Here is a 72,089-nt window from a genome sequence, read left to right on the forward strand (position 1 = left end):
TCAAAACTCTGTTGGTGCTAGGTGACTGGTAGCAATGCTGGTGAACAGAGGTGTAAGCCTGTCTCCAGCACTTTGCTCTCTGAAGTACAGAATGAACAATTGAATACAGAGACACACCTTAACGTGTATGTCTTAGTGTGAAGAAAGGTCACCCCCAACACTCTGTAACCTTGGTTGTCCTGAAACTCACTTTGTAGACCAGGCTGGCCTCGAACTCAGAATTCTGTCTACCTTTGCCTTCTAAGTTCTGGGATTAAAGGTGTACACCACCACCACCCAGCTTCCTTTTTACTTTTAAAATGAGAAGAATGGGTCAAAATTTAGTAAGCTTGAGGCCTTTTGGTGGGGCAGGAAAGCTCTCCCTATCTGACAGTGAAGAAGCTAACTCCTACCTTCTGCTTGTATCCTATAAGTGTCCCACCCACTATATCTGTGACCTAAGGACATGTTTGTCCTTTGACCAATATTTATCTTTTAACTGTATACTGTTTATTTCTGCTCAAAGTTTTAAATATTTTAGTCAGATTCATCTCCTTTATTGTCTGGCTTCTGGGCTTCCTTTCCCCTTAGTCTGCACCAGATTAAATTGTTTCTTCTATTTGTGCTGAGAGAGGGTACTTTATAAACATGTCAGAATAGTATGGATCAAAACTCCACAGGAACTTTATGCTAACAGTAGAATTATGGGCAATCGTATTCACATGACTACAGACAGGACTGCAACCACAAACAACAGATGAATGGAAGTGGAGAATTCCAAAGTTGGTCTCACTTTTGGTCAAATTAATTGCACAGGAAGCTACTGTGTCTTCCCTCCTCAATGTGATGTCAGTGCACATGCTGAGGTTATCTTTAACATGTTAACCAATGAACATGATGGGCACATCTGCTCTCAGGAGCAAACAAAAACGTCTGCCCTTCCCTCCTCACTCAAGCCCGGGCAGGAGATTCATGTTGGTAGGAATCACATTAAGTTCTATTCTTAGTGCAGAATCTGACTTCCATATTCTTTACATGTCCAGAAATAATGGACTTTTAATAAGAATTTCTCAAATTTAATTTTTAAAATATGACATAGAATTGGCCTTGATGGATACTCAATAAGTATAAGGACCTCTGTAAAAAGGACAGGGCATGTGCTAAGCATGCCCATGGAGTCTAATCTGCTTTATACATGTTCATAGTCTGAACTACTTGGGATTCAGCATTTGGTCAGCACCAGGCTCACTTTCCTGGTTCTGCTCTTATTGACCCCCATATGGTATTTTATAATTGATCTACTCTGCAAACCATGGTCTGTGATATGCATCCCGACCTGTTGTATCCTGCATGAGTAAGCTAGACCAAGGTAGTGCCGAGGGTTTGAAATAGGGTAGACGTTCACCAAGTAATGTTCCTATGACCCAAAGCTATGCCTCTGAAAAAGTCTCCATCTTCCATAGGTCCTATCTGCTCACTAGACACTATACTTACCAAGCACAATTTATCATACCTATGCAGAAAATTTTCTTATGCCACGGGACACCCTGGGAACTAGTCACATATATAAAAACACATACTAACTCTGGCTAGTCAAGTTCTCCCTAGGATTCTGAAAATGAGACCCAAAGATTATTGACAGGAATCTAAAGTGAAAGATCAGTCCAATGGATATGGTCCCCATCTGAGAGCATCCCTGGCTTAATGTAAGAGGCTTCAGAGCTGTGAATCTGAATTGGCCATATATAGACTTGGCATCTGGACTACTGGATCATTCAGTGATGGCCAAGTCTAAATCACATATCACTTCCTGCTTCCTGTCGCCAAGATTCTATCCAATTTAGGGGGAGCATCCAGAATGTGCAGCTACATATCTGGACCTCAGGGGATCGAAGGTACTGTGATGTGAAAATGAGCAGCTATAGGAAATGAATCCTACCTAATGTAGGCTGGGTTCTGGGGAAGAACCAGTGAGTTACATTGATATTGATCCTCATAGAGTCTTCTCCCAATGATGGAGTGATCTTATGGCTTTGTAACCCAAAAACATGTCCCAGAATGTTCATAACTGAACAATGGACAAATGGAAGAGCAAGGGTCCCTTAAGAAATAAACTAGGGTCTGGGAAGATGACTCAGTTGGCAAAATGCTTGCTACACAACACAAGAACCTTGACATGGTTTGCTGTCCTGCTGTCAGGAGAGCATGTAGAAACTTGGAAGCAAGGGTCACATATAAAATGGAGATGGATATACATGTAAAGTATTGTTCTAGAGAAGAGTCCTAAAATATGGTGGGCCACTCCAGGGCAGTGTTCAACTGTGCTAAATAACCAGGTCTAGGACTTCATGGTAGGGTGACATCTCTAGGCAGACACCTATTTCATCCAGAGGTGGTGTAAACTGGCCCCAAGTTAGGCATTGACCTCCTGAGCAATCCACATGCTCAGGAACAAACATGGGTCGCTTGTGTCCTTCCAAGACCCCAAAGACTCAGTGGTTTAAAAACATCATATTCTGGGGGCTGGGGATTTAGCTCAGTGGTAGAGCGCTTACCTAGGAAGCGCAAGGCCCTGGGTTCGGTCCCCAGCTCCGAAAAAAAGAACCAAAAAAAAAAAAAAAAAAAACATCATATTCTTTTGCTGTGTATGTATGTCTTCAGTGGCAAGGTCACCTTGCTTCAGGATCTTGTCTGTGTAATAAAAGAAAGTTCTGGAAGACTTTATGCTGTTGCTACTTAATATTCCATCAAGTACATAGTCAAGTCACTTCACTCATGACTCATTGGACAGAATGAGTCATGTGACTATTCCCACCCAGGGAACCAGAATGTGCTGCTACCTCTGCCTCCCTGGAGGATCTAGGGATTGATCAATGCAAACCCATCTGTGAAAAATAGATTCATCTGTCAAACATGTCTGAGGCTTTGAGATGAGAAAGCTCAGTTTCTTCTGAATAGTGGACTCTGAGAAATTCTATATGCTAGATGGATACCTGGAACATGGTGGTATATAATATGTGGCCTTTTGGTTACATATGCATCTTTCACTACAGTTGGGGCTAAGATGTGCAGCTTAGAGGCATAGCCATGGAAAGTACTGTCAGAGATCCACATTTTCACTTGAAAAGCACCTACCCCCCAACTGTCATGAGGTCTGTTATCTAGCATTCTCTCTCTCTCTGTCTCTCTCTGTCTCTGTCTCTCTCTCTCTCTCTCCCCTCCCTCTCCCTCCTTCTCTCCCCTCCTCACCCCTCTCTGTTTCTCTCTTTCTCTCTCTGTTTCTCTGTCTCTCTGTTTCTCTCTCTGTCTCTCTCTGTCTCTGTCTCTCTGTCTCTCTCTCCCCCTTTCCCTCTCCCTCCTTTCCTTCCTCCCCAATCCCTCTCTGTTTCTCTCTGTCTCTCTGTTTCTCTGTCTGTCTCTCATCTCTGTCTCTCTCTGTCTCTCTCTGTCTCTGTTTCTCTATGTCTCTCTGTCTCTCTCTCTCCCTCTCCCGCCTTCCCTCCCTCCCTCACTCCTCTCTGTTTCTCTCTGTCTCTCTCTGTTTCTCTCTGTCTCTCTCTGTTTCTCTGTCTCTCTCTGTTTCTCTGTCTCTCTCTGTCTCTGTCTCTCTGTCTCTCTTTCTCTCTCTCCCTTTCCCTCTCCCTCCTTCCCTCTCTCCCTCTCCCCTCTCTGTTTCTCTCTGTCTCTCTTTCTGTTTCTCTCTGTCTCTCTCTCTGTTTCTCTCTCTGTCTCTATCTGTCTCTGTCTCTCTGTCTTTCTCTCTCTCCCCCTTTCCCTCTCCCTCCTTCCCTTCCTCCTTCATCCCACTGTTTCTCTCTGTCTCTCTCTCCCTCTCCCTCTTCCTTCCTCTCCCTTTCCCTCTCCCTCCTTCCCTCCCTCCCTCACCTTTCTCTGTTTCCTCTGTCTCTCTCTGTTTCTCTCTCTGTCTATCACTGTCTCTCCCTCTCCCTCTCCCTCTCCCTCTCCCTCTCCCCTCTCCCTCTCCCTCTCTCCCTCTCCCTCTCCCTCTCCCTCTCCCTCTCTCTTCTCTCTCTGTGTGCTCTCTCCCAGGACATGGATGATAAGACAATATGCTGTAACTTTGAGGCTCTCAGGAAGCTGACAGAAAGAAACTGAAAGATATCTCCTTTCCCTGTAATGTTATATATGATGGTTATCACTTCTAATTGTCCAGAAACTGAAGGGAGTAAATGGGTCTAGCCCTTCCTTCAAGGCCTCATCATGGCTGCCAATGGCCATGAGGCTAATCACAGTTCCTCTGCAGCTTCCCCTCAGCTTCCTGTCTAGAAACCATTGTACCGTTCATTCAACTCCTCATATTTGAGCTTTTATTTGATATAACTATCTTGTGGTTGTATCTAATTCACCATCTTGCTGTAAACCCCTTCCTTATATTTCTGATTATGGATTTCCCATTTGTACAGAGGGAGAACAGGAGCTAAGATGTCACCATGGCCTTGATGCTGTGAATTCCAGACCCACCCTGTCACCTTAGTCTCTTATATCCCACATTATATAAAACTGTTCTCCCCTCTTCAGATCCACCCCCCTCCCCAATGTGAGTGGTAGATATATCTGGGAATATCATCTGCTGGATGTTGTTCTCTAGTTTACCTCAGACCATCACAACCCTAGTGGTGAAAATATGAACCACAATAGCCTTGAGACGAGTCATTGCCTGCTACCCTAAAAACAATATAGTAGCATATGGGATGCAAGGATTTCTGTTGCTTCTGTCCCAATGGGAGGGGTTAGATTTGGAATGGCAAAGGGAAGCCAGGAGTCATCAAGTTCATCCACAGGAGCCACTGGAGAGGAGTTGCCTTTGATGACGGGAAAGTGGGGAAGATTCATTTGTGTGCAAACGGAGTTTAAAATGCTGATTGGAAACCAGGTAGAAATGTGGCAAAAGCAGTTGATGGTGTCTAGTAGAGTCCTTAGGAAGGTATGGGGGAAAGGAATGAGCTGCCTGGGTTCACAGCCCCCACAACTCCAGTATACACAAGGCCCAAGAACCTGGGTGCTTTGCCGCTCAGGTGACTGCCATTGCATAAAGTAAGAAAAGACTGCTTGGTCTCCAAAACATGAACACAGGAGTCTTTGCAGGCTCTGTGCAATAGGAGAAATGAGAGCATGCATGGCTTGCCACCAAGGTGCCCAGCCCTGGTCAGCTGCTTAATGAAGGAAGGAAGGCTACAACACAATAGGAACATGCCAGAGACTTTAATTAAAAAAAAATAGAAAAGTGCAATAGTTTACAACGCTACAACAGCAGATGATTTTCCTCTAAAGACATGTAAAATATATACAGCTTGTTTACTACATTTGGTACAAAAAGAAAATTAAAAAAAAAGAGAGAGAGAGAGAGATGTAGTCCCTGCATCAGATACATATTTTACATGAGCTAGATGGCTAAGATGTGTAAACATTGGTGATACTGGTATGCTTGTTCATCTTTTCAGGTAAGCTACATAATAAATACATCTGATATTCACTTGATGGTTGTTGTTCTAAGGCCATTTGTGAAGGTGCTCTCTCCCGAAGGCTGAGCAGGCAGCGAGGATGAATACAGGACACACACAGGAGGGCAGATGACTCTGTAGTTGGGCAGGGATGGCCGCTGGTGTTGCCTCTTTTGGTGCAGGGTTCCACCGAAGGCCTGCTATGTGTGTTGGACCTGTCATACCCACCAACCATAGGAAAAAAAGGTAGAGTCCCACCCGCAGGGCTCAGGATACACTATGGCACCTTCCTGGAAAGTAGCACTGGCTAGAGAATACTTCAACCCCATTTCCTGTAGAACTCTCCAGGTCTTCATCGCCATTTCCATGAGGTCATTCTAGCCAGGTTTTGGCAGCTTCACTTTTAGAACCAAACCCAGGTACTACCCTGTACCATACCACACAAAAACACCCAATAATGCGACTTCCCAAAACTACAAAAGAAACAAAGCACATAGATCCGAAGATACCAAGTGACTGTGTATATCTGTGTATATGTATGCTCTCTCTCTCTCTCTCTCTCTCTCTCTCTCTCTCTCTCTCCCCCATCTCTCGCTCTCTCTCTCTCTCTCTCTCTCTCTCTCTCTCTCTCTCTCTCTCTCTGTGTGTGTGTGTGTGTGTGTGTGTGTGTGTGTCTCCTTCTGTCTCTTTCTCTCTTTTTCTGTCTCTCTTTCTCTCTGGGTGTTTCCCTTAAACACAGACACACACACACACACAGAGAGACACACAGACACATACACACACAGACATACACACACATACACACACACACAATTACATGAAGGCCCACATTCCCATGTCCCCACCTCCCCACCCCAGACCTTTCAATGAGCCCTGCGAATACATGCTAATTATTTTTAACATCGATGTATTTGACACTAATTCAAACTTCCCGTCCATGCCAGGGGTCACAAATGATAGACATTTTGATTTTTGCTTTTTGGCTGGTTTTGTTGTCATGAGGTACATAGATACACACTGGACTGAGGTTAAGACTGTACAGCTATAAGGGGAATGTTCTACCACTTCTTGATCTGCTGGGATAGGCTAGAAGGCCACCTTCGCCACTTATCAACTGTGTGGTAAAAATTCAGTTCGTCTTCAACACTCCTTGTTCCTTGTCTTCTGTGTGTAATTGTAAACCCTTCTATCAACACAGGAGAAAATAACAAAATACCCCAGATTTCTCCCTACGCTCCTGGTCTGACATCTTATGCAATTTCTACTCAGCGGGATTCACAGTGTCTGCCACTCAATGCAGTGTTCATGTGGTGGAGGTTTCTGATAAGGCAGAAGATAGGCTGAGATGACCTCAGAAGGGCCTTCCCAACCCCAAACCAGCTGTCAAAATGCTATTTGTGGCCTGAATAAACAAATGTATAATTAGCCCTTTTCTGGAATATGTTCTCTGAAGAGCCATCAAATTATAGAGAAATCTTGTTAATTGTGGGTTCTGCTTCACTGGGTTCCCGCTCACTGCATTTTCCCCATTTCATTTGATTTTTATTTTTCTACCCAACTTCTAAAGTTCCAGCTTGAAGAAATGAAAACAGTTGTACAGGCATGCTCTAGTTCCTATCTCTACTCCTTAAACCTACAGCAACCGCTCACACACTGTAGACCACATTCGGTCCAGTGAACTCGGCCTCGTGGGACCAGAGAGGGCAATCCTTGTTGCTCCACCTGATCTGTGAGAGAAGGTGGAACCAGTGTGTGGGCATCAGGTAGTACTGCACACAAATGTCCCCAGAGCTGCAGCTCACATCTGGAACTCTGTCGTGCTCTCTAGGTAAAGTGTAGTAAGAACCCTTTAGGAGAAGAAGGGCTTTGGTTGACTGTGGTGACTGTTGTACCCACAGCTATGCCATTGTTTGTGGGGGCTGGGGGAGCCCATGGGATGGATGATAACCAGGTACCGTCCAATTTCTCAATAAGAAATTCACAGTACAGCTCAACCTAGGAAAGGGTAAGTTTCTAGGGAAGGGTAATTGGCCTATTCTTAGGCACCTCGTCTTGAAATGACTTGACCTTGTCTCTCCTCTGACCTCTACCACCAAAATGTCAGCAAGGAGTCTAGAGTGGGGTGACATGGGTTGCATCTCTTCTGTACCAGTGTGTATCTAAGAGATACCTGCTTCTGGCCTGGCCGTTCTATCTTCTATAGAGGAAATGAGAAATGATTTGCCAAGGCCCTGTGACCCAACTGTATCTAAGGAAGAAAAGGAAAGAAGGACTGGCTCTTAGGAAGATGCCTAGAGGCCCCTCTCCCTACTGCCTAACAAACTGCAAAAGGCAAATCAACACTGTTTTCAGAGCCAACGCATTTTCAGGCACCCTCACTTACCCCACCCCACACCCCAAATCAAGTATGTTCTTATGACACCAAGTATCTCCAGAACTGGATTGGAGCCTCCAAAGATGTCGGGACTCAGGATCAAATGGGAAGCTATTGAAATGAACCAAGTTTACTCAAGGTCCTTCATCTTCTCCCACATCCCTCCAGACCATAGGCTACCCACCTCTGGCAGAGCTCTTCAACATATTAGTTGTCTGCATGTTGAAGGTAGGGAAGATTAAGCCCACCCCTCCCACTACCCACCTTTGTGTCCCCACACAATTTCAGACAAAACCAAGGTATCCTTTGGAGTCAGATTCTCAACCCCGTGTTCTAGAAGGTCAGTTATAGCAACATATGCAGTATAGAGCTCTACCCCAATCCTTCCAGAACCATCCTTGGCTGAGCGTTTCTATGCTCTAAGTCATTCTCAGGTCTACCTCTCAGGAAGGGTCACCTGTCAGGGTCACACAGTGTTATTGGAGAGGGTCCAGCAGAAGGCCTTTGTCCTGTGCAGGTGGAAGCCACTTTTTTGCCATGTGCATGGGCATGCTGGCCACCTTTCATGCCAGAGAACTCACTACCGTTGGTCCTGGATGTGTCCTCTGGGATCCACTGGCACAAAGATGATGCCTGAAGATAAATGTCTACAAGGTTAGAAATGACAATCACAGGCTTAAACAACAAGCACATGGTTTCCCTCTTAGCATTGACATTAATACAGGAAAAGGAGCTGGCACATCCACTAGGTACATTCCTGGAAGTTTCTCCCCTTCTTTGGGAATCCATGCAAAGCCTCCTCCCCAATGTGAGCCCCACCCATGTGATTTCCTCTGCTTTTCCAAACCACTCTCTCCTCTCTCTAAGGCATGCCCTTGTTTCATTTTCTGTGTTTGAAGCTTCCCACTCCACCCTACCCATACACTTCAGTACCAGCCCTCTGGGATCCGCAGACGCCGGGCTTGGAGATCCAGTCTTGCAGCGTTTCTGAACCTTGCCAGCCACCTGCTGAACAGAAGTGCTCTGGCTGCACCCCTACCCACCACCCACACCCCTACCAGCAGCAGAGTTCGCACATACAAGACGTGCTTGATGTTTCATCTGTACAGCACTGCACCAGAATGGCTCTGGAGTTACAGTTATAGTTCGGTCCTCCACAAAGCAACAACCAGTTGATGTGAAGGGAGGCCCTGTGCTGGGCGAAGTGTACATACTTTCCTGGGAGTAAAGCAGGTGTTCAGTAAACATTCACATGTAGTTTTCACAAGCACCGTGTGAAAACTTAGAACCTCCAATGTCAGAGTGTGAAAACAGACGTGGAAACGGAGGGGTAAATCCACCACCCAACTGTAAAGGACAGAGGTTGGTCCCAGGTGTGTAAAATACCAGCCCCAAGCATCTTTCAGCACACCCAGATGCTCTGGGCATGGGAGAGAAGCAAGAAGTAGATGTTCTTGTCTCTCCCAGCCTCCAAAGGTTCAGGGTCTGTGTCATTGTGTATGATCTTCCCAGCCACACTACCACCCTCAAGAAAATGACACTGCCCCACCTGATCCCCTTGTGATGTTCCCATCACCAGCCCCCGCCTACTACAGGGAGAAATATCCCAGCATGCTTCTATAATCTATAGATGTTCCCACCCTCAGACACTGAAGTGCCTTGCTGTGTGGATAGCTCCTGGGCCAGTTGCTAATGGCTCACTCAACTCCCAAGGCACGTGCAATTGAATAGCAAGCAGTGCAATGCAAACCAGGATTTGGGTTGTTTCCAGGGATTTGCATTGGAATACCCCATGTCTACTTCAGCCAGATAACTCATGCTTGGACCTGCTTTACCCTGAGGCCTCCCTCCCCTCTGTGGGCACTTGCTAACTCTCTGCACACAAGGGTGACCCATCAGGCATTTGCTTCTCAGTATGTTCACTCATGAGAAGCAAACACAGAGGAACCCAGTGAAGGACATTGCTAAATCCACAGGGTGTCAAAAACTTTGAAGGAAGGACTAAGATGTTTCATCTCTACCTTCAAAAGGGCATAGCCATAGCAGATACTTGTCATCAGTTGGAAGGGAAAGGAATGTGCTCTAGAATATGCCAGAGCAAACATCTCTAAGGCAGAGATAACAAATGATAGCCCCTTGGTGGGCAGGGCAGGCCAGTGACATGACAGTGAGACATGTCTTCTACTGTAGTAAGTGAGGAGACTGTGTGGTGGTCATCGCCACTCACGAGGTTGCTGCTTGGTGCCAAAATGGCCCAACAGATTTGCAGGCAAGGGACCCTACAGGAACATGTCTCTGTGCCTTTTGTCTAGGTATAGCTGGGCCATTCCCATAGGTGTTTAGGGGAAAGGGTGCTGACACTCGCCCCTCGTGGAAGAGGTCCCCGGGAGAGGTCAGAAATCCGAAGCCTGCTTGGGCTTCACAGTGAGACCCAGCATCCATGGGCGCCTCTCTTGAAGATGCAGTTAGGTCCCCTAACAGAGGAAAACAACATTTAATATGACTTATTTATTCACAACAAAAGCAGTAACCACAGAGGTCCCCAGAGAGACAAACATCAAATGCATAAATCAGGGCTAAACAACATCAACTACATCATTTTCTTGTCAACAGTTCCTCAAGCCGAGGGAACAAGCAGACGACAGCAGATCATAGGCATTCTACAAGACTACGGGCCTGGGGTCCTCAAAAATATCAATTATCAAGAGACACAAACACAGTGAGGGAGATGCCCTCAATTGGGGGGTTGGGGAACAACAAGACAAGCAGGTGTGGGGTGTGATCTTGGATGCATCTTAGATTCACAAACAAGTTCAGTAGGACATTTTAGGGACACTTGGGGAATTCTTTATACAGATTATATTATTATATTAGATATTCTTATGCTAAGTTTCTTAGGTGTGACAACACCACTACTATATAAGAGAATGCACTTTTCATGAGAGATATACAATGTTATCTTTGGCTGAACCACCTAAAAGCTGTAGACACCATGATACCTTATCTTCCAACCATCTCAGTGTTGAAGAGGATACTGAGGCTGGCTCTGGGTGAAAGGTCTAGGGAATCCCATGGTGCTAGTCTATCAACTTTTCTGTCACCCTCAGACTTTTTTTTTTCAAAGTCGGTGTCAGGGGAATCGTGATCATTTACTTTTGATCATCAACCTCTACCAACATGTGGTCAAGATGGGACCACAGAAAGTCAATCTAAGCCTAGCACTTTAAGGGACCCATGATGCATTACACCGTGGTCTAATGCTCTATGCCAGCACTTGTTTCTATTCACCTTTCCAGCTCTCCATCTCCTGCTGAGTTTTAGCTGAGTTTTTTGGCGGATCAATCTTCAAATGTGACTAGATCATCTAAGCCAAAGGTCCTTGTGGGTCAAGCTCATCTTGTGCAAAGTGTCCCTAAATCCCAACCCTTGCTATACCATCAGATTAAAGGGAAAGCTACAGAGGCTCAAGGAGTGAAATGACTTCCAAGAGCCCAGTGAGGCAAGGCAGAAGAACCAGTCCCTGCCCTACCACTTTTCCTCATCCAGGATGCTTTCTGGTCCTGAGAAGACCTTGACTCTGGAGGCAGTGCATCTACCATTTTCAGAACTAAGTCACAATTCACAGATGCTGACAAGCTAAGAGCTGGTAGAATGGACATATTCCAGCATACATCTCAGATCTCACAGCTCTGTAAACAAATGTCTGACCTGGGCTTCATTATTCTAGAAAGACTATATGGAGGTGAAGTTGGGAGCCGCCATGATGGGTAGTCACTTTCTGATCTTTCTTTCTCTCAAAGCACATAGACAAGGAAGATCTCTAAGGAGCCCTTATCCCTCTAGATTCTAGCTGAGATAGATTGGCACTGGGATTCAAGATCTGTACAGCTTTCATTTCTGGATGAAATTGATAAAAATTACCTGCTTCAGCTTATCTACTCTCCAGATGTCTCCTAAATCAGGTACACAGAAAATATACAGATGTGCCCATCTTACTATGGCCATGCTGAAGCCAGCACCTCTCTCAGTCAATCACCCATCATGGGCTCCGATCCTAAAGGCTACTACCATGGCCTCAAAACTGAGTGGGGCAACCAGAAAGAACAGAGTTGGTTCCAGTTCAGGGACTAACAGAGAATCTCAAAACCCAGAGAGAGAAGTACTCTTGATGTTCAAGGTCTATCAGGCAAATGGGTGAGACAGCACCTTCTTCCTGGGATGGGTACCTTTAAGGGTCCAAATGGGATGAACACTAGAAATCAGCAAGCCCAGAACTCTGGGTTACTCCTTATCATTGCCTATTTCTTACTGTCCTCAATGAAGTAAAGATGGAGATCACTTAGTGAAGAGTTCAAGTCAGATATCTTATTAAGTATATATATATACAAGGCAAATTAACTTCCAGGAACTGAACAGCAAGCCAGCCTCCAGTTCCTGAGACTGAATCCCTTCTGCAAACAACCTTGCATGAGGTCTGTTGAAGGGGTTTGGTTAACTGGAGGGAAGGGGACAACAATCACTTGACTGAAAGAAGCCGCCAAGTGCATGAGAGAGGGAGAGAGGTCCAGGTCAGAGACACAATAAAGTCCAGTAATAGGGAATCTTTGGAATGCTGTGCAAAACATCGACAAAGCAGCTAGGACAACAGCAAAAGGAAGTGTGAAGGCCTATATTCTTTACACATGACCTCAGATATGTTGACCCTCTTGAATCTCAATGTTGTTCTCTGAAAATGAGGGAGCCCGTGGAGTTTTCCTTGCTAGGAGCCCCTTCGACTCTACTGGTGGACTCTTGATAGAAATGGCCCACTCTCACCTTGTAAAAAGGAAAACCCTTAAGAATTTGACTCCTCCCTGCTCTCACACCAAGAGAGCACATCAGTAGATGTGCCCAGAAAACAATCTTACCGGGTCCTATGCTAAGGAATGAATCGGCCATTGGAGAAGATCCACTTTAGGGAGATAAGCCAAGACTCATTCCCTCCTTCTGTGCTCTATGTTGAGCTTGGAAGAGACAATTTGGTGCCCTTCCTTCCAAAGCTGAACTGGCAATAAATAGCCGAAGACATGGGAGGGTTACAAGGATGATAACCAATTACAAGTTGCTTCATTACTTCCATCAGTGGCTATCATGTGAGGAGGAAAGAGAATTCATTCTGCAGCCCTTCACCTTGCAGAAGGAGGGGTGTCAGTTCTGTGAGAATATAGAAGGTGGTATCTATATTTCTCTGGGAAGAAGGGATGTACCTGTCATTCAATCCTTCCCACACAATGGTCACTGTGTGACCACCTTACACAGATACATGAATAGGAAGCCAGCTCTAAAGATAGGCTGAGCCTATGTCCCTCTGACTTGACTCCTGGGCCTAATGATTGGCCCTGTGAAGACACCAAGCAGGATCCTTCCTCCACTGTAGGGCTGAGTCAGGACACCTTGGTGTCGGAAAGTCCACCTTCTGTACCCTTCTGGGTAGGGACTGAGAGTGAATCCTTGGTTCTCTCAGTGCCTCAATGCCATGTACCGATCAGAGGTGATCACACATACCTACCCACCATTTGAGAGCAAATCTTACAACAGTTTCAGGGGAATTCCTACATGTGTCCAGGAAACCTCCTCCGAGGCATAAAGTACTCTGCATATAGGCATCAGGATTGTCACATGTGTGACCCAAAAGAGCCAACAATCTCTTTGCAGAGCAAAAACATTCAAGAAGAGCGATTGCTTCTATTCTCTGGACAGACTTGAGAGCCCTGTGCAGGGCATTCCACACAACACAATCTCAAACAAGTGAACTGATAAGGACCTCGAAGTTGGAATGTGTCAACTTTGGCCAAGAGAGTCTAAGGTTCACAGACTCCTTTTGAAGGTCCCGTGTCCTAGACGAAGGGGATATTTCAACACGGGGTGTAGCATTAAGTGCATGCATTGACTTTCCAGAGGAGTCCTGGATGCTCCTGGTTTCAGCCCAATGGCACACATGCTTGGGACTGGTGGCATTTGGATGCTGTGTCCTTTAAGAAATCTTGAAGACCAGTAAGTGCGCTCCTTGTGCGTGCGTAGTGTAGCCAAAGCCCATTTCCATCCAAAAGCCAGGAACTTCCAGTATACGAAGGAGTGGGAGGATGAGTGAATGAGGTGACTTTTAGAGATGGTAGGGATGGCGATGAGAGAAATTAGAGTCCCTCAGTGAATATGGAGGCCGAGCTGCCCTCGGACTCCTGCGATTGAAAGGGCCTACATACGATGTGCCATATTCTCTAGCCTAAACTGTCCCCTACAGGGTCATCCTTTATTGAGAGTAGGGAGGAATTTCTCAGCTACCTAGACAAAGCATCCCCTGAGCTTGACAAGTTCCCAGTAGGCCAAGATACAGCCTCTAAAACTCTTCCTGAGACCAACATGAACTTCTCCCTATTTACAGATCAAATGCATTTAGAGACACTCTCTCCTGAAATATATACCTCTCTATATATCTTTAAACAAGGAATGCCCTGTCGCTTTCTTATTAGGAAAAGAAACCACATCATCATTCTGATAGCCATTCTCATCCAAGCATTCCAGAACTGGGACTCTAATCCATGCAGGTAGAGACATCACAGAGACCATCGTCATAGTCATCATCGTTAGGAAGAGGGGAATAATAAAATAGATACTCTTGGGTCCCAACTATTTTCCTGTTTACCCTGTCAACTCCAGCTGCAGGGAAAACTGTTGGAACTGGAAATGCCAAAATTGAAAATGTCTTCAGTAAGTTGTGGCTTTGGACCTACTCCTTTGCAACCTCTGCTTTCTCATGTCAATGATGCATACCAGTTCACAAAGTGCACGATTCTTAAGGTTTAATTTTAAACTGGTAAGGTAACCTGATCCCTGTGGTCTTACCCACCTACACCCTGAAGAGAAGTAAATGAGATTTAGAAGCTATGGCCATCTGATACATCTTGGGTTAAAAGTGCTTTGTGGGATGTGCTCAATTTGGCAAGGTGATAAATCAAACCTTGCAGGGTTTAGTTTGTTTGGAAAGCAGCCTCGAGGAGACTGCTAATGAAATTGTATGAGTGAGAAGGGAGTGAATGCCTGATACTTTCCACCTTGTCGCACAACACACCTGCACACAGAAGCACGCACACTCATGTTGCACACGCATACACACAGCCACCCAGTCCTTGGGGGAAGAAGAGAGGAGTTAGGTCGGAGACATCACTACGGGTAGGCAGTCAAAGGCTTCGGTTGGGTATCCTCTCAGCTCTGTCTTGGTGCTCCTGTTCTCACACCTGTCCTAGGAAAGCCACCCCAGAGAGAGGAGGCAGGGTGGGGAGAAATGTAAGGCATAACTCTGGTGGGGAGAAAGGAAGGAATCCATGCTTCATGCTCAGGTGCGAGCTTCAGAGAGGATGGGCCTCTATTTGCCCTTTGGACAGCTCTGCCTGGCTGGAAAGGTCGGAAAGAAATGAACCCAGGAGAGGAGGGAAGAGAGAAAGGAATGATGATGACTGTAAGCACAAAAAAAGAGAATAATAATAAATAAGGAGGGAGAGAGGAGTTGGGACAATGAAACTTACATCTGCATGACAAATGATTCTTCCGTGTACTTCCCTCCCCACACTTAGATGGACTTGCGACGGATGTGCAGCCTGTGGTTTTCCCCGCAGGTGTGCATTCCAGGAGGGATGGCGCCGAATGGGGACCGGAAGTAGGTGTTCCTCAGCACGTCCGGAGGGATCTCTTCAACCCTGCAGGAAACCGAGTGGACTGTAGCCCGGACATTCCTGGTACTGGGACCAGGAGTAGCAGCAGCAGCAGCAGCAGCAACAGCAGGAGGAACAGGAGTAGTAACTACGACATTCTCGACGGCGTCATCATCATCGTCATCATCATCACCCCAGTTGGCACCAGGGAAGCAGAGATAGCACAGGGTTCGGCCGTATTTCCTGAGGAAGTACATGGGGTGGTGCCTCTTGCGACTCTGAGGCACACGGACAACCACCCGTCTTGGGTTTCCAGCAAGTATCTGCGCAACTTCTCCCTCCAGAAGATCTTCATCGGTATTCATGGTCAGGAATCGCAGGACCACAAGATTGAGGAAGGCACCGATGACGGTCAGGCCCACCAGGATATACATGAAGCTGAAGGCCACGTAGAATGGCTTCCTCTGCAGGGCACCCTTGGATTGCAGGGCCACAAAGTCGCCGAACCCTATAGTAGTCAGTGTAATGAAGCAGTAGTAGTAAGCGTGGAAGAAGCTCCAATCTTCGCACTGGGAAAAGGCAGCCGCCCCAAGGCACAGGGTGCCCATGCAAGAAAAGAAGCCGACGGTCACCATGTTCTCCATAGAAACTTCAGTGTTGCGCATGCCACAGCACTTCTTGATCCGTTTCAGCAGGTAGCGCACGAAGGTGTTCATGCGCTCGCCCAGGCTCTGGAACATAACCAGCGTCAGAGGGATACCCAGCACAGCATAGAACATACAGAAGGCCTTGCCAGCATCGGTTCCAGGTGCAGCATGTCCATATCCTATGGAAAGAAGAAGAAGAAGAGTAGGGACAATAGTTAGGGAAGGTTCTGTGGGGTTTCAGGAATAGATGTAGAAACATCAGACATTTCTAACAGACAGGAGTTTAGAGCATATAAAGATAAAGAAGAACCATTTCAAGAGTCACATGCATGCTGGGGAAGGAGGGATTCAGGGAAATGTCGCTACAAAGAGATTCAGCGTACAGATTAAGTACCTCTAATCTCAAAACAAAATCAAAAGTGCTACAAAACCCAAAACTTTTTTTTTGCTTTGTATCAGGGTCTGATATAGTTCAACTTAACCTCAGACTCATGTAGATGAGGCTGGCTTGGGACTCCTTACCCCCTACCTCCACTTCCAAGTAGACATATGCTCGCTCTCAAGACATTAGGAGTGTCAACATGATGCAGCGAAAAGAAATTTCCATACAATGAAACCTCGTTTGATCTAAAAATCTCCTTAAGCTGTTTATTAGGTGTGTGTGATATGCAAATGGAGCTTGCTTTTACTCTGGAGTCTATCTCATTATGGAGATACAAAAATCCCCAAATCTGAAGTGCTCCCAAACCTCGAGCACAAAAAAAAATGGGTTGAAGCATTTTGGATAAGGGATGTTTATCAGCCTTAACTGACACCTAAGAGGCAAAGAAGACTCATTTGAGGAGAATCCCTCATAATAGTTGGATATCTGATAGGTTGAGGCATGTCAGTGTTCTCAGCGTAACACAGCATATGTACTACTAAGTACAAAAACCCAAGAGAGAAAAGGGAATATCCCTACCACAGCTCCACAGAAAGAGTGACTAATGAAAGAATAGATACTGTGGGCCAGCAGGAGACTGACTCCTCATATGCCATCCTTGTCTAAAATTGTATAATGACCCTAAACAAATGGAGTAATGACTCCAAGCCTACGAGCAAGCCGAAGCTTGCAGTAAGTGACTTAGCAGGTAACTAATCTGACATGGTCAGAGCTGGAACTTGAGCCTGGTGTTTTTATCCACCAAGAATGAGGCTAAAAGAAAGAGCTTAAACTGAGAGACGTGGTGGCAGGGCAGGAAGAACTTTCTCTGCTGTTCACTTTGTTCTGTGATGTAGCCTCATGCCTAGGCAGTGTCTCTAAGGGACAGAATTTAACCTTGTATCAAAAGTCACCTTGATAGAGAGAGAACACACAGCCCTCAAAGACCTCAATACCAGTTCATTCTAGTTTGAGTTCTGAAATGAACACTGCCCAGAAAGAAAGGAAAATACATCGTGGAGAATGTTTGGACTGGGAATTTGGAGGCTAGAACTCGTCTTCAAATCCTGCCCCATCAAGGAAGGCAACATGTATGTCTCCCCAAGTAACACGCTCAAGGTCACATACCACCTTTATTATGTTATATCCCAGAGACTCTGTCAACTGACGTGTGGGATGATGATGTCTCTAGGTGGACTGCTAGGCAAACCTTCTGAGACCAGAGATCTAATAGAACCCACCAAACTCAGGTCTCCCTCCCACTCTGACTTCTGTTCTGCCCACATCCCTCTGCTGTAGGTTGTGGTCTCTCCAGAAGACATGGCCTCATTCTCTCTAGCCACCAACCCCTCCACCCCATCCATCACTGAACTCTGTTGCCTCAGATACCCATCATCCACTGCAAAGGAAGATAAATGGCCTGAAGCAAAGTTGGAACCAGGCCAGATAGTGAGCAGAAAAGCAGAGAAGGACCTCAATGCATATTTGATACAAATCACGCAGTGTGAAGAATGAAAAGAGGGAAGGATTGAAAAAAGCAAGACACAAAACTTCGGGGACAAAAGATATTAAGAGATATTCTAGAAAGAAAGATAAAATGAAAATGGGAGAAAGGATGGCTTCAAATCAACCACATTTGGTGACAGACAAAGTGACAGATTCAGTAGTCTCTGCGAACTTTGGTGGGACAAACTTAAAGAAAACTGCACACCAGTGAAGTTAAAAGAAAGCCCAAGAGAGACCTGCTGAAAGGATGACAGGAGAAAAAATGGCACAACTGTTTCTACAAAGCCTACTCTTTGTAGACTACTCTCTTTTTTTTTATTATTAACTTGAGTGTTTCTTATTTACATTTCGAGTGTTATTCCCTTTCCCGGTTTCCGGGCAAACATCCCCCTAATCCCTCCCCCTCCCCTTCTCTATGGGTGTTCCCCTCCCCATCCTCCCCCCATTGCCGCCCTCCCACCAACAATCACGTTCTCTGGGGGTTCAGTCTTAGCAGGACCCATGGCTTCCCCTTCCACTGGTGATCTTACTAGGATATTCATTGCTTCCTATGAGGGCAGAGTCCAGGGTCAGTCCATGTATAGTCTTTAGGTAGTGGCTTAGTCCCTGGAAGCTCTGGTTGCTTGGCATTGTTGTTCATAAGGGGTCTTGAGCTCCTTCAAGCTGTAGACTACTCTCTTAGACTACTGACATCTAATCGTAAGCAACGAAGGCTGAGAAGCAATTGGAGCTATGTTGGTACAGAGTTGGGGAAAACCATTAACCCAGAATCCCATGTCTAAAGGAAACAGCCTGCATGTTCAGCTCTTCAAAGCTAGAGAGTGCTACCCCATCAGATCAGCACGGCACACCTACTGGAAGAGGAGACCCTTCCCCAAAGAGGGAGATTTAGGACTTCAGGAAAGAATGAATCACGTGGTGAGAAATATAAAACATACATGTGTTATTTCCTCTCCTTCTGCATGAAGCTCACCTGCAGCAGACATCAAAGCCAGATGGGGTGGACTCACTGAGCTCTTAACAGTTCTACCTGGGATATATTTAATGCAAGAAGTAAACACAGCATCATCTGGCTCAAAAGCTGAGCGCTGGGTCCCCTTACCTGTCACTTAGGTTCTTCAAGTATGTGCTCCCAAAAACCTCCAACGGAAGCCTTTTTTCTGATTTGTTTTTGTTTTTTGTTTTTTGTTTTTTTTTTATTTAGAGAAGCTCTCACTCTCTAGTACAGTGTGGCCTGGAATTCATTACATAACCTCCTCTTGAATTTACAGAAATCCTCCTGTCTCAGCCTCCCAAGTGCTTGGATAACACCCACATGCTGCCACTCTAGGCTTTCAGAAGCCATCTGAGTTCTCACTGTGATTCAGTCTTGCCTAGTAGTCAAGACTGGTCCCTGCAGCGTGCAGGCCAATTCAGCCTGAAGCAGATTGACCCCTTAGGAAGAACGGCCAGTATCTTCCATTCCACAGCCTCATCTTTATGCTTGCCATGTTCACTGTGACTGTCCATGGCCTGGTGCCAGCTGAGGGCTACAGTGCTGTCTCCTCCAGCTGCCCAGATATAGAGAAGGTGGTGCTGGGAAAAGAGAGGAATAAAATATTTATAAATGACAGAAGGGGAGTTTTGATAGTGGGGATTAAAGCAGGCACAAATACAAATAAAGAAGGACTCAGGGTGGCTTTGAAAAGAGACATGCTGGGGAAGGAAGCTAACCTTGTCCCCTTGTGCTTCCAAGATGGTTCCTACTTCAGCCCATAATGCAGCTAGCCTGCACAGCTATCCCCCCACAGCTTCCTCAATTCTCTAAACCTTCTCTCTTCTGTAAAGAGGACATGAAGTGAAGCAATCTCTTTAAGTCACCTAGCATTTTATAGTGTACTCTGCTGAATTTGTTCTTTCCTCTGGAAGGAGGTGTCAGGGTTTGTGGTATCCCATGCTAAGCCATTGCTTATTCATGGGGCCCTCTGTGTTCTGCAGAGGGAAACCTGATAGATTTTTTTATATCATGAAAAAGCACACACTTCTTCATGTGATTCACTGATTCCTAGGAGGAACTGGCTAGGCTTCCTGGTCAATTTTGTTTAACTTGGTATCTTAAGAGAGGAAAGGAACCACAAATACAGTTCTTTAACATGCAAGTGTGCAAAGCATGAATTTCTCATAGAAAGTGGGCAAAGGGAAGGGCTGAGTTATCTTCCATCTGCAAAGGGGTCACAAAACCCTGTCTCCTAGGGCAATGTTATGCTGCTGAGGTACCTGTCAATGCCCAGACTGCGATGTGACCCCAAGCCAGAAGTTGCCTGGGGCGGGACACATTTCAGCCCCCAAAGTATCTCAGGCTTGGATTCACGGCATCTCCATGCTTTTAAGAAAATCTGGAGCTCCCTATTCTCCTCCACACAGGCTTGGATTCACAGCCGCTCCCCATGCTTTTAAGAAAGCCTGGCCCTCTCCTCCACACAAGCTTTGCTTTTAGAAGTAGCTAAGGAAATGCTGTCCACAAAGAGCCCACAGGGTGGCAGGATAGTGGAGGCCTTGGCCCGTGGTCTTTCTCAGCCTGCTACCAGAGGTGCAAGGGTGCCCTCTGGCGGGTGATCTGTCACTGCAGACCATGAATGCAAGCATAGGTCCCACACCTGCACAGGTTCCCTCCTGGGATGTGTCCAAGAACCACAAGGAAAAGCCACTAAAGTTTTTCACTGGCAAAACTTATGTTACGTGGTGGATTTTTCTCTCAGAAAGTACCACAATCAATGGAACTTTGGCATAGATATAAAATAAAAGTAGTAATGACCAGTGTTTACTGATAGCCCAAGATAACAGGAAGTAAACTAAAATCCTTTTACACTCAATAACTCATCTCCTGGGGAAAAGATGGTGACCTTTCCTAGTATTCTCCTCCACATGAATGTGACAGTGTCCATGATCTTGGACTTAGCATGATAACTTTCTAAGTTCCCATGTCAGGCTGATCCAGGACTTGTTCCTACATCAGCCCCTGTTGTCAGCCACACCCATAGTGTAAATGAGGTGTCCACATTGTCCCCTTGGTCAGGAAATGGAAATCCTACTGGTTTTTCTGTTGTACCCACACAAAACCTTCCTTTTCTGCCATGCTTCCCTGTATTCACCACCATTCAAAAATCTCTACAAGAAAATGTGGGAAAACAAATCAAATACTCACAAGAAAAAAAAAAAGATAGAAATCTGGCTGATGTTTGAAAAGTCTTGGATAGAATAAGAAAATCAGTAATGGTTGAAAGCCGCCAGGCACTGGATTGGGATGCATCAGCAGAAAGATATACACTCTCTCCCTTAGCTAATAGTGTTAGGCTCAGAAGACTTCAGGTCAGTTATAGTGTAACAAGACTTGTGGGTGATCAGAGGTAAACAAAGCTCTCACCTTGACAGAAGGAAAGCCTATATATTTGAGGGAAAACCTCCACACTTCGCAATATCTCTGGTGACCTCTTTACAACGGTCCATTCTACAAGCTAGCCTGTATTATTTGCACTGACCTCTGTTTTGTTGGTGTGTCCCTCTCCACAGAGCCATGAGAGCACTGAATTTCCAAACCCCTGAAGACTTAACTTTACAGTCTTACTGTATGCTGGATTTCTGATGCAGTGTCTCTTTGTGGGCTGTGGTGAGGCAAGGAGTTGGATGGATTTCCGGGGTAAAAAAGGTACCCAAAGTAAGCATCTACCTATTTAAACTCCTTGGTTGAAGCTTCACAGAAAGAAAACCATGCTCAAGTGGAACATTGTCCTTGATATCCTTCCCAAAAAAGCAAGGATGACAGTTGCTGTGGTGGACACTTGTGCATCTGTCACAGCTAATTCCCATCAACCAGCATTGTGAGACACCACCAGCAAAGGGTACAGGGAGGCATTGCCAGGGGATGCATGATACCCATAATTGCTGCACGATAGCAGCAATGGACAACCCTAGTCCTAATGGACTTTCCCCATGTCTCAGCTTTATAACCTGGGCAAGTTTTCTAACCATGCAGGGATGGAGACATTAAAACCCAAGCAAGAAAAGAGGTAAAAATATTCCCACCCACCCAATCCTGATTATCTCCTAGACTTCCAATTATTTTTAGTGTCCCTTCTGCTTCTTAGACTTTCCCATTTTGAAAGTTACTGGCTATAGAAATAAAAATTCACATAATAGAAAGAAACAAGAGAAAACAGAAGAGAGATCAAAACTTAGGAATGTCTACTCACCATCTTTTCCACTCAGACCTGGAAACTTTTCCTTCTGTTTTCCAAACCCTATTCCTAAATACTTTTTTCCCATGGCTGAGAGAAAACTGCACACAAGCAACTATAAGAAAATGCTAACACTAGTCTATTGCCAATAGCATTCTTCATAAGCATCATTTTTAATTCATCAGTTCTAAATAGAGGCTCCACAATTTCTTCACCTAAATAGACTAAATGTGGAATGTGTTGGACTCTAATTTGCTTCTGTTGCTAACAGCCATTTGTGTTTTAGTCAAAAGCACAGTGGCCCTGGCCTTGAAGGTTTTAGTCAAAAAGCAAAGAAAAGAAACCAAGTAAGTACCAGCAAATGTGCTGGACTAGGTCCTAATACCAGTGAGATATGTCCTCCATTGGCATGCCTGAAGTTGTTAGATGACCACTTCTACTTCCTAGATGAAAAAGCACTTAGGAAAGTCAAAATTTTCCATGTTCCAATGAATTATAATCAATAAAACTAAGATGGCCACCATGGGTTCTCTTCTCAGGGTGTTAGGTGCATGGGTGGATAGATGCAAACAAAACTATTCAAATCCATAAGTGTGCAAAATGTTCCCTGGGGAAAGAAACTGAAAGGAATGGTGAAAACACCTGAAGACGCAGTGTTCCACATTCATTGGAGATTTGGGAGAAGAGTGAAAACAACAGAAAGAATATCTAAAGAAATAATAAATAAAACCTTTCAAACTTTAATGATAATGTTAATCTGAACATCTGAGAAGCTTAACAAATGCCAAGAAGGATAAATGCCTAGATGCATCGCATTTAAACTACTGTATATGCAAGAAGACAATGATGCAATGTTAAAATGAACAAGAGAAAAGCAATTCATTATTAGAATTCCTCAGTAGGGCCCATGAATGACTCTTATTCCAAAGCAGAGTCCAGAAGATAATGGACTGACATGATTGACATGCTGAAAGAAAAAATCTTCCAAGAATTTTGCATTCATTTAAACTACTCTGCAAATTCAAGTAAAAATAAGATATTCTCAGACAGTGAAATGGCATGGTGAAGAAGCTGAATGAAAGTGGCAGTCAATCAAAAATTTTATATCCAACTAAACTATCCTCCTTTTAAAAAAGAGACATTAAGACATTTCTACATTAAAAAAAACAAAAGTATTCTTTGCTTGCAGACTTTTGCTGCAATGAATAATTTTAAAAGCCCTTCTGAATGAAATGGAAGAACTGTAGTCAGTAGTACACATTCATAAAAGAACGAAAGGGTGACAGTAAAGGCAACTACATGTGTAAATATACAAAAGCATGAAATAGCTTTATTCACACCCTTTCTCCTTCCATATAAAAGGCAACCGCTTAACTGATAAAGCAGTGTTGGAGGCAGTGACTTAATATAAAGCAATGATAGATAAGTACATAAATATTTTACTTGTACAACAATAATGAGAGAAGAAGTAGATCTATGTTAGGAAAAATTAAACTTCTGTAAACCACTGAAGTTATAAGATACTATCATCTTCAACTAGCTGATTTTTAAGAGGCCCATTGTTATTTCCAGAGCAGTTACTAAGGAGCTAATTCAAAACACAAAAGAAGCAACAGGAGAATGGAAATGACACGCTTTCCGGTCTACTTATCACAAAAGAAACCAGTAATGGAGAAATGAAGGAACAAAGGAACACAGAACACAAGCAGCATAATGGCAGATTTAACACCTTCCAGATCAGTAAGTACATTAAGTGTAAATTAACTACACAGTCCAATCAGCAGTTGGAGGTTGGCAGATAGACAAAAACAAAAGATACAACCCAAATGCCATGACCCAAGGCTGCTGCCTATAAAAGACACACCTAAAATTCAAAGACGAGCAAATTTAAATAAAAGGATAAACACAAGGCATGTCCTGCAAACTGTCCCCCCCAAAGAAAAACCTGGCATGTCTGTACTAACACCAGGTAAGAAATTGGGTCCAAAATGAATACTATTACTAGAGACTAAATAAATTAATTAATGAATCTTTGAAGTGATAAAAGAGTTAGTGTTTCAAAAAGTGCCACAATCATAAATGTGCATATATTCCAAACAGAATGTTTTGATACAATGGCGACTTAAACCTTGTCCCAGTCTCAGCCAGCAGCCACACCATTGAGAATGCCCTTCCCATTGTCCTTTGAGAAGATCTGAAAGTCTATAATTTTTTATTCCCTCTTCAAGGTCCTGCATAGAACATGAATCTAGCAGGTGCTTTCCATGCTAGACAGAAGCTACAGAGAGCTCAACTGTGGGTCTCTGGCCACTGTATCCATGACAGGCACAATGCCTAGTGACCAACAAACTTGATTTCTCTCCCCTTATTCTCCAGGGCCTAGAATGGGATTCTATATCCAGTACAGGGTGAGATGAGGCCATACAGATCAGTTGCCCTGAAATGGAACCTGGATCCTATTCCTTCTCTGGGGTAGCCATAGGATTCCTTTGGTCTAACAGTTACCAGAAAGCCTGGTTCCATTTCTGTCAGGGCCATTTTTGGCCAAGCCAATACATGAATTCTTCCATAGTCTCATTCTACTATTTGTACATCTTTTCTATACCCCAGCCTTGAGTTTTCCATTGCCACTCTTCCCCCCTCTGGAACAGGTTACCAGGGGATATGAAACTTGCCACTGTGGCAGATAAGAAAAATCCAAACCCAAATGGCCATGAAACACAGCCACCCCAGTCCTAGGAGCATAACCAAAAGAGGCAGAGAGTAGGAATCTTGGTAATAAGTATATATGCATAAACATAGACATATTCCTGCCCAGAGCTAGAAACATCCAACCTCTTCAAAACCAGAAACACACAAACAAAATATGGCATATTTCAGTAGAATAGCATCTTGATGAAAAAGAGAGAGAGAGGAGCTAATGCTCACTATATGTGTGAGCCCCCCAAAAATACCCTGTTAGTAAAGGGGTCAGACTCCAAAGGCCAAGTACTGCAGAATACCGTTTAAAAGACTGAGCCCCACAGAGACAAAAGATGAATTCATGGTTGTAGGAATAGAGGAAGAGACAATGGAAAGTGGTAACTGATAATGAGACGTTGCTTCAAGTGTTGAAATGCATAGAACTAGACAGAGGTGATTGTTGCTCAATGTTGAAAGTTAAATACCACTGAACTGAATGCTTTCCAATAGTTCTATATTATATATATTTTGCCTCAATTCAAAGAGTGACAAGATAATCAAATATTGAATAGGGTGGTAACACGGTTGGGAACAATGAAGAGTGTCCCAGAAGTCCCATGCTGTGCTGACCCAGGTATCCCACACAGCTCAGGACTTGGCACATAGACTTACTTGACCTGATGTCTGAAACCCATTGTTCCTGTCTCCAAACCCATGCTCTCACCTCAGCCTCTTGTCATACCACCAAGATTTCGTTCTCTGTTGAATACAGATGCCCTACAAATGATGAGGTTATTAACAAATAAACTTAAGAGCACCAGTCTAGAGATCAGAATTCCTCCTTATATTTGCATGGCAAGTGGGAGCTGCAGCATCTTCCACCATCTAGACTATAGACAGAATACCACCCCAAAGAGCACTAGTCTAGAGATCAGAATTCCTCCTCATGCTCGCATGGCAAATGGGAGCTGTAGAATCTTCCACTATCTAAACTATAGACAGAATACCAACCCAAAGAGCACTAGTCTAGAAAGAAGAATTCCTCCCCATGCTCACATAGCAAGTGGGAGCTGTAGAATCTTCCACCATCTAGACTATAGACAGAATACCAACCCAAAGATCACTAGTCTAGAGATCAGAATTCCTCCTCATGCTCGCATGGCAAACGGGAGCTGTAGAATCTTCCACTATCTAAACTATAGACAGAATACCACCCCAAAGAGCACTAGTCTAGAAAGAAGAATTCCTCCTCATGCTCACATGGCAAATGGGAGCTGTAGAATCTTCCACTATCTAGACTATAGACAGAATACCAACCCAAAGAGCACTAGTCTAGAAAGAAGAATTCCTCCCCATGCTCACATAGCAAGTGGGAGCTGCAGCATCTTCCACTATCTAAACTATAGACAGAATACCACTCACAGAGCACTAGTCTAGAAAGAAGAATTCCTCCTCATGCTCACATGGCAAATGGGAGCTGTAGAATCTTCCACTATCTAAACTATAGACAGAATACCACTCACAGAGCACTAGTCTAGAGATCAGAATTCCTCCTCATGCTCGCATGGCAAACGGGAGCTGTAGAATCTTCCACTATCTAAACTATAGACAGAATACCAACCCAAAGAGCACTAATCTAGAAAGAATTCCTTCTCATGCTCGCATGGCAAATGGGAGCTGTAGAATCTTCCACTATCTAGACTATAGACAGAATACCAACCCAAAGAGCACTAGTCTAGAAAGAAGAATTCCTCCCCATGCTCACATAGCAAGTGGGAGCTGCAGCATCTTCCACTATCTAAACTATAGACAGAATACCAACCCAAAGAGCACTAGTCTAGAGATCAGAATTCCTCCTCATGCTCACATACCACATGGGAGCTGCAGCATCTTCCACTATCTAAACTATAGACAGAATACCACTCACACAGCACTAGTCTAGAAAGAAGAATTCCTCCTCATGCTCGCATGGCAAATGGGAGCTGTAGAATCTTCCACTATCTAAACTATAGACAGAATACCAACCCAAAGAGCACTAGTCTAGAGATCAGAATTCCTCCTCATGCTCACATACCACATGGGAGCTGCAGCATCTTCCACTATCTAAACTATAGACAGAATACCACTCACACAGCACTAGTCTAGAAAGAAGAATTCCTCCTCATGCTCGCATGGCAAATGGGAGCTGTAGAATCTTCTACTATCTAAACTATAGACAGAGTACCACCCCAAAGAGCACTAGTCTAGAGATCAGAATTCCTCCTCATGCTCGCATGGCAAATGGGAGCTGTAGAATCTTCCACTATCTAAACTATAGACAGAATACCAACCCAAAGAGCGCTAGTCTAGAAAGAAGAATTCCTTCTCATGCTCGCATGGCAAACAGGAGCTGCAGCATCTTCCACTACCTAGACTATAGACAGAATACCACACGAAAAGCACTAGTCTAGAGATCAGAATCCCTCCTTGTGCTCGCATGGCAAAAGGGAAATGCAGCATCTTGCATGGCTTAAAGACAGAATACCACCCACCGAGTACTAGCCTGAGAGAAGATAAAAATGTAGAATTTAAGTTGTTTTTTGCCAAACATATATTGCTTTTTAATCTATGACAAAGTTCAACCATCATAAGTTAAGACTGTCTATATTGCTAAGAAAGAATACATATGAATAAAAAGAATCTCCCCTGCTCTGACCTTTGTAACTTCTTGTGCCTAACCTTGAAACTCCATCCCTACATCATAGGAGACTCTAATAATGCTACCTGCCCTAATGTTCCTCCAGGGAACCTCATGCTGAGAGTTGGGGGTGGAGGTAACTAAATACCAACTTGTCTATCTTCCAAATGGAAGAATATGGGACCTGCTAGTCTTTGAGGGTTCCTAAGAATAAAAGCACTAGTCTGGGCTCTTATTCTAGCTTCATGTTAGCCTCTGAACTTGATATGTTAAGATCTGAGGTTGAAGTCAGCTGCCCACACACATGTATGCACTGTGAAGGTGATTTACTGCTGTATTTCATGAAGTTTGTAGGATCCCCATCTGTTATCTCCATAAAAGCACTCCTCCGCTACTCACGGATATTCATGTAATGATATTCAGAAGCAGTGGCCTGTGTGTCTATCACCCAGTCCAACACATACCAGCTACTAATGTACTAGCAAAGTCACAGCTATCAGTCCTGTAGTTTCCAAGGGGGCAGAGGTCATTTTCTTAAAATGTACTGTGTCTCAAGTTTACAATTTGGGGTGGTAAATATCATGAACATAGTTTGTGCCTATTTTTTACCACAACAAAATAAGAAGAAAACAGGAAATATTTTATGTCCTTGTGCTGCATCTGCTTTAAGTTTAAGCAAGATTGACGTTTTCTCCCTCATCCCAAGTCCCGGACTAGCCTTAATTTACCCGCTATATGTAAATTCTCACTTATTCAACATTCAACATTCAAATCAGAAGACTTATGAGGACATACCTTCAAAACCTATAAACCACTCTGCAAATACAAAACAGCATTATTAGCTCAAGTAAAACCCATCTTGTACACAGCACAGAGGCCTATGCTGAGCACACAATCTCCTATGCCAGCCAGCATCACTCTCAGGTAATAGACTCAGGAAATTTTCTGCTCTATGTTGTGTGAGGACTCACCTTATCCCCAGGCTCTAGGACCTCAAAGCACATAAGACAAACTGAAATCTCAAGTGCCCTCCTATTACCCATGGGTAGTGGAGACTAAGAGTTGGTAAGACAATGGTGTAGATGCCATATGACAAGCTAGAAACCTAAGTTTTGCCTAACCCAGTGTCCCCAACCTGTGGAAGGTGAGGATGATGTCACCAAAGAAAATGAAACCACCTAGTTGGAACTAGTTGAGATTGACTCAAATTTCCTGTATGAACAACAGGGGAGCTGGGAGTGTTTCTATTATTTACATGAAAAGCATGAGCCATCAAACTTTTGGTGCCCAAGGTCCATGGCACTGAGCTCCCATCTCTGCGTTGTCAAGGAACAGAGCTTCTAGAAAAGAAGCCAGCCTCAGAGCACATCCAGATCATGCTGGAAGTCTGAACCATCACCTGTGTCCAATAGACAGACACATCCAGTGGACAGATAGACAGACATTCTCCTATCCCTTGACATGACATTATCTAGCTCCTCATTTCTCTTCCATCATTTCTCATTTCATCAATCGTCTTGTTCCATACCCCTTAGAAAACCTCAGATCCATGACTTTCTAGATGGTCCCTATTCTGCAGAGCCATTCCCCACTCAGGCCATGCCCCAAAGCTCTTCCCTCGACTACAGTGACAGCAGAGAACAGAAGGACTTCTAACTGGTCCTCAAACTGAAAATTGATCTTCTCCAAGAGTCTTTTGCTCAGGTGTCTATTTGATCCCTGCCATCTCTTATTATAACACCCTACTCAAAGCTTGCCAAGACTCTAGGGATATTACGAGATTAACACAATTGACTGTAGATGCCAGATTCATTGTCAGTGATGACCTTTAGTAGGGAAAGCAGATTATCAGTGTATATTGTGTACCATCTACTTTGGGACTCATGACAACAGGAAACACAGATTATAGCATTGGGTGCAAAAGGGTAGATAGACGAGGGGTGGAAGGATGTCTGCTTGGAAATTGATGGGTGAGCCAGTAGATGAGGAAATGGGTGAATGGGTGATTCATAGAAGGTGAATTGATAATGGATGGATGATGTTTGGAATGCAGATGGAGGTATAGTGGATAGGGGGATTGATGAATAAATGAAAGTTTGATAGAAGGTGGAGAGTGGATATATGGATAGATCTATGGATACATGGATGCATGGACAATAGATGAACAGGTAGATGTATGGAATAGAAAGGTGAAAGGATAAATGGGTGGACTGATGGATAGTTATGGGATGTATGAAAGAAAGATGGATGAATAGTGAATAGACAGATGAGTGGATAATGGATAAATGAATAGATGGATGGACAGCGAATGAAAAGATGGATGAGTGGGTAAACAAACAATGGAAAGATGGATAGATGTGTGTTATATGGATGAAGACAGATGCATAGATGCATGGAATCAAGCTAGCAAATGGATAGATGAATAAGAGATGGAAAATGGATAGGTGGGTAGTGGATAATGAAAAGATGAGGGGATTTGGACATGGAATGTGGGTAGAAGATAAATTATAGATCACGGATGAGAAAAAGTAGACATTGTCTAGTAGACATGTGGAATGTGGACGAAGAAGGATAGATGGGCAGATGGGTGGATAGAGAAATGGTTAGCTAAATAGTTTAAATGGACAAATGAATGGAATGGATAAAATGAGTAAGCAACTAGTTGGGACAAAGGTTTGCTGGGAATGGCCACATGAAGTCAGGTGGAAGACATGGGAACGAGACTACCATGTCAGAATCAGAGTTTCCTCCCCTCATCTATTCTCACACACTGCTGGTAAGCAAGCTAACAGTGATAAGGGGTGGGGATTTGACTTGTGTGGCCTCTGACTGTCATGAAGTATACCAGTCGATCTCCCTCCCCACTCAGTCCCTGACATGGAGCTGACTAGTTGTCCAGGACAGGAGTGCAGGGCTCTACCACCTCTGGTAGTCACGAGGAGCAAACAAAACAAAGCACTCCTTCCCTGACTTACTCCCAAAATAGCCTCTCACCGCCCAGACACAAGGCTGGCTGGCTTTCCCCCACTCCAACCTGACTCTGCAGATTTCCCAAGCCCTGAGCTGGGCTGCGGGACAAATGAGATATAAAGTTCTGCGACTCCCAGCAGGTCTAGGTGACAGAATACCAGGGATGCCATGGCCATGGGAGAGACAGGAGTCATGAGACTCCAAACCCTGTGTAGGGACTTTGTGATCAAAAATCCTATGACAATTTCCCACATTCTCATGTGTGTAAATTCAAAGAGAAATTTCTGAGGAAAAGATTACATAGGTCAGAATGTGAGCAGATGCAGCCGACCCCAATAGCTCCTTGCAGCTGGAGAACCATCCCCACATCCCAAGGCTCTGCTAGTGAGAGTAGCCACCTTGGGTCACCAAGGAGGTGTCCCCTGAGGAGAGGACAGAATTCAGAGAACAAATTCTGCCTACAGCAAATGAAAGATACATCAATGACACGGAACCTTGGAAAAGTCTCTGGAGTCTTTTGAGCCTCGGTATGCTCATCTACAGGATGGAAACAGGAGGGGGAAAGGCAGGCAAATAAAGTTGGAATCAGAGCTCGACTTTTGCCTCTGTCCCCCAGGTTTCTCTGTAGGATACTTCTCAAGAGGATGGCAAAGGAAGTTGGAGATGCTCCCTGGATATAGGTGAATTAGCCTCACATAGTGTCTGGGAGTGAACTGAGCAGATAATAGACGCAAATAGGAGATGGGAAGGGTCTGCATTTAGAGCCTAGCAACCCTCACCTGTGAGCCTCCACCTCCTTGCTTCCTCTTGAACTAACCCCTACTCTCAGATGTCACCAGCACCTCCATTTCTGGCCTTCACCATGTTATTCTGTCTGCTGAAGCCCCCCCCCTTCTGGGGCATCTACTGTTCCCTTGCCATCTGTAGACAGGACCAGCCAGCAGCAGTCAGCTGAGTGAGTAGCTAGGAGTGCTGAATCTTGGCTGAGGACATCTCCTGCAGGAAGGCATCCCCCGCCTCACCGTCCCCTGGTTATAGAGACACTTGTAGACCACCAGCAGGTGCATACTGGTCAGACTGGATGCCAGTCACCTGTCTGTCACATCAAGGAGTAGTATCTCTGTAGCAAAACATTCCAAACTCTCTAGCTAGTCATTGGACAAGCAGGGAAACCAACAGGCAGCCCAGACAGAACTAAAAAATCACACTCTAACATGATCTCAAAATAGACTCCAGCTCACAATCCCCATGGCAACGCCCTGGGTCTGAGGACTGTCTCTAAGGAAGGAGGACAGAAGGGTGGGACAGGGGTGGCCCAGACTCTGAATACTCCATGTAAGAGTCCCACTGCCCACAGCTGGCACACAGACAGAGAGGGGCCTGTGGGGTCTCAAACTCCACTGAATATCCAGGGAAAGGGGCAAAGGTGGAGACAAAGCTTGTTGAGTTCAATGACTGGAGAACCCCATGCATTGTGAAGGACATGACACTGAGAAAGAATTCAGACTATAGCATCTGGATCTTCCCTGCCATATCTGGATCCTTCTCAGCTTTAGGGTATCCACAATGCTGTGCTTAACCAATCCCAGTCTAACCCACTCACCACTAGCTAAGTCTGTTCAGAGTAGGATGAAGTCAGCAAGTCTTCCTAGGCACTTAGGTTTGAAGACATAATTGTCCAACCAGCATCACCTGGCAGATAGAAGGCAGCCTTGATCTTGCTTATAGTGCCTTTGGGAGGTGAGACACCAACTCTGTCTTTGTCTCTAACTTGGCCTCAGCCCTCTAGCCTCCAGAATTGCAGTAAATAAATCGCTGTTATTTATAAGCTTGCTACAATAGCTTGAACTAAGCTCCTCACACAGACTTCACCTTCCAAAGTTTACCCCTGCTTGAAAGCATATGTCTCTCTCACACCCATTTCTTGCCCTTCCTAATAACTAACTACCCTATAATGCCACAGCTGCATGGAAGATGTGAGTGTCACATTTGCTAACACCAGACCCTCCCAGACACAGACCCTACCCCATCAGCCTCTTCCTTTGAGCCACCTGGTCCCAACCCATGACTACAGGGACCTGGGAGTTGTGCCTGAGACTGGCAGGAACTGGCAGCCTCTCTTCCTGCTGGCAGTGCCTCTACATAGACCAGCCAAGAACTCAGGCACAGCATTGGACGGCAGTGGTGGGAAACAGGGGCCTGAAGTTGCAATGCCTATGCCCTTAGTGTGGCAAAGAGTCAGGTAGCCTAGCTGTGGTCAAGAGCTCTATGGCCAGATCATAGAGAATCCTGTCTGGTCTCTTGCTCAACTTCCCATTGCCCTGATCTAGCAGGTGGCAGTTCTGAAGGCTTGTGAGTCCTACACCACACCTTGGAGGGGACACAAGAGACAGTCCTGTGCTGGAAGAGAGGCAGCAGGACAAAGCCTCCATCTCCCGAAGCATAGTTCTGACATTCACGGCTGTTTCGCTAGCTTTAGAGCTGCAGCATGCACCACTACAGCCAATGATGTGAATACAAAAGAGCCATGTACCGTCTGTGACAGGTAGTCTGCACCTGCAATAAGTTTGTACCTGCCTCTGTAGATTTCCTTATAGCCCTGAAGGTTTATTTGGGACAGAAGCCAAGGCTACTGGTGGAGGAAGTTTGCCCCCAAGCAGAGGGCACATGATACAGAGCAACTGACTGCCCTCTGCCCTCAGATCCAGAACCTTTATTAGGGTTAGCCTCTCTAGGAACCCCACTGAATCAACAGCCCATAGTCGACGAGGTCCCCAGCAACCTAAAGTACTGTCCTACCCCTCTAGGTTCCTCCTACTTGGCAAAGATGTCAACACACTGACCCCAGGATTGAACTGACAGATGGACAGCTAAAAGCAGGACAGTGAGACAGCACTGTGCCAAAAGCTTAGAAATAGGAGCCGTGGGGGTGGGGGAGGCCATTTTTTAGGGCTTCTCCTTTTGAAAGTTCCAACAGAACCTGGAAAATCAGCAGGCACCTTGGACAAGAGACAGAGGGGGCACAGGATGAACTCAAGCCTCTTGTGAAACAGACAGCCTCCTGTTAGACCACCCACCACTTCTTGCAAACACCTGCTGTTCAGATTCGTGGGCTGCTGTTTTTTTTTTTCTTCAAGATTTGCTTTTTTTGAAAAACCCAGAGAATATTCTCGAACAGTTAAATATAGCTCTCGTGAAAGCTGTCCCATTTACATGCCTATGTTCATTCAACAAACATTCTCTGAGGGCCTGCTTAGTGCTAGACACTGGTGGGTGGACAACTCAGCCACTGGCAGGTAACAACATGGTCCCTGGCCAGAGGTGCTGGGGGCAGTGCACAAAGTCTGGCTTGGGAAAAGCTGATATGACACAGGTTGACAGGTGCTTAGCTGGCTGGAACCCTGAGGCTACAGAGAAATGAGAGGCATCTAACAGCCAGAGGAAAATGCATGGAGAAGGGATGTTGAGCATTAAGGGAGTCTATCATAGCCCCTGACTCAGTCTGCATGGGACAGGGGGGTGCAATGAGAGTCAAGGCTACATATCAGCAAGAGTTTGGACTTCAAAGGCCCTGGTAATCATTTATGTGGTTCACAAAGAGGCATTGATGGCTCTCAAAGAGGGTAGTGACTTAATGTATATTAATACCAGCCTTGAGCCACCACAAATGCATGCAACTGGGAGGAGGCCAGGTGTGGAACATCTTCAGAGTACAATGTTGCATAATGCCTGTGTCCCTCCTCCCCCGCCAGCCCTTTAAAACAAATGCTTAGATCATCCCCCAAAGGAAGCCAAAAACCAGACAGGGGACTTACATATGCCCAGAATGAATCTAGGCTGAGCTAGAGAGCAAAACCCAGAGCAGGAGAAAAAAGGAGAGAGAGAGAAAGGGAGAGGGGAAGGAGAGGGAGGAGAAGGGGAAAGGGAAGGGGAGGGAGAGAGTAAGGGAAGGGAGAGAGGGAAGAAGAGGAGGAGAGGGAGGGGAGAAGGAGAGGGAGGGGGAGAGGGAGAGGGAGAGAGGAAAGCAGTCCCAGTGACTGGGTCTCCTGGGTGTTGGAGAAAGGAAGACTTCAGCCAGGACCACCAGGGACCAAAGGGAGCACAGCAGCTCCCTTCTAATGTATGGAGAGGACAAAATCCTGGAGCTGTTTGCAATTGCCACCTGTAGGAAGGAGAAAGCATTTGGAGGGAAATGGGTGCTTAGCACCCTGCTTTATAAAGAAATACTGCTGGGCTCAGGATGGATGCTTAAGAGGATGGAAAGAATAATATCCTGTTAGCTTTTGAGTCCTCTCCTGAGGGATGGGATACAGAACAGATGTCTAGGATAGAGAACAGGAAGAAAAGAAATCAGCCAAAAAGAGGTTCACCCACCCCTCACCTCCCCGCTCTACTCTCATGTAATCTCTGCCACCAGCTTCCTCCTGATCACCCTCCTCCCTTCTGCTCTAAGAAGTCCTCCCCTGATGCCAGCTTCCTCTTGTTCACACCTCCTCCCTTCCACTCTCAGGGGTGCTCCCCTGCCAGCACCTATTTTGGCTCCATAATTTATCCTCACTTTCATGGGGTCCCTGACGATATCCTGAGATAGCAAAACAGCAGCTGGTGGCTTTTGCCTTTAGGAGCAAGCTCTAGGGCTCCATCATCAGCCATCACATTTAATAGCCAAATCTGTGTCCAGATTTGTTTCATAATCAGAGTCTAAAGCTCAAAGTAAAAAGGTAGTTGTGGCCATGTGACCCACATCTAACCTATGGGATACAGGGAAAAAATGTTGGGTAGGACTTCTAGAGAGGTGTTGGGATAATCTTGGCTAAAATAACCCTTCTGGCATTTTCCATCCTTCCTGCCTTGAACAACAATGTGTTTGGCACAGGAACGTGTCAGGGAAGATGAAGTAGAAAAATCAAAGGATCTTAGGCCCCAGATAATTCTGAGCAGTGGGCCCTGAAGATTGATATGACCATCACTTACCTGGGTTCTCCAAAGTCTCTGCTGCTTCTGCATAGCCTGGGCTCAGCATGGTCCTCATCCGTGTTCCACGTATGAATGCTATGGCACTCAGTGAAGTCACAAGACTACATACCTGTGCAGCTCAGTGCCCTTTGTTCCTAATGATGGCATCTACAGCATTTGTTTCCTTTCTGCCCCTTCAATCTAAGAAAACGTGAACTCCTATCACATTCCTACAGGTGTGAGTGTACATGGATCCCCAGATTTTCACACTGACTTTTCACCTATATTTGTATCTTTTGTTACAAGCCATATCAAAATCTTCCTAGAAGAAAAAGTGTAAAAATAAACTAAAAACATTAACATTTACATAACAAGTGCTAATGAAAGAAAGCTGACTCCAGAATCATTAGGACAGAAAGGGAGGTTCAGACAAAAAACATCACATGCAATAAAAAATCTTGTTGTCTCTACCAAGAAAAAACCATGAACATGAACCTATATGCATCTAACTGCATAGCTTCAAAGCACAAAAAGCAATATTTGCCCAACTCAAGGAGACAGTGATAAACCTCAATAATGAAGCATTCCAGTGGAGCATCCTTAGGAGCCAAGCAGACTTAATAATAGCAATGAACAGACTATAAGGCAAGGAATGCACATTGAAGTATCCAAGGAGCCAAGCAACTGGGGTATATGAGTGATGGGGTCTAAAGTGTGGTGGTCCTGGGACAATGGTGAGCCTAGAGAGCACATGAACCAGTTAGGTGTGCAAGTTAGCATAATGATAGCCTGAGACACTGTGCTAAACTCAGTGTGTGTAAACAATAATATTTTCCAACTCTCAAGAAAGAAAACATACATAAGTCCAAAGTAATAGAAATGTCTAGAACTTTATATATAACAGAGAACTAAATGTTCTTTTCAAATAGTTGGAGGACTTAGCAAAAGATCAATTTTTAGCAACAAAGAAAAACCTCCCAAAATTTAAAATACAGAAACTTTGAATTTGAAATGTGCTTATAGACTATGGCAGACAGTGTATGTTAGTTGTTTTAAATGTTTAGAATGCAATAAAAAATAAATCCAATTATCCCAAACATCTTGTCAGCCATTTTTGCAACTATTATTCTCTACATTACATAAATGGCAAAGGCTAAAGCACAGAGAAGTCAAATCTTATGCCCAAGGTTGCTCAACAAGCAACAGCCTATGGAAATCAGCTTGTAAGCTCATGATTCTGATCTCTCTGCTAACAAGATTTCATGTGCATGCATATTGTATGACTTTAAAACCCACACGCTTAGCTCTTGAATTAACAAGACAAACTCATAAAGAACTTGTAAATAATTGATTATAAAAAGCAAAAAGATCTGCAGATCATTGGTTAAAAGAAAAACACTCATTTGCAAATTCTTTACAAATAGTTGATGATTGGATGCATCCAAAGTAGCAAACAGAGGACAACACATAGCCTTTTGTATTTTAAGGGGGAAAAAAGGCTTATACTTGAAGCTGGCGGGGGGAGGGAATAAAACTAAATAAAGTAAAATAAGTGTTTACAAATAGAAAAGCAAATATCAAGGTAACCTACTATAATAAAGTCAATAGATGTTGTTAGCTAATGCTTCAGATTTTTGAACAATGCAAGAGCCAAATAAAACACATATGTCAATCAGAGCTTTTAAACTAGATAGCTGAGCTGGAAAATATGAACCAAATCTCTGCAGGTATCTGCTTACTGAGGCTTCCTAATTTACAAAGAGAACTACTATTTTCTCAATTCAGTTTCTTGGGTTCTATGTTATAAGCAGAAGTAAGTGTACATTTGCTGGATAATTCTCGAAGTACATGTGGACAATACCAACAAGGTGGGTATGGGGATATGAGGGTATTTTTGTATATTCTGTAAGCTTTCACTACCATCACTTCAACAGTGATGGGATGTTCATTTTGTAACTCAATACACACTAGCTTCCATTTCTCTTGTGCTTGGGGTCCCTTGGCCTGAACATTGTCCCCTACAAACACCATATTTACCTTCTCAGCAGCCAGAATTCCTCATTATTCAGGTGTTGTCAGAAAAGAGCTTATCTCCAGGACCTCCCACCATGAATGTTTCTTTAAACCAGCCTCCTGAGGATTTAGCCTGTATCTCTGTATTAGCCAGTCACTAGAACTCCATGCTCAGCTTTCCCTGCCCTGTCCTACATTAACTGCCATCATATACCCCCCAGAATCAACTATAAGGAAGTGACCCAAACACCACCCCAGTTTGTGAAAGAGATTGCCTGGGTACATCATGGACTTACTAAATGTGGAAGCAAATAAAAGGATCAAAGTGGACAGAATAATGAATACATTACAAATGAATACAAAGTGGATAGAGGAATGAATATATGGAAGGCTAAATGATACAGAAGGGTCTGTCAGGTGAGTGACAGGTACCCAAAAGCATAATACCATGGAAAATGGGGGAAGGAATGACAGGAAAGAACTTAGTGATTTAGTGGCAGAAAAGGAAATGAATGATGGGTGTAGGGTAGACCTTGAATACAAGGGAAACTTGGGGAAGACATGGTAGATAGTTGAATGCCAGAATGACGATACAAGGGCAGATAAATGTAAGGTACAATTGTACAATGACTGGTGCAAGTGAGGAGTGAATAATATAATAGTAGAAAGTGAATAAAGATGAGGTGACACAAAGATGCATAGGAAAACAAATGGCAGGGTTGAGGGGGGATAAGACTGGAGAATTAGGGATACATGTATGAAGGAGAGAGAGACTGGAAGATAGGAGGATGAATACATTTACAAACACAACCACAGATGTGGAAATGAAAGAGACGAAGACAGTAACAGATACAATGTCAGATGCTCGAGCTAATGACAGGTGATTAGAGGGCTGAATGCTAGAGCAATGGTGGAGTGAAGAAGGAGTGACAGGTGCACTGACAACCCAGTGATATATTGACAGAGAGGAAATGAGTGGCAAGGGCAGAGAAAACTCAATGATGCCATGTAGAAGATGAATGTATGGTGGGTACAGGAAGACTTAATGGTGCCCTGACAGGTGGGGAGTAGGGCCAAATGTTGAGAGTGTGAAGGACTGTGATATGCAATGCCAGAGAGTAGAATGAGTCACAGACTTAAGGACTGAGTGAAACAAAGCATAAGAGAAAACAAAGGATGGGTGTGTAAAGAATTGAGTGACACTGGGCCCATTGTGGAAATGAAAAGCACAATCATGAAGAAATGAATGAGAGGAGAATAAAAGACTAGTGTATTGTGGGGTGTTACTGTGAATGGAATGATGAATGGGTAGTGCACAGAAGACTGATATAACAGGAAGGACTAACTTATAGGTGTATAGAGGATGAGTAAGGTACTAGCAGATGGAGAAGTAAGGATATGGTGGAAGGTTGGAGAAGGGATGCTGTGCCCAGACAGTGATGATACAGACAGACAAGAAATGACTGGCGAATATAGAGATACAGGCTAAATCTTCAGAAATAGGGATGAATGATAAAATACAATGGTGGGTGGAAGAATGAATAACAGATGCATATAAAATTGAGCAATAAGCAGGCAATGGTGGTGCAGGCTTTTAATCGCACCATTTGGGAGACAGAGCCAGGTGGATCTCCATGAGTTTGAGGTCAACCTTGTCTATAGAATGAGTTCCAGGACAGCCAAGGCTACACAGAGAAGTCCTGTCTCAAAAAAAAAGAGTTGAGTGACATTCCGGGAAATGAGAAATGATGACAAGTGTTTTGAGCATAGTGTGATTCAAGGACTAACAGGGAAACTATGAAAATTGCATGGAATAGTCAGTGACACCTTAACAAGTGGAGAAAAGGTGGTAAGCAAGTGCATGGCTGAATAATGCAATGGCTGATGGGTAATGAATTATGGTTACACAAAGAACCATGTAACAAAACAATCCATGAGAGAATGAATGGCAGATGCACAGAGAACTGAATGATGTAATGGTGTATAGAGGAATGATTGACAGATGATGGAGTGAAATCATTGGTTCTCAGGATGAGTGACAGGTTCATGGAGAACTGGGTGACATAACGATGTGTAGGGGAATGAACAACAGGCACACGGAGGAAGGAGTGGCAAGCACATAGAGAACTAACGAGATGCTGGAGAGGGCAATAAATAGAGGCAAGAGGGAATGAATAGTGTGATGTTTATGGGAAATAAAGAGGCAGTGCATGGAGAACTGACTTATTTCATGATGCATACTTTATGGTAGCTGTGTGGAGGACTGAACAAGGTTGTGATGTTTGGAATGAGTGATGTCACAGCATATAGAGGGATAGAAGATGAGTACAATAAGGACTGAGCGATGCTATGGTTTTAGTAACAGAATATGGGGCACTGGGTGATGCCATGATCCATAGGGAAATGAGTGGTGGGTGTGTGAAAGACTAAGTGATCAATGATTCTCATGGGGGATGAGGGACAGTTCTTAGGAGAACCAAGTAAATAAGGACTGCATGGTGTAATGATGCATAGGAGGATGAATGACAGGTGCAGGGTGGACTGAGGGATCAATGGTATATAGTGGAATGGATGGTCTGTGCACTGAAGAATGAGTGATGTGGAGCATCTGGGAACAGACGAGAGGTACGTGGGGGATTAAATGATGTAACGGGTGCATAGCAGGTACACCTAGGAGTGGATGATACATTAGCTGACAGCAAAAGGACTGGATGTGTGTGGGTGACTAAAGGAAACTGGGAAGGGTAGAGGAGTGAATGGTAGGTAGCTGGACCGTGTGTAACACAATGGGGGATGACAGGAAGAAGGACAGGTTTGGGTGATAAAATGGCAGGAAGGGAATAAATACAGGTGCATGAAAGCTCAGTGGCACTGTGGTGGACAGGAAACAAGTGACAGGTATAGGAAGAACTGGATGGGACAATTGAGAATGGAGGGGGAAAAGGCAGGTAGGAAGAGTAGCTACCTGGGCCCTGGCAGATGGAGAATGAATGGCAAGCACTTGAAGAAGTGAACCAGACAACGGCAGGAGAGAGAATGACTGTCATGTGGCAAGAACTGAACAATTCATGTGAGATGAGAGATTGAATGGTGGGATTAGAGAGATGATGGTACAGGTAAGGCAGTAGGGTGAAGGAGGAGCCCATGGAGGTGGGAGGGGCTTAGGGTCTGATAGAAAATGAATAGCAAGTGAATGGACAAGTGTATGGTGCAGAGGTGAATGTGGAAATGAATACGAAGGAGTTGGAGAGCTGAGAGTGACAGTGGCAGATGGGCACTGAGTGATAGGTAGCTGGAAGTTCAAGTGTCACAATGAAAGATGAGAAGATGGATAACCAGTCTGTGGGTGACTGAGAGGATGGTGGGCAAGGAAATGGGTGATATGTGTGAAGAACTAAGTTACAGTGGGAGGTGGGAGTGTGGATACTTCCCAGATATGTGAATGGTGATATCTCAGAGGGAAGCTATATGAGATTATGGAAAGCTAAGACAATGGTAGATAGGGGTGTGTGGAGAACTTAGTCATACCAAGACAGGATGGGGGATGTGTGACAGGTGGGTAGAGAACTGAATGATGAGATGGCAGCTGGATGTTTGAGTGACAATTGTAGGGAAGACTGCATAAAATAAATAATCAAGAAGGAGGCTCTCATTGTAGGGAGGAAGGGGGAATGGAAAGTTGATAGAGATAAAGAAGTGGATAGCAGGTTCAGGGAACACCAAGTGATGTGGTAGTAAAGAGGGAGCACTAAGTGAATGTGGATGTACATGTCATTTGGGTGAAGGGACCAAATGCTCCAACAATGAGACAAGAGTGAATGGCAGTTCTATGGAGGGCCACAAAACATGATCATTATGTAGAGGAATGGATGAGAGGTGCCCAGTAACTGAGCATCACAGCATCAGGTGCAGTAATGAATGATAGAGGAATGGAGGCACATGTGACACAGTGACAGATGTATGAAGGAATTGTATCTGTGTAGAAAACTGGATGGTGCCATAGTTAATGAAGGGCGAGGTTGGCAGAGTGCAGCAGACTGAGCACTGCAATAGTGGCAGCTGATGTCAGGTTATGCAGGACAAAGTAACGCCTCGTGTCAGATAGAGGAGTTTCATGGAAGAATGGTGATATGAGAGTGGGTGGGACAGTGAGAGGGACTTGTGGAGCAGTGAGTCTTCACTAGTAGCTAATGGGAAATGAAGGGTGGGTGCATGTAGGATTGAACAATACTGTGGCCACTGTGGAAGTGAATGACAGGCTCACAGAAGAGGAGTGACATGGTGTCCGATGCTAAATAATATGTGCAAGGATGACAGTGTGCATCCATTGAAGAAGCTGAATGGTGGGTGAGTGGTGCAATGTTGGCTGATGGAATGACTGACTGTCCAAGTGCATGGAAGACTGGGTGATGACTGGCTAATGGGGAGTGAATGATGGTAGGGGTGACATTGTTGGGTGGGTGAGGCCATGAGTGACAAGGTCCAGAGAAGATTAAAAGATACAATGGTAGGTGGTAGAATGGGTGAGTGGCTGTGAGGTCACAAAGTGAATAAGTGCATATGTGCATAAGCATGGGTGGATAGAGGTGTCCATAGTAAGTACATGGACAACTGTTGCTAGGATACCTAACATAGGACATTCACCTCCTGCTCCTATTCTTCCCTCTCTGATCTTCCTAGGTTAGATGAGCCAGAACAGAGCATGTGACAGATGCCTGGGGGTCCTTGCCTCTCATCTCATTCTTGTTTCAGAGCACCAGAGTGTCTCTACACATCTAGGGAGAAGTGTCTGTATCGCTACCCCAAAACGACAGCCCTATTCCCTGTTTCCTTCATGACACCTTTAAGCAGGATGCTCGCTAGAGAGCTTGAGCTGAATAAGGATGGCCAGGGCTAGGACTAGAGAGGATCCAAGGAAGCAAAGCTGTCTAGGCACCTCCTGCATCCTCAGCATGACAGCTGCTGGCCACCTAGATATGGAGAATTCAGAACCCCCTTGCTCCCAATGCTATCCATCACCTAGGTTTGGCTGAGCAGGCTCCCTAAATAGTGAGGTGGTGCACACAGGCCTACCATGACCCTTGGGATGGCCCAGCTAGAGCCTGCAGTAAAGAGACCCTATTTGCATTATGGTCTTTTATGCCCTCTCCTTTAGTGTCCATTGCCTTGTCTGCCTCAGTTTCCTCATCTGTCAAGCAGAGCAGTGCTTTCACTAGTTCATGGGTGGATGGAGAGAGAGAGACAGAGACAGAGAGACACAGAGAGACACAGAGAGAGACAGAGAAAGACACAAAGAGACAGAGAGACACAGAGGGAGTCAGAGAGAGATAGGGAGAGACAGAGAGAGACAGATAGAGAGACACAGAGAGAGATAGGGAGCGACAGAGAGAGACAGACAGGGACAGACAGAGAGACACAGAGAGAGATAGGGAGAGACAGAGAGAGACAGACACGGACAGACAGAGACAGAGAGACACAGAGAGACACACTGAGAGAGAGAGAGAGAGAGAGAGAGAGAGAGAGAGAGATATCAAGCTCCATGATTCCTCAGGCATCAACCTGTCCCATTGGTCCTCCTTCAGCTTTGCAGTACTTTGTGGGATGCCTACTCTGTGCCAAGTTCAGTGCTGGACAGTATAGGTTCAGGGAACAAAGGTAGTTTAAACCTGAGGTAGAATAAACAGAATCCACAAGGCTGAGATGGACTGGAAAAGAGGAGGGCAAGGGTGGGACTTGAAAGACTGGGGTGGGTAAGATGTTCTGTGCGTGTGTGTGTGTGTGTGTGTGTGTGTATGATGTGTGTGAGTGTGCATGTGTGTAGGGTGCTGTGCATGAATGCATGTGTGTGTATAAGGATGCTGTATGTGAGTGAGTGTGCATGTGTGCATGAATGTACATGTATATGTGGGCACAAATGTATACACACATATGTGTAAGATGTGCTTATATTTGAGTATGTGAGAAAAGATACTATGCATGTGTGTAAGCAGTTGTGTATGAGTATGTGTGAGCATGTGTGTATAAGGATGCCATGTGTGAGTGTGTATGTGTGTATGTGTGCACTAGTACATACACACATGTGTATAAGGATGTCATGCTTATATGTGACTGTGCATGTGTGTAAGGATTCTGTAAATGTATCCATGAATGTTTGTGTGTGTGAGTGCACAAGAACATGCACACATGTGTGTAAGATGTTGTGCTTGTGTATGTATGCATGTGTGAAAGGATGCTATTCATGTGTGTGCATGTAAACATGCTGTGTGTGAGTGTGCATGTGTGCACAATTACACACACACATGTGTCTGAGGATGCTGTGCTTGTGTGTATGAGTGTGTATGTGTGTTTGAAAAAATGCTGTGCATGTGTGTGCATGTTGTGTGTAAGAATGCTGTATGTGAGTATGTATGTGTATAAAGATTCTGTGAATGAATCCTTGAGTGTTCATGTGTATGTGAGTGCACAAGAGCATGAACACATGTGTAAGATGTGCTTCTCTGTGTGAATATGTATTGTGTAGTGAAAGGATGGTGTGCATGTGTGAGTGAGAATGCTGTGTGAGTGAGTGTGCATGTGTAAGGATTCTGTGCATGTGTGAATGAGTGTGCATCTGAGTATGTGTGCACATGTACATGCACACATGTGTGAAAGAATGGTGTGCATCTGTGTGTATGTGTTTGTAAGAATGGTGTGTGTAAGTGAGTGTGCATATGTGTAAGGATTCTGTGAATGCATCCATGCATATGTATGTATGTATGTATGTATGTATGTATGAGTGCACAAGTGCATACATACATGATAAGGATGCTGTATTTGTATGTGTGTGAAAGGATGTTGTGCATGTGTGTGTATAAGAATGCTGTGTAAATGTACATGTGTGTGCACATGTGCATTAAGGATGCTGTGTGTGAGTATGTATGTATGTGAAAGGATTCGGTGCATACATGCATGAGTGTGCATGTGTGTGTATGGTTGTACAAGTGCATGCACACATGTGTGTCAGGGTGCTGTGCTTGTGTGTGTATGTGTGTGTAAAGAATGCTATGCATGGGTGTGTGTGCATGTGTGTAAAGATGCTGTATGTGAGTGAGTGTTCATGTGTGTGTAAAGAATTCTGTGCATGGGTGTGTGTGCATGTGTGTAAAAATGCTGTGTGTGAGTGAGTGTTCATGTGTGTGTAAGGAATCTGGGTATGTGTGTATTAGTGTCCATGTGCATGTGTGTATGAGTGCACAAGTGTATGCACACATGTGTATGTAAGGATGCTATTGTGCATGAGTGTGTATGCATATGTGAAGGGTGCTGTACATGCATGTGTGTGCATGTGTAAGGATGCTGTGTACATGTATGTGCATGTGCATGTATGTGTGTGTGAGTGTGTGTGTGCGTGTGTGCGTGTGTGTGTGTGTGTGTGTGTGTGTGTGTGTGTGTGTGTAGTTAGCCTGGTAGACAGCACAGGAGAGGTAAAGACTCTCACTGAGCTTAGCTGTACCTGATTTATGCTGGACTAAACCAACTAACTATCTGGGCTTCCAGCACCTTCTGTGGAGGCCAGACTTTATCTTATCATCTATACTATCCCTAGTGTCAAAGCAGGCAGCACAAGCAAGTCAGGCCAAGTGCTTGACATGACTGTGGGTCATAGTCACCTCAAGACCTGTGATGAATGCTGTCCATTTTGTGAAAAGTGTTCAGTGATCTGCTTCTGACTTGGGAAGGGAGGAGTTCGATGTCTGTCTAGAACAGGGCAGGACCCCTAGGAATTCTTTCAGCCCCACCTCTGTCTGCAGACCCCAATACTAAACCAGTCACCTCCACTCCTATGACAGCACCTCAGTTTCATACGGACTCGGAGAGTCAGGAAAGTGTGTGCTTCTTCCCTGTTCCTCAAAACTGTACCTAAAGAGAAAAAGCCACAAGCCCACCCTTCTTCCCCCATGGTAAACCAGCCTTTAAATTGTCCTCCACAGCTTGGCAGATGGCATCTGGTGTCTTCCTTTTTAACGATCCTAAAGGTGACCAACCTAGATGATAGATGTTAGACTGTAAAAAACAGGTGATGGCAATCCCATCTCTGGTACTTTCTGCAAAGAGGCTGACTGTGAGGCAGTTTTAGCTTAAACCTCCCACTGTGGGAGGTGATACGTTTATACCAGTCATATTATGCAAGCTCCAAGACCTCATCCCCAAGCAGCAAAAGGCTAATCAATCCCCTGTGCCCACGCATACTCCATTCAACACCACCTACTTCCCGCACTTGCCTTGGCCCCCACTGCACAGCCAATCAGATCAGTGGGCTACAAGAAAGGGGGTCTCACTCAAGTTCAAAACCAACTAGTAAAACTCCATTCAAGAGAGCTGCAAGTGACAACAACACCAGAGCACAGAACTCCCAGAGCTACGGCTGGAGTCGACATCATGATCCAAAGTCTTTCATGAAGGCATAGTTACAGATTCAGAATAAAGTGGTAATGATATATGTTTGCAACTCCATTCCAAAGAGTGAATTAACAACTACATCTTAGAAGCAATGTTCATTAGCCAGCTCCAGGGGCTCCTACCACAACCAGGGTCTTGGGTGCAAAGTTGACGTGCACACACCCAAGAAATCCCTCCAAATTAGCCGAAAAGGGATAGCTGTGAAGACAAAGCTCACTTGCTGATGTCATTGCCCAATAAAAGACAATTCATATGACAGCATGGCTTTGGGCTGCTTTTTATCCTAGGCCTAAAAAGCACCTTCACTTGTACTTACATTTCTAAAAGAAAAGAAACAAAATTAATTGCAAGAGTGTTTTATTTCCTATAGATCTGGCATCTACTAAGTGCTTCAATGTGCAGGGCTGTGGAGTGATCCTGCATCCCCATGGCTGATAATAAAAGGCAGCCTGTCAAGTGGTTATTATATAATAGGTCTTCTACAGGTGGGGAAACTGAGGCTGGAAATCAGAAAATGGCATCGCTGTAGTCTTCACTGTATGGAAGGCTCCAGATTCCAGTCTTCCCACTCAAGCTCAGCTACCTTAGGACATCTCTCTCTCTCTCTCTCTCTCTCTCTCTCTCTCTCTCTCTCTCTCTCTCTCTGTCTCTGTGTGTGTGTGTGTGTATGTGTGTGTGCATGTATGCATGTGTGTATGTATGCATATGTGTGTATGTGTGTATGTGTGTGCATGTATGAATGTGTGTATGTGTGCTTGCACTAAATTATGCATATGTGTGTCTGTGTGTGCCTATGCATGTATGTGTATGCATATGAGTGTTTATATGAGTATGTATGTATGACTGTGTGTATGCCCACATGTGTGCCTGCATGTGTGTAAATGAGAATGCAAGTGGGTATGTATGTGTACATATGTGTGCATGTGTGTATATGCATGTGTGTATGATATGCATGTGTATGTGCATGCATGAGTGTATATATGAATGTATATTATGCTTGAGTGTCTGCCTACATGTGTGTAAATATGCATGCAAGTGTACCCATGTGTATGTATATAAGTATGTATGTTTGTATACCTATGCATGTGTATCTGCATGCATATGACTGTATATATGAGTGTATATGTATGACTGTGTGTCTGCCTACATGTGCCTGCGTGTATATAAATGTGCATGCAAGTGGATATGTTTTATGTATGTATGTGTGTACATGTGTATGTATATATATATGTGTGCATGTGAGTGTATATACGTAGATGTAAATACATGTGTGTATGTATATGAGAGTATGTATGTCTGTGCATGTGTGTAATAGTATGTAATCATATGAATATGCATGAGAGTGTAAATGTATGTGCATGAGAGTGCACATGTGAGCGTGTGTGTACGTGTGTGTGTGTGTGTGTGTGTGTGTGTGTGTTTTCAACCTTTCTAAAAAATCAAGAGAAACCCAATAAAGGAAATTAGAAAAGTCATCATTTTCCTCTGTACTGATGATGACAGCGCCCTTCTTCAGGGGCTAAGACAACAGTTGCATTTGCTCCTCTTCTGTTGACACCATTTTCTTTGGAGTTTCAAACATTAGATGCTTATGTCCAGAACTGCCAATCATGTCAATGAAGGAAGTACACCTTAGTGAAAGCTACCTCTAGCTTAGTTCCTTTATTTTTTTTCTTTTTTTTTAAGAAATGCTGCAACATGACTCTGCTAGTTTTAACCCGAGCCTTCTCACAGTGTCACCCACCTCTAAGGAGTAGTCAACAGTTTTCTGTGCTGATTTTTACTACAGGGAACTTAGCCTGAAAACAAAGTCCCTGTTTCAGACCTCCATCACAAAAGGCGCTTTTAGGGGACCGTGAGGTTTCCCCCCTCTCTGTGTGTCACAGGCAATATTCTTGCCTTCCAGAAAACATACCTGTCCCCCAAACACATCTGTTTATCACCACCACAGTTCAAAGACAGAAATGATGCAGTGACCACTGGCCTCTCCTCCAACCTGAAAATGCCACAGGGTTGGGGGTGGAGGCCTGGGGCCAGCAGGAACATGTCCTTTATGTTATGTGAATAACATAAAGGTGATATCTCCCCCCCACCCCCAGACATGAAAACTTACCCTGATTTTGAGCATATTTAAATAAAACAACTCTTAAAAAGTCTTCAAACAAGGAGGAAAGACAGGCTGTCCCGGGCTGGTGCTTACTGTTGCATATGGCAGGCACCCTCAAATCCTGTGTACTCCCCACCCCCACCCCCACCCCACCCCCTCCTCAACAGCACAGAGCTTTTCAGATCAAAAAATTTGTTTTTTAATTTTTAATACAAAATGCATGGGAAAATTAGAGGGGAGGACCAGGATAGTGAAGAGGGTTTCTTATCAAGACGCAGAGGCAAAAGAGACCACCTTTGAGTCCACATTCTGATCCTCACAGGTCCAAAGAGATGGACCAAGGCATTGTGCCATGACAGGGCAAGTGGCCAGCCAGAGACACCATTCTGCCTCCTCCCCTGGGATAAAGTCTGGCATTCCCAAATCCCACAGGTTTCCATGTGCCAATCTAGGGGTGTCTCCCAACCACTAGCTTCAGTGGGAATGCAGTCACAGGGATCCACGAAAGACTGATCTGTAGACAGTGACCTGTGTGTGGGAACCTACATACAGGCAACCCCATCTTGTACTAGATAGACTCTTTTCCAGAATGGATTAAACTCCCCCAGTTTCAAACAACATCCAGACTCCTCTGGTCCACAGTCTCAGTCCACAAGGGCAAACAAGCACTGCCCTATCCAACCCACCAGGTCTGCATTGCAGGCCACCTGCTGCCACCCCCACCCCAGCCATAGAAGAGAAAACTCTTCTCCCAGGACCTAACATTCTCCACAACCCAAAAGAGGGATATTGGGTGCTGAAATCTTGGTTCTCAAAAGGTCCCCAGGTGAGGAAGAATCAGTACCACCCCTCCTAGCTCCAAAAGCCGCCTCCTGCCACTTTGATGCCCCGCCAGCTTTGTCCCAAATTCCCCAAGAGTTTAAGCCTTGGAACCCACTCAGGGAAGTGCATCCAGAACAGGGGCGTTAGGTGGGTGGGTGTTTGGCTGTGGGATTATTCTTAGCGCTCCACTCTTTCTCAAAGTGGCGCCTCCACCCTCAAGACAACAGCACTGACTCTGGGAGTTCCCAAGCCTGGCCCAAACACCAGAACAGTCTGAAGCACCAGATCGCGGATCCCCTGAAAAAGTGAGGTCATGCCCCTGGGGGATGAGACACTGAAACAGGGTCTGTCTTGAACCTGGGGAGCCCCCACCCCCACCCCAGCCTTGTTCCGTGTGTGCTACCTCTCCTGGACCCCTCCTCTGTCTCCCAAGAGCCCGGTGGCGGCACACCCCTTACCGATAGTTGTGATGACAGTGATAGCGAAGTAGAAGGACCCGGCGAACTTCCACTGGACACCAGCGCGGTGGGGCTCAGACTGCAGGATTACCAGCTCCAGCTGCTGGTAGTCATCGGAGCTGATGTTGTACTTGCCTCTGAGGCGGACCTCTTCTGCTTTAAGTTTCTCCTCCTCGCGCATCTCATGGTCCGACTCGAGGGCGTCGAACACCGCGGCACCCACCAGCAGGTAGGTGAAGGTACAGGCGATCAAGGACAGGGTACGCACGTTCTGCCGCTTCATGGCCGCCAAGAAGGAGATGCCAAAGGGGAGATGAACCAGACCGCGAGAATCCCAGTGCAGCGCCGCGCGGACTAAGCCTCCGCTACTACGGTGGAGTCGAAGTTGCAGGCGGTGGTAGCAGCAGATGCCACAGCTGATGTTGGAAATTTCGGTCTCATCTTGGGGGTCCTCACTCTCACGAACTTCACCACTTGAAGGCTGAGGGGCCTCCGCGGGTGCCGCGGGCTCCTGGGACTCAGCGACCTCAGCGGGCTCCCGGGACTCTGCGGATTCCGCGGCATCAGTGGACGCCCCGGGCTCGGCAGGCTCGGCTGACTCTGCGGGCGCAGCGGGTTCCGCGGGCGCAGCGGGTTCCGCGGGCGCAGCGGGTTCCGCGGGTTCCGCGGGTGCAGCGGGTTCCGCGGGCGCAGCGGGTTCCGCGGGCACAGCGGGCTCTTCGGGAGCACCCAGTGCAACGGATTCCGCGTACACAGGGGGGTCCGCGGGCGTGGTGATCACCACCGGGGTGCGCGTGATGGTGGGCAAGTTGATGGCATTGCTTTGGCGCGGAGGCCAGCGATCCTGGACCCGGGACACCCTATGCCAGGCCTGGGTCAAACGGTTTGCCCCAGTGCGGATGGTCGTGCGGATGGATGACCCAAGCTCGTTCCGCGAGGGCTGCCTGGTCCTCGGCACCTCGCCCCTCGAGCCTGCAGGCTCGGCTGGGGCAGGATCGGTAGCCGGGACAGAGGGAGACCCGGGGAGGGGTTCCCCATCCCTCTGGATGCGTTCCCCGGCTAGCGGGGCCCAGCTAATCGCCTCCAGTGTGGCGGTTGCCCCGCGGGGACCTGCTTCTCCCTCTAGCTTTCTTCACCCCTTTGGGTTGGGGGAAATGGAAAGTTTACTAAGTAAAGGTGTCTCTAGAATCCCTGCAAGCAGGGAGAAAGTCTATCTAGCAGGGCAACGGGCGAGGAAACCCGATGCCCCAAGATCCGAACGCCCCGTGCCCACCTGGGCGCGCGGGGCACGCGGGGTGCCCGCCGCGCGAGAGCTGATCTGCGAAGTTTGTTCCGCTCAGCCTCTGAAGCTCAGGAACAGGACGAAGCCCAAGACAGGAGCCGCGACGGAGCTACCTCGGGTGCGAAGAGGGAACTGCGCGGCGGCGGCCGGCCAGCCAGCTCCTCGCCGGGCGGCGGGCGAGGTGGCGGCGGCGGCGGGAGGGGTCCCGCAGCCCTAGAGGAACTGAAGGATAGGGATAGGGACAGGCAAAGGCGCATCAGCTGCCCGAGGATCCTAAGACTCTGGCGTCCAGGAGTCCGGAGAGGCAGCCGCTGCTCTGGTCTGCCTCAGGCGCTGTGCGTGCGCGCCGGAGGGAGCCGGAGTGTATGTATTCGCGGGTGTGCGTGCGCGCGTGTTTGCGTTTGACGGCCCCGCTCCGGCGGGAGGGGGGGAGGCTACTCCGAGGACTGGCTTCCCTCCCTCCTCTCTTCACTCCCTCCCTCCCTCCTGCAGCCTCTGGGTCGCGCCACCTCCCGCCTGGTCCCCAGCCAGCTGGAGAGGCGGCAGTGGCAGCTCCTGCAGCAGACCTAGTGCTTCACAGGGTGCACACGAAGGAGCCCAGGAGTGATGGCCAGAGAGAGAGAAGGAGAGGGGTAGAACTAGGTGCCGCCAGAGTGCGGGGATGGGAGCCTAGCCTCTAGAAGGTTTGGGATGGAGATGGGGTGGCTTCCTTCTGAAAAAGTACTGGTCTCCTAAGAGCGCACACAACCTTGGCAAAGTGGAGAGTTTGAGGGTCCGGAAGCTGGGGATGAGAAACGAATTCGGCCAGTGGAGGCAAATTAACCTCTTATCAGAAGAGCAAAACCAAAACCAAACAAAAACAAAAACAAAAACAAAACCGGGAGAGTTGGGAATAAAAGGGGAAGGGGCGATGAGTACTGGAGAGTGCAACAGCAGTGGCCACACGCTCCCCCTTTTGCACACACACACACACACACACACACACACACACACACCACTCCAGCAGCAGCAGCCACCTGGCTCAGCAGCACCCTACTGGCTAGGACACTGCCTTCTAGAGTGTTAAGGTTTTGACAGCCTCCTTGGTTTCGGATAGTGGTTTGTGTCCCGGGTGGTCTTGTACCTGCTGACCCTACTTTCCCCTAGAACTCCGGCGAATTGCGCAGACCAGCACTCTTAAGAGTTGCACCTCAAGAAAAGAAGGACAGGAATTTTCATTTCCCCTCTCCAGCAATACTCCCCCCCCCTCCGCGCGCGCGCGCCCCCGCTTCTTCTCTGTTCATTTCTTGCTTCCTCCGCCGAGGAGCAGGGTGCAGGGACAACAACCCCCCCCACACACACACACACACACACACCGCTCTCTGGGCGAATCACCCTGAGGCACCCTCCAGGTTCAGACTTGGAGATGGAACAGGAGGAGCTGGCCAAGGAGCAGCTAGTCTTTGCGGATAAAGAAGAATCTGTTTAGGCCTTCTGGGTTCCCCACCCACCCATCTCTCTTTAGGTTGCGCAGAGATTTTCTTACTCACAAGGCTCCCCTAGAGCAGTGGCTGGGGACTGGGACACATAGAACCAAGCTTTGAGACCCCAGGGTTTGGTTTCTTTGACCAGGCTATCGTCTCTGTCCCTAGCCAAGGATGCAGATGAAGAGACCTGGTGACCACCAAGCAACAACTCAGAGCTAGAAGCTGTCCATAGACATAGGAGCAGCCTGTGAATCGGCACCGGCTGTTGAAGAGTTCGGAGATTTAGAAACCCTGTGTTCTTCCGCCTCCTAAATCATGCCCCAGCCTCTGTCTACCCAGTGGACTGAGGGCTTTATGTAGGCTCCCAGGTAAAAAGCTTTTCACCCAAATTCAAAGGATCCTGGGTGCACCACAGGGCAGGGGCGTTGGCTCTGTGAGCTATGCCTGAACAGTCAGGTCTCCGTCTGGTCTTCCGGGTATCCGGATGGGGAGCTCCGACGGAGCAGGTGCGCTCCCCAAAATTCATTTTGGAAGCCAAGGCCCCCATGCTTTGCAAGGGAGCCTGGCTGCAGGGTGAGTCACCACAAGCGAGCGACTAAGATTCCCAGCAGCTGGTAATTAATTGAGTCGTGGCTCAGCCCACGGTGGAACCCCAGTCAGGCCTCCCGCTGCTCTGGCAGCGGTGGCACCCTGAGTCACGGCCTGACCGTCGGGCCAGCAAGAGGTCCGATAGGGCTTATGTGTTTCGGCGCCACCAGGCGGCGCTGGACTCCGACCCACAGATCTGCCCACGTTTGAGCCAACCAGACTGCAGTGAAGTCCAAGCTGTCCCCAAAGGCGAGTGCAGGAGCAGGGGGATGGGCTGAGCTCCGATGACTGGATTCCAGGTTTTGCGCAGAGAAGCTCCAGTTCCATACAACGTTTTGGAAAGACGGAAAGGAGCTTCATCTTGTTTTATAGGTGAAGGAAAGGCCTCCTGTCCAACAGAATTACTCCCATCTAGAACCCATTGTCCTCAGGCTTCTTTCCAGAATTTCCTCCGGGATCCCAGTTATTTTGCAGTCCCAAGTTTCCTGTCCACATCCCACAACCCAACTTTTGAACGTCTTTTTACTGAGGGTGTAAGTGAAACTCTTTGGGGAGGAACTTGGGTCCTGACTATTCTGCCTGCATCCCTAGTAGCCATTCTCAGGAAAGATGCACAGCTCCCACTCCGGGTTGATGCTCAGTGAGTGCTAGGATGGTGGCAGCAGAAGGGCGCATGAACACGAACACACACACACCCCAAGGGTGGCTCTGGGAGTCTCACCTTCCAGGGTTGGATACTGAGCCCACGGATTTTTTTTTTTTTAATGCTCAAAAAAAATGGTATAGTGTCCTCGTCTGTTGGAAAATTGCCAATTAGGCTCAGAAATTCTTCCTGCTGGTGTCCGTTGTCTGACGTGGGCTCCTCTGTCCACCTTTGAATCAATGACAGCTCTTCTTCCCCAGCAGGGCTGCAGGTTCCTAGGTGTAACCCTGGGGCATATTGACTAGACTCGGGCATGAGTAAGTGGTTCAGAGAAGAGCTGGGACGTGGAGAGAAAGGGTTTGAGGACTCCAATACAGGGCACAGTCGTGACCAGTGAGTGGGCTCACAGCCTCTCTGTGCCCCTTCAGGAGTCAATCCCTAGACCTCCTTCCACTTTGGCTCTCTCTTTAATAAAAGCAGATGCATCTTATTAGCTAATAAAACACATCCCGGTTTTATAACTCTGCCGACTACTTTTTGTTCTGTTCTGTACACACATGCCTGCAGCCCTTCCTCCAGCCCTTTCACAGGAGAGGGCATACCCTAGACCCACAATGAAGGAGGACCGAACTCCTGGGCCAGTACTTCTTCACACCCCCACTTCGTATCTTCCACAGGGGCTGCTGCTGAAGGGAGGGAAGGCAGAAGGGAGAGAGGGAGGGAAGGAGGAAGCAAGAGAGGGGAGTACAGCACTCTGTGCCAAGCATCCCAGGCTGATGCCACTGCTAGCCCAGGGCAATTTCTTTTGGCTGAGAAGAAGCCAGCACTGTCAACAACTCCCTGGACATCATGAATCCTTGGAAGTGCCAAATGCATTGTCACAACCGGCAACCGTATCCCCATCTCTGGATGCAGGCAGAGTGTACACAACGATCCCCACTGTCTGCGGGTGAAGGTGAGTTCTCTCATTGCCACAGCTGGAGGCAGGAGCCGAGAGGAGTCTTCCCACCAGGGAGCCCTGTGATGGTGTCAACTTGATGGAATCTCGAATGGCGGACTGGGAGGGATGGCCTACAGTAGGTTAATTGATGTAGGAAGACCCACCTTAACCTTGAGCAGCAGCTTTCTTTTGGCTGGAGTCCACGACTGACTAAAAGGGAGGAACTGAGAGGAGCACCAGCATCTCTCTCTCCTTCCTGACTGTGGATGTGACATGGCCGTCTACCTCAAGCTCCAGCTTTTATGCTATCCTGGTAATGATAAACTCTCTACCCTGGACTGGGAAGGCAAAATAAGTCCTTCCTTCCTCAAGTTGCTTTTCCTCACAGTATTTTATAATGCCAACAGGAAAAGTAAGCAATAGAAGTCCCCCACAAACAGGATCTCCCTCCAGCCTTAAATATACTCCAAAGCCATGCAGTCTGTACAGTTGGTAGTCTGCCTTCATTTCAGCCTCCCAGTAATGTCAGATTCCAGAGAAAAGCACCCCTGTGTGGGGCAGAAAGCTTACCCAGTATTTCCCAAACCATTTTTGGTATGTGAGCATGTGTGTTCTATGGGTACTCCATTGCACCAGCACTGAATTAAGCCGAGGAGAAGATGGATCTTCTCAAAGGCTTTGGTCTGCTAAGAAGGATGGTCACTCCACATACAGTAGTACTGTTACGGGAGATTCCCAAACTCACTCAAGAATGGAAGTACATATGGGGGAAGCAGCAGCAGGTCCCAGGAAGCCATTTTGGAAGCCACTGTCCTAGGCTAAAGAGCTGCATGCAAAAAAAATGAGCAGTCTTGGTTCTGGAGACGAATTTAGACTTAGCATCTCTTTTGATTTGAGCCAGCTCTGGAGCATAGTCTAGGGCATCCATCAAGTACTAGGATTGGCCAGATTCCCTCTTCCTGGGTTCCCACCTGCAGCTAAACACCTCCCCCTCTCTGTCAGGAAGCCAGAGCTCTCTGTTGAACAGACTGACCTTGCATGCCTATGCTGAAAGTCTGCCAGCAAGGCTGACCTCATTTCTCATCATTCCTAGCCTCAAATCCAGGTGCCAGTAGACCCTCCTGTCTGAGCTGCTGTTCTTTGCCTCCTAAGAATCCACTCTGGTGCCACATATGGTGCTTCTAAGATTTTCCTTGTTCCCCAGGCTGGAGTGCCATGTCTGAGGGGGAACCATGTATTACTGTAGTTGGAGAAGTCCCAAGGAAGGCCAAGGAAGGCCACTCCTATTGTCCCTGGTTAACACAATGGTTAATATTTGCAGGATATGGCAGGCTGGAAACTGTGTCTTCTTCTTCTTCTTCTTCTTCTTCTTCTTCTTCTTCTTCTTCTTCTTCTTCTTCTTCTTCTTCTTCTTCTTCCTCCTCCTCCTCCTCCTCCTCCTCCTCCTCTTCTTCTTCTCCTCCTCTTCCTCTTTCTCCTCCTCCTCCTCCTTCTCCTCCTCCTCCTCTTTCTATTTTCCTCCTCCTCCTCTTTCTCTTTTCCTCCTCCTCCTCCTTCTCCTTTTTCTTCTTCTCCTCCTCCTCCTTCTTTGTCTTCTTTTCCTCCTCCTCTTCCTCTTCTTCTACTACTACTACTTCTTCATGCAGAAACAGACCACAAGGGTGACGCCATATGATGATGTGAAGACATAAAGATTGAGAAGGAAGATGGAAGCCTACAGACCCTAGTACCCAACAAGTCTCCCAAACTTTTTTGTGGCTACTGCATTAAATTCAAAAGACACTAAGATGAGTCTGCCAAGTATAGAGAGCTTTGTTGCTGATGGTGCAAAGACCTGGAGTAATGAAAAAAAGGAAGGTTGCTTAGAACTTCAGAGACACAAGAGGCAAACCAGTGATTGGAACACAGAGACTGGGTCTTACAGAGGTTCAGGGAACATGACCTTTGACTTACTTATCAAGCTCCTGGCCTCCAAGGTTGTGGGTGGCTTGGGGACATAGGTTGCCAAGTCCTGGTGATCCCACTGGGGATTTCCCATCTTCAAACTTGTCAGTGTGTTGTTCATGAGATACGGGCAAGAGATAGCATTGGTGACCTTTCTTCCCATCACCTACCCACTACCCAGTGTTGGTAGTAGTTAGGCAGTCAGAGTCAAGGGCCACTTGTTTACCTATTCTTCTTTCTTCTTAATAAAACTTAACAGGGCAAGCGAGGTGATTCTACATATAGAGGCACTTGCCTGTAAGCCTTTGATCTAAGTTTGATCACCAGAACCCTCATGGTAGAAGAAGAGAACTGACTCCCACAAGTTATCTTTTAACTTGCACATTATGCACATGTTAGCTAACAAAAAAATGGACTTAATGGGATTAAAAATTAGTCACAATTAATTAGATAATTGTCAATTTAATGTAACAATAAATTTTAATTAATTATGTAATAATTAATTCTATCTAATATGGTGTGATGTTTAATAAATTAATAAAATAAAAATGTTAATTTAATAATAAAGAATTTAAGAATAAATAAAAAGTAAAAGTTGGGTAGATAGGGAGGAGTTGGGGGAAGGGTGAATATGATCAAAATACACTGTATGAAATTCTTGAGGGAAGCAAGGAGGGTAATTTCAGATCTTTCACCTCTCTCACTGCTCTTTCAAATCCAATCCCCAGGTTCATTCCCAGCTCTGTAATGGACTCCCTGTTGTGGCCTCTCCTTACTCTCTGCTCCACCCCAACCTGTTCGCAGGAAACTAAGCAGATCCTTGTGGAGTGTAGCTTTCCTCCCTCCTGTGGACCCCTTAAGCATCCCATATGCTATCCCCATTCCTAAGCGTCAGCTCCCAATACATATAGACACACTTTACCCATAATTCCCAGTGGCCACACTATCAGGATCTCAGGAGAATTCCCCACCAGGCAACACAGCCAGCAACCTCTCCTAAGAACAGAGAGGGCAACAGAAAGCAAGGGACGAAACACCCATCGAACAAAGACAAAGCCAGATATGAGCACCTAGAATTACAGACTCCCCAGCCCCAGGGGCCTAAATGCCAGTGTCAAAACACGACAACAAGACAGCATGTGTCCACCAGAGCCCAGCAACACTGCCACAGCTGGCTGTGAATACTGCAAGATAGTTGAAGCACGGGACAGAGACATACAATAACCCTTATGGATATAATAGAAGGCCTTAAAGAGAAAATGAATTAAATGCCTTAAAGAAATCTATGAAAATAAACAAATATTGGGAGATAATGAGTAAGACCCAAGAGTGGACAGGGAATCAATAAAGAAAACCCAAACTAAGGGAAATCTGGAAATGAAAATCTTAGGAACTTGAACCAGAGGCAAGCTTCACCAACAGAATGCAAGAGATAGAAGAGAGAATCTCAGGCACTGAAAACACGATAGAAAAAATGAATAGCTCAGTCAAAGAAAATGATAACTCTAAAAGAACTCTGGACACAAAGCATTCAAGAAATCTGGGACACTAAAAAAAGACCAAATCTAAAAATAATAGGAATAGAAGAATGACAAAAAATAAAGGTCAAAGTCACGGAAAATATTTTCAACAAAATCGTAGAAGAAAATTACCCTAACCTAAAGAACGAGATGCCTACCTATCAAGGTACATGGAGTACAACACCAAGTAGATTGAACCAGAAAAGAAAGTCTCCTTGGCACATTGTAATCAAAACGCTAAACATACAGAGCAAAGAAAGAATATTATAAGCAGCAAGGAGAAAAGACCATGTAAAGGCATACCTATTAGAATTATACACGACTTTATAATGAAGACTCTAAAAGACAGAAGGGCCTGAACAGATGTGTTGCAGACTCTAAAAGATCACCAGTGGCAGCCCAGACTACTATACCCAACAAAATTTCAGTCACCATAATGGAAAAAATAAGACCTTCCATGAAAAAAATAAATGTAACAATATCTATCTATAAATATAGCCATACAAAAGTTGCTTTGATTGGTGGTTCAGTCTCTGAGAGCCCAGATAGGGGACCAAGTTAGTTGACTCTGTTGGTCTTCCTGTGGAGTTCCTATGCCCTTCAGGTCCACAATCCTCCTATTCCTCCATAGTCATCCCCAAGCTGCATCCACTATTTGACTGTGGGTATCTGTATCTGGTTGGAACTGCAAGCATAACAGTATTATTAATGGTGCTTGCCCACCAAATGGGCCTCAAGTTGTGCCAGTTATTGGTTGGCCATTTCCTCAGTCTCTGCTTCATCCCCTGTCCCTGCATTTTTTATATAAAGAAAAATAAATTTGGTGTAGAATATTTTATGAGTGGGTTGGTGTCTCTATTGCTCCACTGGGATTTCTGCCTGGCTATGGGAAATGGCCTCTTCAGGTTCCAAATCTGCAATACTGTGAGTCAAAGCTAAGGTCACCTCCAATTGTTCTTGGGTGCCTCCCTTATCCTAGATCTCTGTCACATCCTAGAGATGCCCTCCATATCCCCACATCAGTTACATATTTCCATTTATTCTGATGGCCATCTGACCATCTCTCCTATCTCTCCCCACACCTGGTCCTGACCCTCCCATTCCCCTCCCAATCCCCTCTCCTACCCAGGTCCCTCCTTCTATCTGCCTCTTATGAGAGCCTTCTATTCTGCCTCCTAAGTAAGAGTCAAGCATCCTCACTTGCACCATCCTTCTTGTTTACTTTCTTTGGGTATGTGGCATGTAGTATAGGTTTCCTGTATTTTATGACTAATTTCCACTTGTGAGTACATACTATTCATGTACTTTTGGGACTGGGTTATGTGTAACCAGTTTAATATCTGACAAAATAGACTTCAAAACTAACTTTCAAGACAATGTATAACACTACATTTGCCCCCCCCCAAAGATTCATCAAGATGTTGCAATTCTTAACATCTATGCACCAAGCACAAGGATACCCAAAATCATAAAAAAAATCACTACTACACCTTAAATCTCATATTGACCTTCACACACAGATAGTGGGAGATTTAAATACCCTACTGTCACCAATGGACAGGTCATTGAGACAAAAGTTAGACAGAACAATTCTAGAGCTAATTGGTATGGACCCAACAGATATTTACAGAACATTTCACCCCAAACAAAATAATTTACCTTCTTCTCTGCACCTCATGAGACTTTCTCCCAAATCTACTACTTCAATGGACACAAAGCAAGTCTCAAGAAATAAAAAAAAACCAAAATAATATTCTGCATCCTATCTGACCATCACAGATTAAAGCTGGGTACAGACATCAGAAACAACAGAAAGATTACAAACTCATGGAAACTGAATAACTTTCTACTGAATGAAAAATAGGTCAACACCAAATTTAAGAGAGAAACTAAAGGCTTTCTCAAATTGAATGTAAATGTATAAGCAGCATACCAAAACTTAGGGACACAAGTAAAGGCAGTTCTACCTTAGAGGTACGTTCATAGCACTAAGCACGTACTTTAAAAAGTTGGAGAGATCTCATACTAGTAATTTAAAAGCACAGCTGAAAGCTCTAGAACAAAAAGAAGAGATCACACCAGAAGGAGTAGATGGCAGGAAATAATAAAACTCAATAAAATAGAAACAAACAAAAACAATACAAAGAATTTATGAAATAATGTTGATTCCTTGAGAAAAATCAATATGATTGAAAAACCCTTATTCAAATTACCTGAAAGATGGAGATAGAATATCCAAATTAACAAAATCAGAAGTGAAGAGCAAGACATAACAACAGATACTGAGGAAACCCAGAGAATCATAAGGACATACCTGTGAAATCCTGTACTCCACCAAATTGAAAAACCTAAAAGAAATGGATACTTTTCTCAATATTACCACTTTTACCAAAGTTAAATCGATAACAGATAGGCAATGTGAGCATACCCACAACCCTTAGTGACATATACGTAGTAATCAAAGGATCACCACCAAAAAAATGATCAGGGCCAGGTGATTTTTAGTACAGAATTCTAGCAGACTTTCAAAGAAGAACTAATGTTAATAGTTCTCAAATTATTCTAAAAGATAGAAACAGCAGGAACATTACCCAGTTAGTTTTACAAGGACACAGTTATCTTTATATCCAAACCGTGTAAAGACCCACCAAACAAAGGAATTACAAACCAAATTCCCTTATAAGCATAGATGTATCATTTTTCAGTAAAATACTTGCAAACCAAATCCAAGAACATATCAGAGAGTTCACCCACCATGATCAAGCAAGCCTTCAATCCAGAGATGCATGAAATCAGAGAAACAATGCCTTTCACAATAGGCTCAAACAATATAACATAACTTGGAGGATCTCTAACCAGGCAAGTAAAAGACTTGTATGGTAAACAATTTCAAGTCACTGAAAAAAGAAATTGAAGATGCTATCAAAAGGTGGAAAGATCTCCCATGCTCATGGATCAGTAGGAGTATTATAGTAAAACAGCCATCCTACCTAATACAATCTACAGATTCAATGCAATTCCTATCAAAATCCCCAACACAGATCTTGAACAAAAAACAATTTTCAGCTTCATAGTGAAATACAAAAAAAAAAAAAAACCAAGAGAGCTAAAACAATGCTGGACAATGAAAGAACTGATAGAGATGTCATTGTCCCCAATTTAAAGTTGTACTACAAAGCTATTATAGTGAAAACAGCATGGTATTAGCACAAAAATGGATACATCAATCAATGGAATCTAACTGAAGACCTAGACATAAATCCATGCAACTATGGACACATGATTTTTGAAAAAGAAGCCAGAAAGACTCACTGGGAAAAAAAGACAAATGTTAAAGGTGCTGTCATTAAAGATGCTGTCAAACTGGATGGCTATATGTAGAAGAATCCAAATAAAACTCAACTCCAAAATGCTCAAAGACTGCAGCATAAAATCAGATACACAGAACCTGACAGAAGAGAAAGTAGGAAATACCCTTGAACTCATTAGCAAGGAAAAGGCTTTCTCAAAAGAACACTGTTAGTACAGGCACTAAGATCAACACTAAATAACCAGAACCTCATGAGACTGAATCTTATATATGGCAAAGGATATCTTCATCAGACAAAGGAAAAATATTTATTTTTACCCGCTATACATCTGATAGAGAACTAATATCCAAAATATATAAAGAACTAAAAATAACTAGATATAAAAAAACAAATAACCCAATTAAAAATAGGGTACAAATCTAAACAGATCCTCAAAAGAAGGAACTGAAATGACTAAGCAATGCTGAAAGAAATGTTCAACATCCTTAGTCATCACAGAAATGCAAATCAAGAGCACTTTGATATTTCATACTATACCTGTCAGAATGGCTAAGATCAAAAACACAAGTGACAGCTCATGCTAATAAACATTTGGGATAAAGGGAAAACTCATCGATTGCTGATTGGACTGCAAGATTGTATAGTCACTACAAAAATCATTGTGACAATTCCTGAGAGAACTAGGAATCTATCTACCTCAAGATAAAGTTATACCATTCTTGGGCATATACACAAAGGACTCCATCCTATAGCAAGGACACATACTCAATTGTTTGCTGCTGTTCTAATTGTAATAGAAATTGGCAACATCATAGATGTCTCTCAACAGAAGAATGGGTAAAGAAAAAGTGGTTCGTTTACACTGTGGATATTATTCAGCCATTAGAAGCAAAAGTAAGATAATAAAATCTGCAGGCACTAAGAAAACATCCTGAGTGATTGCTTATATGTGGATATTAGCTATTAAGTCAATTATAGTCAAGTACAAGCCACAGAATCACTGAATTTGTATATAGAGTAAGGGACTGTGGTGTGGGAGGGGCAGATAAATCTCTCCATGCAAGGAGAAAGAATTATGGATTGATGAGAGGAACGAGATTGGAACTGGACATCCACATGGAAAATGAAAGGGAAGAGGGTGATGAAGAAGGAAATCTGGGAAAATACAGCTAAAATTAAGAGATATTTGAGGGGTAATATGGAAATGAAATACAGAAGAAGCTTCATAAAATATATATATAGACAAAGGAAATCTAAATTAAAGCACCACATAATGGAGGAGACTGGACAACTCTCGCCACCAAACGAAGCTCCCTATACCAGGATTGGGTTACATCTAATTGAGTTGTGAACAAAAGGGGGTTTTATGGGGACCTCCCAAACAATCCAGGCTGTTGCCAAGACCCCAGGTTGCTCTCCACAAACTGACAGCAAGGCCCTATAGCTGAAGACAACAAATGTATGACCCGGTTGCAATATATTTGACCACACTGTGAACCTGGAGATTGTGTTAGTTACTGGGGGAAAAGCCCTGTCTCTAGTTATGGTGTGTCTCAGCCTTAGCACATACCTTTAACCCAACTGGCTGGAATACAGACATGTTCTTAGTTTAATCCCTTGAATTCCAAACAATGAAGTTAAAGTTAGTTTGTAGAAGGAAGCACCTATATTTGAACCTGATGTCTAATTGAATGGCAGACAAAGTGATGAATCAGGGAAGGATTTGACAGAAGATGATATGTCCAACTCTCACAAGATGAGAAAGGAAAGGGAAGCTATGTAAGAGAGGGCAGTGCAGAGAGAAGGGTGTGGGGAGAAAGGGGGAAGCATTTTTACTAGAACAATTGTACAGAGACAGGTTACAAAGAAAGAACAAGCTAGACACAAATGAAGACAGAACAACCCAGAAAATGAGAAGGAGACAGAAGATTAGAACATATTGCCAAAGTTACTATGAGGCCAGGCAGAGGAATTCAGCTAGAAATTGAGAGAAGATGGATTGAATCAGTCAGCTTGGAGAGGAGTTTGAGTCAGAACACATGGGTTGAACCAGCCATCCAGAGATCAGAAATAACAAGAAAGGGTGATATTATTCAACAATAAGTTTCAGAGGCTGAAAATACTCTAGGCCTAGGTAAGATTGTATAGAGGCTAGAAACTTCCAGGCCTAGGCCTAGGTTAGCAGACTGAGGCAGTAAATCCTCAAAGATGACGATTACATCAGGAGAATAAAAGTTACATTTACATCATGAACATGAAGTTAAGCTGGTGTCTACTTAGATCCTTCATCTCTATGTGTTAGCATCTTTGTTATAGGATATTTCTCTAAATGCTAGCAAAGTAGAAACATCAACACTAACTCAGCCACAAAACCTTTGATCTACGATGGCATCCTCCCTACAAGATAGCATAGTGCCATGGTGGCACAAAATTTGTGGGAATAACCAACCAGTCTCTGATCGAACTCAAGGCCTACACCACAAGTTGGAACCAATACCTGACACTGCTTGGATGAGCAAGATACTACAGGAACCTGTGTCAACCCAAATACTACTGTTCTAAAAAGAAGAGAAGAGAACAGAAGAGAAAAACAAACAACAACATGGCAATAAAATGACTCCTAATGATATTCTGCTATACTCATAGGTCAGTCCCTTGCTCAGCCGTCATCAGAGATGCTTTCTCCTCAGTAGTTGGGGACAAATACAGAGAGACCACACCCTGACATTGTGTGGAGAGTGAGACACCTTGGAACACTCAACTCCAATGGGAATGTCTCAAAATCCCTCTCCTTGGGGGGTAGAAAATCCCTCAGAAGAGGAAGAAGAAAGAGAATAAAGAGTCAAGTGAATACACATATGAACTCACAGAGACCGAGGCAGCATGCACAGTCTGCATCAGTCTGTAGCAGAAGGGGTCCCAGGACTGAAAGAAATGGAAATACGAACCCCATCCCAAACCCAGAAACAATCTCCAAAATCAATCTCCAATTGATAACCACCTGCAAATGAAAACTTAGTTTTCTTTAAGGGAGTCTCACTGGGGAAGTAAACTGCTTATAAGGGCAGGCTGCATATCTGCAGTAGATGCCAACAAACTATGAGCTCAATGTTATCTTTGAATGTTTCTTACCTCATAATGTCATGTCGGGGTTTTCCATTTTTATCTTATTATTGTTTTTACTTCTCTTTTTCCTCTTCACTCTTTATACCTTACAGGTTCTTTTTATAGTATGAAATCCAGTTTGGTGTTTTTATGGGATTCCTCAGCATGTGAATAAATGAGTCTGTCTTTTGCACCTTCTCAGGCTTTTTTCTTCCTGTTTATGGTGTACAATTCCGATGTGTTTTGTTTTATTTTATTTTATCTTACTTTATTATTGTCCCATAGAAACTTTCTCGTTTTCTAACAACAGATGGGAAGGGGGTAGACCCGGATGAGGAAGGGGAGGTGGAGAGGAACGGGGAGGGGTAGAGGTGGGGCAACAGAAACCAGCATGTATTGTGTTAGAAAGAAAGTCTAAAAGAAAAGAAAAAGAAATTCGCAAAGAATGAATTAAAATATTATTCAAGGCAAAAAGAAAAAAAAAACACTTAAAAACAATTGATTGAGAAGTTATAACCAAGTTACAGCAAAGGAAAACAACCCAATCCTGGGTTTTGACTTAGAGATAAAATAGGATTCCCTCAATGAGCTAAGGCCACTGGATAATACTATCTAGGAAGGATTAACCAGATTTAGTGACAAACATAGGAATTTCCCCCTGGCTAGAGACTCCTAGCCTATCCCATAAAGCATCTTCCAAGATGACTAACTCCCCATCATTAGAACCACTCTGTCCCACAGACGGAGCCCCAGACCCCACACAGACTGAAAAGCAACTATGGCTTCCACATCAGGCTTCAGCCATGGTCCCCAAACTGTCACCTACTACTCATCTGACTTGGTAAGAAAGGGCCCTCCTTTCTCACTTTCTCTATAGCAAAACAATAGAGATGAGCTGGTAGAATGGAGAGGAAGGAGGTTTGGAAGCTTCCTGGCAGAGACTCTAACCCTAGTAGCACTCATCCGAGGTAGAAATCCCATACTGGTTTTTGTTTGTTTTTATTTTGTCAACTTGACACAGAGTCATCAGAGAAAGGAGAAACTCAGCTGAGAACATTGGCCTCTAGACAAGCCTGTGAGGCATCTTCTTGATTGATTATTAGGTGGGAGGATCCAGCCCAATGTGGGTGGTGCCACCCTTAGGCAGGTGGTGCTGAAGTGAATAAGAAAACAAACTGAGGAAGCCAGTAAACAGCATTTCTTCATGACCTCTGCACTGATTCCTGCCTTGAGTTCCTGTCTTGGCTTCCTGTGAAGATAGACTGTAACCTATAAGCCAAATGAACTGTTCCATTCACTAGTTTCCTTTTGGTTTTGGTGTGAGGGGTTGTTCTGTTATGTTGTGTGTGTTGTTTTTCTTTTGTCTATGAGACATGGTTTCTCTGTGTAGCCCTGGCTGTCCTGTGACTTGCTCTGGTAAACCAGGCTGGCCTTGAAGCCACAGAAATTCACATGGCTCTGCCTCCTAAGGACTGGGCTTAAAGCAGTATGCCGCTACTTTCTAGCTTAGTTTGGGGGAGCTTTTGGAGGCTTGGTTCTCTCCTCTGCCATTTTTACCTTCGTGGGCATAAGGTATTTTTGCAAAAGCGGCTAAGGTGACAACAACTTGCAGCATGGCTCAATATCCCTGCACACACCCTGCTGTTTTGAGGATGCACAGGCATCTTGTTTCTATCTTTATGGGTATTGTCAACTCCCAAGGGAAAGGAAGGAGAGCGAAGCCTTCCCCCAAAACTCCTCTGCCTCCAGTTTTTTGTTCACTTCCTCTAGAAAGCCTTCCTGGGCCCCCAACCTGGATCTGAGACATTGCTCCAACTGTCCACCATTTTAAACAGCTTCTCTCTTCCATATAGCAGTCACTTCCTTCTGCACTTCCAAAGGACAGGGAAGATCTGTATGTAATCCACTTATGATCTCAACCCAGGTACAATGCCCAGACTAGACCAAGAGAAACAATGGGAGCTCAAGCATTAGTTCGCTTTGCTCTGCCTCACTAGCCTTCGCTCATGACAATGCATGCATTGTTTTGCCTTCCACTGCATTGCTGAGCTTTGCTTGTGGTAACTTCATAGAGAGAAATTCACCAAAGAACTTTCCATGAGATTCCTGCAGCTTCTTATCACTTCTGAAGACTCAGGCTGATTAGCAAGTCTCTCTGTTTCTTCTGGCTTGAACTGCCATTGCTGATTCATGTCTGGTGTCTGCCAAGTGGACTGGGCTGTGGCTGATTCACATTCGGTGTTTGCTAGTATCCTGGACTGAGAACAACAAATATTAGAATCACCCCCAAAGAACTATTTCTGAACAAATCCACTTTGTATCCTAATAACCTTCTTTCCCACTACATCTGGTGGGTGATGAGCTAGAGGGGAAGCCTTATTAAAGTAGGTTGTGAAAAATATATGCCTATAGTGAACACACCTGTAATCTCTGTCCTTGGGAGGCTGAGACAGAAGGATGCTGAGTTTCAATCTGAGAACCAAGAAAATCTGCCTAAAATGAACCAATCAGTAGGTTAGTGTGAGAATGGAAAGAATAGAAATTTTCTACTAAGCGACAGACAGTAGACCTAGAGAGAGATGCTGTAGTCAATAGACTGCTGACCTTGCAAACATAAGAACCTGAGTTTAATCTCTGGAACCCACATTTTAAAAAGTCAGGCATAGTGGAGAGTGCTTATAACCCAAGAGCTGGGAAGGCAGAGACAAGCAGATCCTCAAGGTTCACTAGCCAGGCAGCCTAATCCATTTGATGAACTCAAGCCAGTGGGAGACCCTGTCTCAAAAACAAAAGATGGATAGCTTCTGAGGAACAAAGCCTGAAACGGGTCCTTGGCCTCTTCACATGCATACACACATATGCATGTGCACACACATGCACACACAACTCAAAATATAATAAAAGGCAGACACTTTTATATGAATCATATACAAAACGAACCAAAGACTAAATGCACTTACAGAAGTATCAAAATATTTCTGCATTTAATATTAATGCTAATTAATATTATTTGTATCAATTAATATTAATGTCAAAATACTAAAATATATTCATTATTAAAATATTTAAAACATTTCAAGTAAAGGCTAAGAAAATAATTATAAGACTAAAGTAAATGCTAGGTGTGGTGGCAAGGCTTTAAATCCAGCACGTAGGAGGCAGAAGCTGACAAATTATCTATGCATTACTGATTAATAATTAATAAAATGAAACTAAAGTAGGACTGGCAAATACCCACCTCAAAAAATCGTCAAACATATCTAAATGTATGAACCAATCAGAATATTCTACAATGAAGCAATATATAATTACTTAAAAATAGAAGAACCTAAATATAAAAATAAAAACTTAGAAAAGACAATTTGATAAAAAAAAATAAAATCAGTTCAAGATAACTGATTTTACATTTCTTTTGTCAGTGGGTACAAATAACTTGGTCTGATGGCACAGACCTATAATCCCAGCACTGAGGCATTAACAAGGACTAAAAGTTCAAGGTCATTGTAAAATACACACATAGTGAGTTCAAGGTCAACCTGGGTATCCTTGACCCTGCTAATAACAAAGCAAAAATAAAAGAATCAGCAGTTGAAGAACAGTGATCAACCATTAATAAATATCCAGAATATACTGCTTGGCCCTTCATTGTATAGTAGTTTAAGCAATTCCACCTTCAAAAGTAATTTTTGGGATTGTTTGAGAAGGTTATATACATCAGCATAATTTTCCAAGTACAATAATGATATGGAAGATATATGGGAAAGGACCTTTCTTTTAAAAGAGCTACTTGAGCACTTGATAGTGAAATATTCTGAACTCCACACCCCAGGAAAGTAAACATGACTGAGTGTGCACAGTCATTGGGTTACAATGGCATGTGAATCGCATTCATTATATGAATCTCTCTACTTTTCTTTACATTTGAAAACTTCAAGACAAACAACAAAGCCCAAATGAATGACATAGGAGTTGCAAAATGTAAACAGGAAATGTGATTGTGCGATATACAATGGAGAATGGACACTTCCGAAAGCCACTGATGGTAACCAACATGGACTAGGACATAAAACTTTGCAAAATTCAGAAACATAGAAATAAGGTTTTCAAAGGCTGCATATTCTGACTACACCCTACATGGGTAACAGTAAGTGATAACAGGAGGGAAAACACTCAAATACTTTACTTTAAATTTTTAATATCTCTACACAACGGAGAGAAGATATATAGATAACATAAGGACTTTTGAGGAAGCAAAGTATTGAAGTGTCGGAAGTGTATGTATCTAAGGGTAAGAAACAATCCCATTTAGACATATCCACAAATACCTTCACTGAAAGTGGGCCAACATGACTTCATTTTCACCATTTGCCTCAAGAATTTAGGAGAATCAATAAGAGATAAGAAGGAGGAGATTCATAAAGACAGAAATTAATGGAAGAAGAGAAATCAAGCTGGGCATGCTGTTAATCCCAGCACCCAGGTAGAAGCAGGCTATTCTTTGTAAATTCAAGGCCATCCTGGTCCACATAGAGAGTCCAGAACAGCTAGGAATCCACAGTGAGACCTTGTCTTATAAAAAATAAAAATATAAAGGTGGTAAGAAGTAAGTACAAGAACTGGTTCTTCAGAGAAACTAATAAAAATAATAAAAAACCCTCATGAGTCCAACTACAGAGAATAAAGAAAGAGTAAAATTAGACATGATTGGAGTGAGAAAACAGACATGGTCAGCTTAAGTGCAGAGACAGGGGAAATAAAAATAATTATGAAAGAAGAATAAACAAGTGTACTGCTAAGTTATCTCAAGGAAAGAGACAATTTCCCAGTGGAAGCATGTTACCAAAATCAGTGAAAGAATAAAAGGGAAAATTTAATATACCAAATACCATAGAAATATCAGTCATCAGAGCTCAGCAAAAGGGATCAAGCTCAGGCAAGTTCATGCTTCAGTCTTATCTAACTTCTAAAAACCTAGTCACTTTCATGGTACTTAAACTATTTTAATTTCTGTAAATTCCCTTATTCATTCCATATATCTAGAGCAATTTTCATACAAATAAGGCCAAAAATGTGAATTACAGACCAGAGTACTTTGAATAAAAGTAAAGAATCCAACATAAAACACTAGCATAAGGAACCCAACTCTACATAAAAGAATCCATTGCCCTGTGTAAATTCTAGGAATTCTGTGTGCCATTGATGATTCTTGACCTTTAAGATACTTTCGACTTTTTATTTTTGAAGCAGAGTCTCACTGTGAAGTTCTGTGTCCTGGAATTCATCATGTAGCCCAGGTTGGCTTCAAACTCACAGAAATGTGTCTGCCTCTGAGTGCTGGGATTAAAGGTATGGGCCATGGCATCCAGAAGTTCCCATTGAGATGTTTTTGAAACACAATATCACATGTCTTTTTCTGGTTTCTCTTGGCATAACAAACAGAGGACCTGTTAGACAATGGTCACTGAATCATTGAAGATCTGAAATAAGCAGAGCTGGACAGAGCTAAGACATCCTCTGAGGCTTTGTAGTCACAAGAGGCCAAGTATTTGTGTGGTCATTTCCCTTAGCTTATTTCCAAAGAAGAGAATATAAGGTAATATTGTTTTAGCATCTCTCAAGTTCAAACATTCCATAAAAAAGATATATTTCTGATTTGAAAATACACCAAGGGGAAAAAGGCTTTGGAAATCTTCTGTTTTAGTTGCACACTTCTACTTTGGATTACTGAATTCTCCTAGGAACAGAAAGGTGACACAGTCCACTTGGGGGTATACCAGGGCTTCACTGGGCTGGCAAGGGCAGAGTCAAGATTTGAGCTTGGCAAGGTCAGCTGCAAAGTTCACTCTTTGGTAGGTTCACAAGAAAGTCACATATGTCTCCTGGGCACCTCTCCTTTGACAGTTCCTGTGCATTTAAACAAAGACAGGAAAGATCGGCTGAACATTAGATCAGGGTTAGGAGGCCTGGCTTCTCTTTTGCAGTTGTCTACCAGATTGGTGGGAGATACAAAGGAGCTATATCTTGACTTGTGCTCGTCTACTACCTCTAGCAGCGGTTCTCAACCTGTGAGTCAAGACCCCTTTGTGGGTTCTAACAAACTTTTCACGAGGGTCTCTTAAGATCATAGAAAAATGAAAACATTCATATTATCCATAACAGTCGCAAAATTACAGTTATGAAGTAGCAAAAAAATTATGGTTGGTGGTCACAACATCGTGAAAAAGTGTATTAAAGTGTCTCAGCATTTGGAAGGTTGAGAACCATTGTAGGAGCACTCTACAATGGTAGTACAATGGTAGTAGGTGTGATCTCTGTCCTCGGTGCTGAAGAGGGGGGCCGAACCCGAGTGGAGCTGTCCGTGGTGCTGTCCGTGGTACTGAGAACGTGTCTTCGAGCGCTGTCCGAGGTTTTGAAATCTCTGTCTTCACCCGCTTTAGGGAGTCACTCTCCTGGATGGTTACAAGAAGCATGCTGTGATTAATCAGCAGGTTTGAAATGGCAAACTAAATTACAAAGGTAAAGGAAGAAAGGAAGCATTCTTTATGGTTTTCTCAGTTCGTGCCAAAGGACTTCATTTTCCCCAAAGTCATGTCTTTACCAATGCTCGTCACCCGATTTGAATAGAGATTTTTTTTTTGAAAAAGACATAGAAATAAGTTTCCACTGTGCAAGTGAAGAAATAGAACATCACTTAATTCCCAACGCTACATTTTCCTCTTCACGAATTCTATTCTTTTTTCCCTCAGTATGCTAAATTTTGTGTTCATTATTCATTTATCTTTTCTTCCTTGTTTTTGATTTTTTTTACTTATGTGCATATCCCTTGTAAATGCACCATCAATTTACTTTTGTAATTCCAAGTACCTGGAATGAAACTAATGGTATCTTTCTGTCATTGTCTTAGTAAGGGTTTCATTACTGTAAAGAGACCACCGTGACCTTGGCAACTCATATAAAGGGAAACATTTCACTGGGGCTGGCTTACAGTTTCAGAGGTTAAGTCCATTATCATCCTGGAAGGAGCATGGCAGTGTTCAGGCAGACCTGTGCCAGAGAAGTCAATAGTTCTACATCTTCATTGGTAGGCATCAGAAGGAGACTGGATTCCATACTGGACATAATTTGAGCAGAGGGGACTTCAAAGCCTATGACACAGTGATATATTTCCTCCAACAAGGCCACACCTCCTAATAATGCCGCTCCCTATGTGCCAAGAATTCAAACATGTCAGTCTATGGGGCCCATACCTAGTCAAATCACCACAGTCCTCTATTTTGAGCCTTCGGCATCATATCACAGAACCAGTTGTTGCATACCAGCCACTGCATGGTATTCTGTCACATAGGCATGCCACAATATAACCACCTTGCTCTCGGTGTGATACAGGATTATACCTTTTTGTTAAGAAACATTCTGTTGTAAACATTCTGAACCATATGTCACATTTCCAGAGAATCTTGTGTTGTTTCTTCTCCTGTTCTATGAGCCAAAAACCTTGAGAAAAGCAACTCAAAAGATGTAATGTTTGTTCTGGATCACAGTTCAAGGGTTGGGAAGCATGGAACATAATTGGGGCTGTTTAATTCACTGTCAGGAAGCAGAGAGCAGTGAGAAAATGTAGGCTAGTGCTCAGTTCATTTTCTCTGTTATATACCATTTAGGATCCTTTGTCCAGATAATGGTCCTACCTACAATTACGTTGAGTCTTCTCATAACAACTACTGTAAAGTAATCCTCACAGGCATGCTCAGAGGCCACTCTCCCAGATTATTCTAGATTCTGTCAAGCTAATACTAACACAACCAAGTTTCATTCAGAATTCTCTGCTAATGCCCCTGTCAGCTGTACTGGCAGTGGTAGACTTCTGTGCCACAG

At 44.5% G+C, this 72,089-nt stretch overlaps 1 protein-coding gene across 2 annotated transcripts; it reads right to left on the bottom strand.

The window, feature by feature from the left end:
• Nucleotides 1-7,655: 7,655 nt before the first annotated feature.
• Kcnk9 (potassium two pore domain channel subfamily K member 9) lies at nucleotides 7,656-51,034 on the bottom strand. 2 transcript variants are annotated; one of them, XM_087559294.1, is made up of 3 exons: nucleotides 49,416-51,034; nucleotides 15,378-16,329; nucleotides 7,656-10,289 (listed from the first exon to the last, which is right to left on the bottom strand). In XM_087559294.1, the coding sequence occupies exons 1-2, from the start codon at nucleotides 49,696-49,698 to the stop codon at nucleotides 15,422-15,424; spliced, it is 1,191 nt and encodes a 396-aa protein (XP_087415420.1). In that variant the 5' UTR covers nucleotides 49,699-51,034; the 3' UTR covers nucleotides 7,656-10,289; nucleotides 15,378-15,421. The 2 variants fall into 2 exon arrangements, with proteins under 2 accessions (XP_087415420.1, NP_445857.2); NM_053405.2 differs by lacking the exon at nucleotides 7,656-10,289 and having other exon boundaries at nucleotides 15,422-16,329; nucleotides 49,416-49,698.
• Nucleotides 51,035-72,089: the final 21,055 nt, after the last annotated feature.

This window comes from Rattus norvegicus, chromosome 7 (assembly GCF_021556685.1).
Source record: "Rattus norvegicus strain SHRSP/BbbUtx chromosome 7, alternate assembly SHRSP_T2T, whole genome shotgun sequence".
Lineage (NCBI taxonomy): Eukaryota > Metazoa > Chordata > Mammalia > Rodentia > Muridae > Rattus > Rattus norvegicus.

Coding starts and splice junctions, on each gene's coding strand:
- Kcnk9 (XM_087559294.1), bottom strand. CDS start 49,698: ATGAAGCGGCAGAACGTGCGTACCCTGTCCTTGATCGCCTGTACCTTC. Junction 16,330..49,415: donor CACTGTCATCACAACTATCG/GTAAGGGGTGTG, acceptor TTCTTTCCATAG/GATATGGACATGCTGCACCT.